At 44.3% G+C, this 72,089-nt stretch overlaps 1 protein-coding gene and 1 long non-coding RNA gene across 2 annotated transcripts; one reads left to right on the top strand and one right to left on the bottom strand.

The window, feature by feature from the left end:
* Window positions 1-33,696: 33,696 nt before the first annotated feature.
* LOC144274377 (uncharacterized) lies at window positions 33,697-60,247 on the bottom strand. The gene is made up of 3 exons (XR_013347866.1): window positions 60,191-60,247; window positions 59,263-59,340; window positions 33,697-33,711 (listed from the first exon to the last, which is right to left on the bottom strand). It is a non-coding gene; the product is annotated as an uncharacterized LOC144274377 (long non-coding RNA).
* Window positions 45,610-48,979, top strand: SOX9 (SRY-box transcription factor 9). The gene is made up of 3 exons (XM_077833200.1): window positions 45,610-46,040; window positions 47,249-47,502; window positions 48,198-48,979. The coding sequence occupies exons 1-3, from the start codon at window positions 45,610-45,612 to the stop codon at window positions 48,977-48,979; spliced, it is 1,467 nt and encodes a 488-aa protein (XP_077689326.1).
* Window positions 60,248-72,089: the final 11,842 nt, after the last annotated feature.

Raw genomic sequence — 72,089 nt, 5'->3', positions numbered from 1 at the left:
CCAATCTCTCTTCTCAAATCCACTCTCCTCGCCCAGCATCACCACCCTTCCCCAAGCTGTTTCAACCACCATCATTTCTTAAAGTGAAGTACACATGATTTTGCGCATTACAGGAATTGTCATAATACAGTTGTTTCAGGCTACCATGTCTGCTCTGAAATGTGACACAAAGAGGAAAGTTAAGTGACTTGCCCAGTTACTTGCCCTGTTAAGATTGAACAGCAAGCCTGTGGCATAGACAGGAATAGAACCTGGGTATTTTGTCTCTGAGTGCTGTGCTTTAATCACTAGACAATGCTTGCATATATGGGCATTTTAACCTCTTTGTTTCTCATATGGTGGCATATATTCCCCACCATTATAAATTGACTTCATACGGCTCTGTGGACAACGCGAAGTTCTACTACTCATTTACATAGTAACTAATACACTTCTAAGGAAGAAAAAAGAGATGGGAAAGACTAGAAGAAAAGCTAAAAAGAAAAGACTAAAACTGGTGAAACAAAAACAAAGTGGTGGTGTGGACGGCTCTTGAAATTTGTTGCCACTTGAAGACTTACATGGTTCAATAGACTCACTCAGAAACACATACATGCTCACAAATATGTACATCAAACCACTAAAATAAACAGACAGATTCCATCTATGAACAACACAAACATTAGAATAGATCACTACATGAATGCTAGAGAGAGAGAGAGAAAATGTTTATTCCCTCATATGCATATATATCTGTAAACATACACACACACACACACATATATACATGTTGTGCGTTATTCACACAGATAATACTTTGCTCAGCTCTTTCATGAACTTACTGAATCTTAGCCAGGCTTATGGGTATGAGTCAAAATGTTAAGAGAAAATGGAGAGGGGGGTAAAAAAGACCACTAAGGACATGAAAGCATAAGGTAATAACCCGGGAAACACTCAGCCTAATAAACATCTCTCAGCCACGGCCTATTTTGACTCAATTCACCGAAGCTGTGCTTAAACACAGCGTTTAGCCAATCGCATCGGGCATGGATGTGCAGGGAAAAAGGTGATCCTGGGTTCTTTGTTGCTAAGAGCACTCGAGGCTAATTATTCTCCTTACCTTCCAGTTCTTTAAGCCTTCTTGACATCAGCAGATGTCCTGATTTGATTCCTATTTCACTGATCCTGAAGCAAGTTGATAGGTGGGGAGGGCAATGGGAAGAGGCTCTTGATAGTTTGACACTCTAGATCCAGGCCGGGAAGAGAAGAAAGGAATTTATTATTACACATTTTAAACGTGGAGCCACTCCAAATTTTCATAACAGTTATTTTCATCCTCTTCAATAAATTGTAGCTTGGTACCTGGACGTCATCTGCAAGTGAGCAGCAATGTAATCTCTCTGGAATAGCAGGATACCATCACATGGACCATTTTCTCTTTCTTTCAAAGGCAGACTCAGCTGAAGCCATTTGACTGCAGCTGCTGAATTCAGAACCAGCATCACCATCAACAGAGAGAGCCAGACATGTGTTGCAGCTAGGTGCATAGACAGCAATTGCACGTTTTCCACTGGGCAGCTTCTTAACTAGCTCATGGAGCCCACATGGCTTAAGATATTTAGGACAAGGGCGCGCTGTCAAAATCCCAGCTCCCAATAAAGCGCCAGCTTTACCACCCCACCCCAACCCGTTGCTCTGTCCGACATCACGCTTCCAGTTTGTTTTCCAGTCTGGAAAACACAAAGCTCCACTAACACTGCAGAGGCAGAGGTACCACCAAGCCAAGAGGGGGGGACCAGGTCCCCAGCCAGCCGCCAATGCGGCAAGCAGCGACAACCGATCGGCGAGCAGGTCTGGTTGCTGCTGCCAGCAATGAAATGAGGCTGTAGTGTCCACCAATCTGATCTTTTATAGGCTTTGTTTATTAACTGGGTGCCCCTATTTCATAAGGCAGCGTTAGCTAGACTGTGATGAAGATGATGACTATTAGCAGGAGGCCAAGGACACCTTTTCTTAAGCCTCATTCATAGTGGCAGACATGGTAAAACAGCCTACCAATTGTTCTCTCAAATGTCACCTTTCTGTGTAGGCCACTGTGCCGACAAAACCCTGCTCTCGGTGGGGCTTTTTTCCTTCCCTCCCCCCATTTAAAAAAAATAACCGTACTATCCTTTAACTATCGCCAAAGAAATTCAACCCACCAGGGACGTTTTTCTTCTTTTAGGCCTCCCCGCCCCCCATCCTTTATTTTTTCCCCTCCCTTCTTCACGTCGCTTGAACAATCTGGCTCTGTTCTGGGCACATTCTTGTGGCCTATTCTTTAGGTTGCTCGTGCAAGGTTCATTCTGAGTGGACGGTGGGGGGGGGGGGAACAATACAAGGTCTGCATTCAGGTAAGGAAGGGCTGGAAGGTGAATCTAATGTCGTGGGGGATTGTTGTGCCATCAGCTTAATACCTGAGCAGGGGAAACAAAGAACCTTTAGAGAACTTGCTTCTAGGCTGTGACCCTCCCCCTCTTTCTCCCCCCCCACCCCTGAAGGAACTCAAAAGATAACAAGGACTGAAAGAAATGGCATCAATATAATTAAAGCTATCCAAGCAATTTCTGGGGGTATTAGATATGATGACAGAGAACCAAGACATTAATAGTATTCCTGGTATTATTAACATCCACCAGCATGAAGGGACAGATGTCTTTTTAAAACTCTTCATCAAAATTATTCCTCTTAGGAGTGACTCAAAGCAGGGCTGATGCTCCCAGACCAGGTAGAGCACACAGTCATTCCTAGAATGATCCTGTATATATATATATATATATATATATACATACATACACACATATAGTCAGCAGGGTGTTTAGTGACTGCAGAACTGGGATATTTTGCAGTTCACATAGGTGGCAAATCAGGGGCCTAGAGATGGGAAAGCATTTGACCTTGATGAGTTTGATCAATAGAGTTTGACCAAGACTCAGCTAGAAAGAGGCTGAAAGTCGCTGCTGTCTGACAGCTGTTTGATGGATTGTGGGACATGATTTGATGAGGATGAACTCAGTCCAGTTCTCAGCGTGCAGCTATCTATCATTTAAGCCAGCTCATTTGCTGGTAGAGTCAGCAGAGAGGGATTGAATGGACCTTGGAGATAGTGTCCATCTAGCAAACCTAGAGATGGTCTCTTGCTAGAATAATTTTGAGGCAGACTAGTAGGGCAGCTGGGCCTATTTCAGTGGCCTGCTCATCTCATCATTACATCCAGATGGCCATAGACTACATTTGTGGACATAGCAGTAGGACGCTTTGTCAACACATCATAGCTAACGTGAAGTGCCCCTGGTGTGAGAATGGGAGAGGAATACGAGCCAAGAATACAATAAAGAATGGAAATACATATAGTAGTTCAGTTCTAAAATAGGCTGGATACTTACATTAACAATAACATTTGCAGTTATACAGGTTAAAATGAAGATAATTAAATTTCATGCTCCAGGGCACAAACTGATTCCCACAAGGGTCAGGAAGGTATTTCCCCATAAGTACACCATTGCTCAACTGGCTAGGTAGTTTATAAGGGAAGAGGAAGGATCACTTTCCTGTGAAATATGAGGTACTGGCCTCTGCCAGTCACAAAACGTAGGACCGGCTAGATCATCGCTCTGCTTGCGGATGGTAAACAAACACCCAGAGGCTGATCCAAAACCCATTGAAGTCACTGGGTATTGAGATCAGTAGGGGTTGCAATCTCTGCACAATGTGTATGGTAGTGTCTGTAGGCTCCCTTATGCTCTAGCCCTGGGTATCCAAGGCTGTGACATGCAATGTGGACTTTGAATGAAAAACATTAAAAAAACATTAACTTCTCTGGGAGTTTTCTCCCCCCGTGGTATTATGTCAGTCTGAAGTGATCCAAGCCAGGGCAGGATGGCTTTGGAACAAGGCTAAAGGGGTGTGAGAGATTAACTACCTGGCCTATCTTTTTGTTCAAGTGAAAAGACTTCAAACTCCCAGCTAATGAAGTCCAGAATCAAGCCATTCATCTCCTTATTAATCAGTCTCTTCATCAGTCCAATTTAATTTCAGACCAATACATTTCAAACTAGCAGCATAGCTCTGTTCTAGGTGGCAATCCCCACTACCTTCCTCACTATTCTGTAATGAAGAGATCCCATTGGATCCTATACTATTATAACAGGCTAGACACAAAAGCCTTATATCTTCCTCACTATCTGAGCACTGCCTCTGCCCCTGGCTCAAACCATCTTTCCTGTGTGCTGCCAGAAGCATTAAAAGCTTTTTTCATAAGGCCTCACCTTAGTTATTGGGCCACTGTTTAAAGGGATACCGTCAGCTCTTTGGGAAACGTCACTTAGACACAGCATTTCTGGCCCAACTAATCTGAGCTCCTGAGCCACTTACAAGTCATCTGTGATTTTGTTTAGTGATTAAACAAATCTCAGCTACAGGCTTGAAAATGGGCTTTTGGAAAATATCTCAGTGTTACTAGCTCTCGCAGTTTTATCATAAGTCTCAAGGTTGGATGTTTTTCTTAAAGCCCCAGCTGATGGAATCAGATTCTATGAGAATCTCTGCTTTGTTTAAAAAAGAAAAGAAAAAGATTTCTAACCCTCTGGCTTGCAGAGAAAAATCTTGAAAACATGAAGCAAATACAGCCTAAAGGCTCACACACTGTAAGGCAAATAAGAAAACTAACCCAACATATATTGTTTTTATTTTAATCTCATGATTTTAAGCAAATCTCATGATTTGGCAGGGTGTGGGGGTCGCTCAAATCATAACTTTCGAATATTTGAGTTGATGATACTCATACCAGTACATTCCCCTGCTTGGAATGTAGCAGCCTGAGCTTGTTAACCTTTCTGGCTCATCAAAGGAAGGCTCATGTTTTCTGCTTGACCCACAAAGAGTCAAGAGCTGGGGGAAATTGGGGTAGAAGATGTCGGGGAGCTAGTGTTAGCTGTAAGTAACTACCAGAGTCGGATTATGTATGAATGGTGCCCAAAGGGCACACTGGCCCCTCTTTTATGTAGGATAGTATGAATTTAAATAACTGTTGCTTGCACAATACCTTTAATGAAAAAAGAGTTGTGAGAAATGTGAAGTGAAATCCTACTTAGAGGTCACCAAAAATGTTTGCAAATAGTTTTCGTCACTCTTCACCCACCTCCGCTGGTACCTAAAGCCCAGTTCCAATCTGGTCCAGTTCCATAATATAATTAATAGTCAGTTCAGCTCCTGCTGTTATGCCAGAAAACTTGAGGTAGTTTCTGCTCCAATTTCAGCTCTTCCAAATCAAAGTTTTTCTGGACTGGAGTTCACACTGTTTGCCTTGCTCTGCACTCAGTGTATAACCTCATTAAGCAAAAGCATAAAGTCTGTTATTTATTTATTCCACATGATAAAACCAGGATATTACTCACAGTGATAACATGGGTTAATTTTCAGTGAAGTCTCTTTTGGCAGCAGGTGGCAAACTTTTAATAAATACAATGAATAACACTCCTATCAGATCCAAGATAAAAGGCTGTCATATCATAAACTCATTTCGCTCTTTGGGCCAGTAACATTAGACTTCAAGGTGCTGTAATTATCTTCCATTGATTTTTATTTATTTTTTATTGTTACTCATAAAAAATGGAGCATAAAATTCAATTAGTTCAACAAGATTTGGTGTGAGCTTGGACGCTAAGGTGTAATAGGTGTCTATACAATGTAATTTAAGGGCACCACCCTGCCAGCTGACTACTATGAACATCCGACAGAGCTATTTCTGCTGGAAGAAAGGGTCTTTGCAGGAGTTCTGGCTGGGGGATGTCTGTAATGGGAGCAAAGTTCACACCACACCAGCAGGACGGAACATCTGAAGTGCACTAGGAGCAGTGATAAGCTCCATTGACAGCCCAGCCAGCCCTGCTTCTCTCTTAGAATAGAGGTCACGAGCCCTCATGGTGGAATCCACTTGGGATACAAGACAGGTAACTAGCCCTTCCCAAATGTTTCCTCCAGTAATAACCCTCACTCTAAGCTGTTATGGCAGAATGAAACATGGAGGCAGCAGGGCCCAGTGGCTGGATTGGGACTCACGACTCCTGGGTTCTATTCCTGGCTCTGCCCTTGGGTGACAGTGGGCTACTTACTTCCCCTTTCCTAGCCTCAGTTTCCCCAACTGCCAAACGGAAATGATGACACTGACCTCCTTTGTAAAACACTCTCTTATATGGTGGTTTTCGTCAGTAGATCTCAACAATGTGTTATTATATTATAGATATACCATATCTATCGATGAAAAGCACTATAAAAGGACTAAGTACTATATATATAACGGTCGAAGACGGGATCAGGAATTACTGCGGAGTGCTCCCCAGTTCAGCCCCTAGGCTAGTTCCCCTGTTGTAGGCCAGCCTCTTTACAACACTGATCCTTCATTCACCCTGTAATCAGGGTGTAAGTCAGGGCAGCTTTTGGCCCGGCCTGTTGACGTTCACTATGTTGGGTGAGTTTTCAGTCAGGAATGAAAGGGGTGGGGTGTTTTTTTGGTCAGAGGTTCTGGCATGTGGTAACATTTCCAAAAGGCTATATTGATTTGAAGGCTCGTGCTATGGATTCATGGCAGGAGTTACACACACAGCCCTGCTAGCCGCAATCTTGTTCTCCTTCCCCCCAGAGCTAATTCTATTTTTAAAAAAACAGTGAGCATAGGGAAAGCAGCAGAGGAAAAAGTTTAAAACATGAACAAGGAAGCCCCAAAAGGTTTTGGGGTTGGGGGTCAGTGCAGAGAACCCCCTGAGGTTTCCATAAGAGAGAAACCCAAGTTGAAAATTTCAGATTTTCAGTAGGCGTTGGGTTACCTAAGAGACCACCTCTATCTCCATCCTCCACTGCCACAGCTGCAGAAGCACTGATGTGATGTCCCCCCTCCATATAACGGAGAGGGAATGACTGAAAGGATGTTCTCTGGAAGGGTCCAGGCTTTGGAATACCTTCCCATACTGGTCCAAAATAGCCTGGCTTTGCCAATTTTCAGGGCATGCTCCAGGGCCCATTTGTTGCATCTGGTTTAGTGACGGGAGACTGCTAATGTGCTGGGGTGTTTTCATTTGCATTTAGAGGTGCTGCTTGTTAAAAGGAGTGAAATGGTGTTTGATCTTGTCCTTTTAAATCGCTGACAGAGCCCTCAGAACCTTTGGACAGGTGCTTTTCATCTCTCTATATGAAATAAAATATATAACAACAGGTCAGCTCCAGATTCCAAACTCCCCCAGATGGGGGGTGTTTGGATCCAGCAGTCGGGTGTGGTATGCTGGGACGGTGGGGGCTATTTGCAAAATCAGGATCTGGCTTCAGATTCACAGCACTCACGAAGTATGAGAGGTGTTTGGAGCTGGAGTTTGGGTTCGAGTGCATGGTGTTAGAAGGAAGATGATCTTGTGGTTGAATCACTGGAGAAGGATTCTAGAGATGTGACCTCAACTCCCCGCTCTACAGTAGGCTTCCTGCGTGACCTTGGCCAAGTCACCAGATATCTCTTTATGTCTACACTGAACACTAAGCTTGTGTCAGGGAACTGTTGCTCCCTTACTAACATTCAGTGGCGGTGTTTTAGTTGCTAGCTCCCAGTACTAAAAGGGGAAGGGTCGATGGGGAATCAGGACCCTGAGACTGATAGGGAGAGGCCAATGCTCCAGGTCAGCCTGAAGGACAGGGCGAGCCAGGCTAATCAGGGAGTCAGGAGGCCAGGGAGGTCCCATCCTCCGTGTGAGCTGGATTTGCCTGGGTCAGACAAGAGTGGGGCCGAGCTAAGGAGAAAGCAGAGGCCCGAGCTGAGCTGGGGAGCAGAGCTGGGCCAGATCCAGAGAGAGCAGCCCCTGTCCTGGGAGCAGAGCTGTAGCCCCAGAGCCAGAGGCACAGCCCAGGGAGAGCAGACTTGCCCTGGAGCAGAGCTGCAGCAACCAGAGCCAGAGGGGCCAGAAAAGCAGCCCACGAAGCAGGTCAGTGCTGGGAGCAGAGTCACAGAAGCAGCCTGCAGAGCAGACCTGTCCTGGGAGCCAAGCTGCAGCAACCAGAGCCAGAGGGGCCAAAGAAGCAGCCCAGGGAGCTGGAGGCAGAGCAGCAGCAATAGTGCAGAGACCGAGTGGTGGAGCTGGGGCTGGAGCAGTCCGAGCTGGGTGCAGTGAGCAGCTGGAGAGACCGAGGGGGACTCTGGGCAGCAGGCCCAGCACAGGGAGACGCCTCAGCCAAGGGGCTCTGCAGGCCAGGCTTGGATCATAACCCCGACAGGGCGGGGGTGGCACTGGGAAGAAGGGTCCTACCACTGAGAGCGTGTGGCCACCACCAGAGCGAGTGTCCAACCCACAGCATCCCTGCAGCACAGCCAGGGCCTGAGAAGGGGCCTGGGACCTACAAGGAACAGACTGTGAACTGCCCTGACGTTCCAGAGACACTGTTTGTGATGTTCCCTGCCACAGAGCGGGCTGATGTGTTTCCTTTAACCTTTCCCATTTTTCCTTATTCTTTTTAAAATTAATTGTTGATTAAATAACTTGCATTTGCTTTAACTTGTATGTAATGGTCAGTGGGTCAGAGAAGTGCCCAGTGCCCAGAGTGGAGACACCCAGCCCCTATCCTAGGTGACCGCAGCAGGGTTGGGGGTCGAGCCCCCCAGGAATCCTGGGCCCAGCCTTGTTGGGGTTGCGAGGACTCTGCCAGACAGGAGAGTGGAAGGGGAGTCCTCAAGGGCAGGGAGGCCACTGGGTAAAGGAAGTGGGAGCGAGGACTCAGATCCTTTCGCTAGCCCACTTCACCGGGGTAGTCCAGAAGCCAGGAAAGTTCCCCACAATAGCAGGACTATTCCCCCGCTTACACTTTGGCCATGACTCAGGTTTGAGTCCAAGCCCCACTTCCGTCCACACACAAATCAGTCTTGGGTCAGCAAGCTCCCAGGACCCAGACATAGTTGCTGTGTCTCCATTTCCAACCTTCTGCTTGCCTGTCCTTTTCTCCCCCAGTTCCTGTCTTGTCTGTTTAATTGTAGGTTCTCTCTTACTAAACGTGTCTACAGCACAAAACAGAATTGGGTTCTGGTGTCAATAGAGGCCTCCAGGCATCTCTGTAATACAAACAGTAAGAACTGGACATTTTCCAGAATTATTTGGGCTTCTTACCTATGCAAAGACACGTCGTAAGTAGAGCCAGTCGACAGCATTCATTTCATTTCATTCATTTGGGCATTTTTTAAAAAGTACAAATTTTCAATTTTTTTTTACATTTTCCAAATTAAAATAGTTTTTCATTCTTTTGGGCTTCCCCAGTTTTTTATGTTTCCTTTTCCTCCCTTTTTTCTTCCTTCCATTTTGCCAAAAGGTCGTAGGAAGGCAGAAAGAGAAGAAACAAAACGCTAGAAATCCTTCAGGTTGAGGGATTTTTGAAAGAAAGAACCTTTCATATTTTTAAACAAATATTTTCAGAAAACATGTAACATTTGTGACCATCCCTCGTTCGACATTTCACAAGAACAAGATTTCTTGTGCAATTTCTACTGTTATCTGCTTCTGATAGACCCAGAAGTGCCACAAGAACGACCTTTCTTTTGTTATTTGGCATTTCCAGTCCCTCCTCCCCCCTCAGGAAAAAAATGAAAAATAATATAAAATAAATTAACAGAAAATTTCTGAAAAGTCAGCAGGGTTAGGTTAACAGAAAAAATTGGCCTAATTCCTTATGACGGTTTTCTGAAATGTCATTGATTTTAGTGGAGTTATTCCTGATTTATATTATATTGGTATAAGTGACAGGAGAATTAGCCTGCACCTCAGTATTGGGTGCAGCGGGGGTGTTTTAAGATAGAAATGAATGAATTCGTTATTTTGCAGAAGACCTTTGCATACTAAGAAACTGGAATATAAAAAAAAAAAAAATCAAGCAAGAGGTGGCATGAAACATACTATTAAACCAGTGTAGCCTTCCAAAGGTGTGAGAGTTGTGATAAGTCCTGTTTAAACTTTACCCAGAGCTAAATACCAAATGTCAACAGGCGTTCATGCCCAAACTCTCTGATCAGGCCAGACAAACATCCAATCAGAAGCATAAATCAAAGCTGAGACATAGTCGAAGGGAGGCGGGAATGTTTCGCTCTCCAATTCCCAGCGGGTTATCCTCAGCCAGTTCTTTCCCCTTCATCTATTTATACAAGACACCCTGCCACATGTATCTTTGTTTCCCATCAGGTAAACAGGCACAGTGAGTAATAACTGCTAAGTGTACATCATGTACCAAATCCACACCAACTCAAAAGGACATCTCCAGCATACTGTGAAAAGAAAAGGAGGACTTGTGGCACCTTAGAGACTAACCAATTTATTTGAGCATAAGCTTTCGTGAGCTACAGCTCACTTCATTGGATGCATAAAGTGGAAAATGCATTCCGATGAAGTGAGCTGTAGCTCACGAAAGCTTATGATCAAATAAATTGGTTAGTCTCTAAGGTGCCGCAAGTACTCCTTTTCTTTTTGCAAATACAGACTAACATGGCTGCAACTCTGAAATCTGTCAGCATACTGTGGATGCAGCATGCTTGTTTGCCTTTCCTCCAGGTCCCATCTACCTAGCAAGCATTAGGCCAGGCTCATGAACTGACTTCCGTCCAGCCACTTTCTTGAACACTAGGAGGAAAAACATTCCCTTTCTAAATCCTTCAGCTGGAGGAGGATAACGGCTCAGGAGGCGGCGGAGTGTTATAAACAGATTCTGCTGCCTTAGTTCACCTTCAGTCCCTGCCTCTGTCTGTGCATACATGGCTTACATGATTAAAGGCAGTTGTTAGACCATCATATTGCTGCGGGTGACATAGTGCATTTTGTAACAATAGCAAATACATTTCAGGTCTGTTCACAATGACAAATGTTCCGCCTGTTTTATAACCTGTTCCCCCTAGTTTGAAGCCTCTAATCGGGTTAGTACATATATTCATGAACATCTTATGACATAATATACTTTGATCTGATCCAAAGCTTTTTGAAGTCAATGGAATGCTTTCCATTGATTTCAAAGAGCTTTGGATCAGGTCCTTAAATCCTCAAGTGACTTAAATTATAACTCTTCTATGTCCATACAGCGAGTTTTTTTTATTATTGGGCTGAGGAGAGGCTAGAAAACACCATCTGTCATGGTAATGTCTTTCTTTTCTATATTTCTTTTTTCCCTTCCTCATTAGAAAAAGCATGCTCATTTGAAGCAGGCAACATGTTTTATTAATTGATGGCAAATAATCCTAAGATAAAATGTGCAATAAACCTTTTAATGGAAACATATGGCGGGGAAAATTGATAGGGGTGAGCCTTCGAAGTGCAAGCTTTCCTTGGGACTACTGTTATAAAAGGAGATGCTGTGTGCAGAGGGACCGGCGTGCTCTCAAAGGAGCTGAAGGTGCGGACCGGCTTCATCTATGCTTGGGAGGTAGGCTAGGCGTATTAACTGGCATGGCAAGGTGGGTAGTATTTTAACCTGAGATGGACCCAAGCCACAGAATTCAGATAGGGACCTGTCTTCCGCACTTCCCAAAGCCTGGGGTTTCAGAGCTTGTCTATATGCAGTCATGATGGTTTAATTGAAGATATTATTTTAGTCTGTCCACAAAGCTATTAGCACTAGTTTAACGAATTCACTCTTATTCCAGTTTAAACCACTCTGAGCTTAAGTCAATTAGAAACACGTTTAATCTAACCTGACGTAAGCTGCGCTTAACATGAACTAAGAGCTTTGCAGCCTTTAACTGGTTTAATTGAACCAGCGTGAGTTTGTGTGTAGATCTGGTCTTGGGGTGCAGCCTACTGTAAAGATAAGAGCTCAGTCTGATCTTGGCTATGAAGCTACATCCCCATTAACGTCAGCAGATTCACTCCTGGTTTACACCAGGGTAAAATCTTAAGCTATCATATAGCCTCACTCTAGACATAGTGGGCGAGATCCTGCCCCCATTGAAATCGGGTTTTGTTGAAAATGGCACTGCAGTTAGATCAGAGGGAATCTGTCCCTGGCTCTGCTATGACTCATGCCATGTCTATACTACAGGGACGACAGCAAGGGAACCGTAGCATGACCCTGTAGTGTAGATGCAGCCTACCAAGACAGAATGGGTGTTTCCATCGCTGTAGGACCCAGTGGTTGCTAGCTCGATAGAAGCATTCCTCTGTCAATCTAGTTGCCTCTGCACTGGTGGTTAGCTCAGCATATGCTCCAGGATGTAGACTTTCCACACACCTGAGTGCCACAGCTGTGTTGACCTACATTTTAAGCGCAGACCAGGCCTCACTGGGGGACCCAGGGCAAGCCGCTTTATCCCCACTGCCTGCCTCACTTTCCCTTTTCGTAAAGCTGAGAAAACAACTAATACTCCTATTAAAAACCATTCACTTCAGGCCAAATCCTGGAAAACTGAGCCAAGTGTGAGCCAAAAGGAAATGCCCCAAAGGACACAGGGAGCTTTCCTTCCCAAGACCAACCCATATAGCCAGTTTAACCATTAAGGGTGGGATTTTTACAGTGTCTAAGGCCCAGCACCTCGATGGTATTTAGGTGCCTCACTCCCATTGGATCTGTGCCTAAGTGACTCAAGGGCACAGAAGCAATTGATTTTCAGCAGGACTTATGGTCCCTTGGGTGCTTCTGAATATCCCATCCGAAGAAGCTACCCTAAATGGTGATGTTCTGAAAACCAAACACACACACTGCCTCAACCTACTACTCCCAGATGTGCCTGAGAAACCAGATAAGTCTTGCAGGGAATGGTGAGAATTGGTTGATGTGGCGAGCTGCTCCCAGCTTTTGGCCCTTGTGAACGGGTTCTTTGTGCATGAAATGCACGACTATGCCAGCACAACCTCCATATACCACTTGAGTCTTGCTTAAACCCTCAGAATAAGTGGGACTTGCATGGAGCATACTCCAGGTGCTGGCCCTCCTGGTGACACACCATTGGCCATGGCCCCTAACACATTTCAGTGTTTCAATGCAGAGAGACCCAGACCTCAGGGGAGCAGTACAGAATCACAAATAGCATCTTATTGCCTCCTCTGAGTCTCTGCATGCCACTTGCATTATTGCCAAACCTAACCATTCAAAAATCATGAGTCAGGCCCCAAAACTCTTGTGATTAGCTTCAAAAATCAAGAGATTTAAAATCATAATAATAGATTTGTGGTTCTTCTAGGTTAAACTCGGGTCCCATTTTCAAGCTTTTCTCCACAATCACAAGGGCTACAAACTTACCTTTTAAAAACAACAAAAGCTGACATTCACATGACTCCAGGAGCTGGAGCCTTAAAGAAAACATCAAAGAACATGAGATGTGTGATAAAAACACAGAAGTGGGCAACACTTCACTTTTTCTACTCAGTCATTGTTTGCTGGCCCTGATCCATCAGTCATGAAATCCTGGTTGGGGGTCAGAGGTGCCAGTTGGCCCTGGTAATCTATTAACCAGAGTCACATAAAGGTATTGAAAATATGGAGGCACCTGAATTCACTAGCAGCTTTTGCTGGCTTGTCCAGTCGTTCATTATTAGTAACATTGTTATACTGGCACCCGGAAAAAAACGAGTAAGGTCCGTCCATCTGAGGCCTTTCTTTCCCCGGCCCCAGGCAGAGTTGCAGAAAGGCACCGACTGCGTCAGACGGAAGCACAAGCCCCCTCTTGCCAAGAGGCTGTAAACCTCCTGGCTCCCGGTCTCATTTATCACCTCAGCGAAGGTCCTGTGGAATTCCACTCATTCTTCACAAGGACTTTCACCGCTCAGATCAAACAAGGGAGTGACATTCCCGGGCCAGCATGTGTAGGCGGGGAGGTGGGGGGAAAGGCTTAATCAATCCAGCAGACTTTCCCACACTTTTTTATCAGGGTTTTGACACAACAGGTCAAGGACCTTCTAATGGTGTCAAAGGTGCTTTTCTGGCCTAATAGGCATTGGCATTGACAGTGGAGATTTTAACCTCCCTACAGGTGGTCCCTTCACCACAGTGGTGATAGGGCCACTCTACTGGATCCTCTCTATCTCCTGAGTAGCTAACAGACATGCCATGCAGGAATACCCAAGTATTATTTGCCCATCTGTTGGAATTCAGCTCTTAGAGCAAGTAGAACCCACTTTTTATCTGTCCAGCCATCACGAGACGCACCAGGACTCCTTCTGCGTTCCACACGTAGACATGTAGAGACCCCGGAACGTTCTCGGGAAGAGCAGTGAGTTCATGTCGACAAGACACACTTCCAGGAAGATGGGTGGTGATTAAAGAGGTCCAATTTCCCTGTGATTTACAGTCACTTTATGTCCCTTGTAACACCATTAATTTAAATGGAGTTCTTCCTGCTGTATGAACATGTACGTGAAAAATGGTCACATTTACATTTCCCAGTTATGTTACAAAGCACGAGCTTAAGAATCACAGCACATTTATTTAACACGAACTATACCATGGTTTCAGAGACAGGCAGTGAGGTTTTGTTTTGCAACAACAAACAAGACATTTGAGAGTATAAGACCTGTATAAATTGCTATGGACCAGATACCATGGTGAGGGGTTGACTAAGAAGACAGATATAGATTAGAAAGGATGGATGCTCGTAGGTGCATAACATAATCTCATTATGACCCACCCCAAAATAACTGATGGGCAGACCTTGTAAGTTTCAGAAGTTAGGTTCTGGTTCAGATACATTTCTAAAAACTCAGAATCTCATCCAAACATAAAGAGTCTGCAAACTTCAGCTAGGAAACTCATTACAACCAGATTTCTCACCCACTTTCTTGGACTGGTCAGATTGGAGATGCATGGGAAATAGCTCTACTCATGGGTACTTGGCACTTCATTTTATAGTCCCAGCTGAAATAAGGAAGCTCAGAGGTTGAGAGGGAACATGAAAAATAACTCCTGGCAGGGGGAAGGTAATCCAAATTTTTTACAAACTTCCCAAAAGTCTGGTTTGAGTTTTGGGGGCAGTTCTACTGTGGTTCTTATTTTACCCACCTCTACCTAAAACTAAATGCCTATCAGGGACACAATCCCCGAGTGGGAGTTCTAGCTGCTATTGCACTACAGATAAATAATAATAATGGGTTCCTGGAACTGAAAAGGGAAAGTTTGCTCCACCAGCTAATAAATGGCTGTTCTGCAACAAGACCCAATTAGAAATCCTTTCTTTGTTTCACAGTGTCAGGTCATGCAGGGTACTAAGCCCCCTCAGCTTCCATGTTCTAAAAGAGGAGCTGAGGGCACCTAACAGCTCTCCAAAGCATTCAGCGCCACACAGGATTGGGCCTTAGGATCTGAACGCGTTCACTCGGGTAGAAACTGTACAGAGTGTTCTGTATCTTTTGGCAGGTATTCACTGTTTCTTTAGTTGGGGTTAAGGATACTTCTCCTCCTCATTGGCTGGAATGTCAAAGAAAATTCATAAATCTTATGTAATTTTCAGGAAGTGTGTCTCTGCAAGGAGACTGGAAATGCAACTTGCAGGCATGTCGTGTTTTGTTAACATCTCAGTCAGTAGCCTGTCTTAAAGTAGCTCTGTCAGGCCAAAAAAATTGACCCACTCTAACGTAAAATTAATTTGGGCCTTTAGAACTTCAAGGAGAGCAGCAAATATGATTGATTTAATTTTTTGCAGGCCTACAATAACAACCCGCTTTCTCCTCACGATCGCAGGCACAAGCCTGCAAGAACCACTTTGCCCATCTGCTCCCGCTGAGTGGATTCAGTACAGGGCAGTGAAATATGCAGGTCTGTTGCTCCTCGAAGGAGACAGCAGGAGGGGCCTTGAAATTTAATTTCATGGCTTACAAGAAAGCTTCACAGACAGCAGTGAGAACAAGTCCAGTTGCTAATGCTTAAAGGAGTGGATGGGGAGTCAAAACTCCTAGGTTCCATTCCCAGCTTTGCCACCAAATCATTGCCTGACCTTGGACACGTTACTAAACTTCTCTGTGCCATTGTTTCCACATCTGCAAAGGGGATAAAATACACCACTCTGGCCAACACCTTGAGAGCTAGGGGCTACGAGGTTCAAACTCACGTGCTGATTGTTGGAGCCATGGGCACATGGGACCCCAGTAATGAGCGAGTGCTGAGAGAACATGGAGTCGGTCAACGCTACGCTCGGCTGATGCGGCAACTCATGGTGTCGGACGCCATCAGATTGTGGAGGGATAGCTACATAAAACACATCACCAGACATCAGCAATACCAGGAGGGGTGAGCTGGAGTGCCAATCAGAAGTGCAGTCGGGAAAGTAACTCAAATACTTTCCTGATGGACTGTTTTTTTCTAAATAGACAACCTATCCCAATTTCTCAATTACTGAGGGACAGTCTTCACTCATTGATATATTTTGCTTTCCGCCACCATCTCTCTGTATTACTTTTTTCATGAGTAATGTACCTGAATACTTGGATGCTAAATATCTAAACTGTATTCTTAAATTCATTCACCTAAATTTGGGTTATTGCTGATTATGCACTATATGTATCTTATGACTTTAAAAAGAAACCCTGTATTTGTGGATAATCTAAGCACTGTACCCAGATGTACAAACACTCTTTTCTCTACCTGCATATTATATAATTTTGACATTAGCTTTAATAAAAATGTTAAATCTGTATCTCAAAGGGGACTTGTGAGGATCAACTAGGGCAAGTGTGTCTCTTGCCCTGCATGTGCCCACAAAGGGGGAGTAATGTTATTATAACTAAGCCTCCCCTTTACTCCCTTATGCTGGCTTCCTGCATTGCCAGTTGCAGCATGGGGGTTGGACAGACTGAATTCCATGGGACCACTACACCACTGTCCCACACAGACATAGAGGTGAGCAGGGAAAGAGCAAGCCATGGCCAGAGCCTTGGTTAAATACCTCCTCCCCCAGTGCACAGGTTAGCACATCTCAGTCAGCACAGAGTATTGATCTGTCAATACCAAATTACCTTCCTCTGCAAGCAAAGAAGGAGCCAGGAACGGAGATGATTCTTATACATCCCTGGTCTGTTCCTGGGGTGATGCAGCCACATGTTGCTCCTTACTTTTGGCCATGAGCAAAATCACAATTTTGCCCTTAATTAAATGTTTTCAAATCTGGAATGCTGAGATAAAAGATGCTACATAAGTTGTACTATTCTGTCTGAATCCTTTTTGTTTATGTGTACAGATAGCCTGCAACCTAAGTAACAAGTCAAAATTGTAGTCCACCTTGACATGTGTCCCCCTAAAGCTGTTATTTCAGGCAGTGGATTTTCCAAGTGTGGCACTGTGCTGTTTTGGCCATTGCCTTTAATAGCACTTTAAAAAACATTACTACTGTTTTTAGAATAATCACCCCAAACAGCACAGTCTTGCTATTGTAAGAGGGAGCGTTCAGTTCTGGTCTTATGTTTTCAGAACAAGGTTGCCCAGCCCTGGTAATTAGCTCAGTCTGTCTGCACTGGGTTTCTCCAACTTCTCATGAAAATACTCGTAAGGTTTTGAATAGACTTTTTTTTTTCCATAGCACTTTTCAGACTTGATGTTTTCCAAAGTGACTTACAAAGCAATGGGCTTGGTCTGTGCACTGCAAGCTCAGAAATAGCTCACACATGGCCCTGGAAACATAAGACTGTTCTATGGGGTCAAAGAATACTTGTCAAAACCATGGCGTTCTCCCAAGGAATGGAAACCCAGTAGAACTTCTCAACGGCAAGCTGGTGCCTTGAAGACATCATTCTTTTCCTGCACTGTGATCACCGTAACAGGGCTTCAGCTAAAGATGGGAGACCCTCATCAAGTTCAGGGCCCTGGGCAGATAAGCACACATCAGCTCAGAAGTGTATCAGAACCTCTTGAGACAGAGCTAATGCAAATCTCATGAGATCAGGTTTTTCCTCACAAGATTTGCAGTGGGCAAGTAAATGAAAAATAACGGAACCAATCTTTCCAAATGGAGGCTCTTTGGAAAGACACAAGCACGTCAGCACAAATCCTCAAAGAGATTTCAGTGCCTAGCAATCAGTGGGAGTTAGGTGCCTAAATAGCCTTGAATCTCTGGAGAGCTACTGACTAAAGCCTTGATTCAGCAAAGTACTTACGCGTGTGATCAGTGGAACAATTCATGTACTTCAGGTGAAGCATCCATTTAAGTACCTAGCGAAATCAGAGTCTAAAACAAAGCACTGTGCACCCAGATATTCAACGCTACAGCATATAGAGCATCATCAAAATTAATAGTCTGGCCTTAAATCTGCATTTAGGTGACAAAAGCTCTGGCAGCATATAATACATACATTTCAAACTGGCAAACCGCATAGCTGGCTAAACTTACACAAGTGAATGTAATGGCCATAAAGGAATCATTAGGGCATTGGCAACTCCTCTCTTCTTGTCGGAGGTATGATTATTTTGCTGTTCTCTTGCAATATTTTTAACAATTATAAGAATTTATACAGCACCTTTTATCTTGGAGGATCCCCAAGCACTTTAACTAAGGCTACATTTCTCAAAAGTGGCTAGTGATTTGGGGTGCCCAATTTTTTGGGTGCCCAACTTGAGACACCTTAAAGGGACCTTATGTCCTGTTGGTGCGTGCTCAGTACTTTTTGAAAAACCAGGCCATGTGTCTGAGCCTTCTTCAATTTGGGCATCCAAGTCACGTTTGAAAATCTTGGCCAGTTTACCTGCCCAGAAATCTCTTTATCCACATGGCAAATGCAGCCATTTCAGGACCGGAATACTGCTCCTGTAACAATGCACAGCAATGTGGCGCGCTGTTTAGGAGAGGAAATGGAAAAGAATACCATGTCCAACTGAAACTCCAGGGGGAACTCCAGCAGAAAGAATGCAATTACCAAAACTAGGATAAACAGGACACTGGGATTAAAACAAGCCCTGTTCTTTCAAAAAGTTCCATGGGATCTTTAAAAGACAGGAAAGAGGGTCCAGTGGTTAGAGTTAGCTAGTGGCTAGCCTGGGAGCTGGGACACACAGGTTCAATTGTCTGTTCTGCCACAGGTTTACCATGTAACCCTGAGCAAGCCAATTAGGCCCAGGTCCTCAAAAGTATTTAGGCACCTAACTCCCACTGAAAGGCCTTAGTCTCTCTGTGGCTCAGTTCCCCACCTGATAATGGGGATAAAATGGGATAATAGCACCGCCCTGCCTCACAGGAGTGTTATGAGGGTAGTGCATGAATAATTGTGACTTGCTCAGATACCATGATGATGCGGGCCATGTAATTCCCTAAGATAGATAGCAATTAGGACATTGTTTTATTATTATTTATTGGTCACTGAAAGGTGACATCTGAAAAATGTCCGCTTCACATGTGGCAAGGATTCAGTGCTGACTCAGAGGTGGACGCCTTCTGAACCACCAGTACTATTCCCTCCAGTACCACAGGTTTTGCTTGCAGTTCTTCCTGCTTAGTTGGGGAGCTCTGACAGTCACGTCAGTATCACTGAAAACCACAAAGGCCAGGAACCAGAACCTGTTCCGCCCCAAGATGTATTAAAGGGACAGTAGGAGGTGAATTTTCAAGGTGTGCCATCACCATTCGTTTAAATGATGTTCCAGATATTACACCATGTCTGAGGCTTTAGAAGGGGAAGTAAAAGGGCTGACAAACCCAAAATTTGGAGGGACCTCCAGCCTCTCCCCATCCCCTTCTGCACACCTGTTGCAGGTTTCTCCGAGGGATAGGTATTACTGTATATTCTGCAATACCCCAAAGACTGGTCTTAACTGTGAATTCCCTACATTCCATAGGATTATGCTGGTTTGACTTAGAGTATTGCTACACTCCAGTCAGAGGTGTGATTGCAGCTCGGTTAGCTACGTTAGCTTTGATCTAGTTAGTGCATCTAAAATAGCAGTGACGTTGAGGCAGTATGGACCTCAGCACAGGCTAGGAATGTGAGTACGTACCCAGGGTTCCAGGCAGGCTTGTACCGCCCATGCTGAAGCTCATGTCATTGTGTCTTCCTAAAGCTAGTGCAGGTATGCCTACATAAACTGTAACCCCACCTGCCAACTGCAGTGTACACATACCCTGAGAATTCACTTCCATGAGCTTCCAAGACAGCAACATTCTACTGGAACAATCAGACTGTCGGCACCCACTAGGAAAGGATCATCCCTGCGGGAAACAGAATTTTCCCAGAAGCGGGAATTTCCCAGAATTTTCTCAGCCACAAGAAATAAGAATGACAGAGAAAGTTACCTTGAATAAATGGGTTTGGTATTTAGTTATGAACAAGATGAAGCCTTCTAAAGTCTGTTGTAAGTTGCAAGCTGGTTCACAGTCAAGCTGGAAGGGCATATCAAGTGGGGTCCTCCAGGATCTGTCCTGGGTCTGGTTCTATTTAATGTCTTCATAAATTATTTTGAATACTGGCACAGAACGTACACTTATAAAGTTTGTGGACGACACCAAGATGGGAGGTGTTACAAGCACTTTGAAGGACAGAATTAGAATTCAAAATGATCTTGAAAAATTGGAGGACATGGTCTGAAATAAATAGGATGAAATTCAGGAAGGACAAATGCAAAGTACTACACTACAGAAGGAATAATCAATTGCACGACTGCCTAGGAAGGACTACTGCAGAAAAGGATCTGGGGGTCACAGTGGACCATAAACTAAATATGAGTCAACAATGTAATACCGTTTCAAAAAAACCAAACATCATTCTAGGACGTATTTGCAGTAGTATTGTAAATAAAACATGAGAAGTAATTCTTCCACTCAGCACTGATAAGGCCTCAGCTGAAGTATTATGTCCATTTCTGGACAAATTGGAGAAAATCCAGAGGAGAACAACAAAAATGATTAAAGGTCTAGAAATAACCTATGAGGAAAGACTGAAAACACTGGGTTTGTTTAGTCTGGAGAAGAGAAGACAGAGGGGAGACATGATAATAGTCTTCAAGTGCATAAAATGTTGTTTTAAAGAGAAGGGTGATAAATTGTTCTCCTTAACCACTGAAGACAGGACAAGAAGTAATGGGCTTAAATTGTATCAAGGGAGATTTAGGTTAGGAAGTTATTCCTAATGTCTAACTGTAAGGGTAGTTAAGCACTGGAACAAATTAGCTCAGGAGGTTTTGGTGTCTCTGTCTGTCATTGGAGTTTTTTAAGGACAAATTAGACACCTGTCAGGGATGGTCTAGCTAATGCTTAGCTCTGCCTCCGTGCAGGAGACTGGACTAGACGACCTCTCGAGGTCCCTTCCAGTTCTACATTTCTGTGATTCACATATACACAGACAGACACACATAAATACACCCCTCAGTCACACATTGACAAGCAAAACCTCTATAAACTATGTATGTAGGTCTCCTACAGGCTGTGAAGACAGATCAATAGATCGATAGACAGCCTATTATACAGTCATAGCAATCATCTCCGGGTGGCTAAGTTCCCTCTAAGCTGTGCAGCCCCACAACCGTGCCGCAGGCTATCAAGGGCTGTGCAGGCAGGGAGAGGTGCCTCTCTCCTGGCCCTTGCCCCAGAGCTGCCTTGGCTGGGGAGACGCGTCTCTCCCCCAGCCCCGGGTTGCTGCTGTGAGAGAGAGCTGGGGGGGAGTCCTCTCTCCCCACTGCAGCCCCAGGGCAGCCTGCACTCCAAACCCCTCATCCCTGGCCCCATCCCAGAGCCCACACCCCCAGAGCCCTCATTGCCCCCCCACCCCACATCCCAATCCTCTGCCCAAGCCCTGAGCCCTCTCCCTGACCCTGAACCCCTCATCCTCAGCCCCACTCCAGAGTTCTCACCCCCCACATCCCAACCCTCTGCCCCAGCCCTGAGCCCCACCTGCACCTTGAACCCCTCATCCCCAGCCCCACCCCAGAGCCCTCACCCCCAGCTGGAGCCCTCACCCCCCACATCCCAACCCTCTGCACCAGCCCTGAGTCCCCCTCACACTCCAAACCCCTCAGCCCCACCCCCACCACACATCACCTCCATATTGGTGCACATAACAAAATTCATTCCTCACATGGATAGAAAAAATTAGAGGGAACATTGCTACACAGACACTTTCAAGTTGTTTCTTTTCGGGTATGTCTACACTGCAGCTAAGTGTGTGCTGCCCAGCACAAGTAGACAGACGCATGCTAGTTCTGCTCAAGCTAACGCACAAAAAATTGCCGTGTAGTCGGAGTCGCACTGACAGCAGCTCAGGCTAGCTGCCTGTAGCCAGGGGCCCAAGCGGGTTTGTATTCAGGCAGCTGCCCACTGTGCTACCCCTGACTACACTACTGTTTTTAGCATGCTAGTTCAAGCAGAGCTGGCATGTGTTTTGTTTACCCAAGCAGGGAAGCACACCACTCTTAGGTGTGAGCAACTTTTGACTCTTAGGAAGACAAACTGTTACTGTTGTTAGTTTGGGGTCATGCAAGGTTTTGTGTAGAGGCAACTTCAGAAGAGAGGGAGTGGCTGCATTGTTTGCTCTCTGATTGGAGTCAGTCCCTGAAGCAGTGTTTCTCCCAGGCAGTGGTTCTGTGCAGAGATTCCCGGGCGATGGGATTGCCCTGCATGCTGTGTGACCACCTCTGTTCTAGGACGGATGTATGCATGAAAATAAAACAAGTTACACTTGCATATAAATACTTTATATATACCCGGACTCCGAATCACTGATTTCTCCTCTAGCGGGATGCTGACTTGCAAAACCCCAGACATCTGCTACAACTTGGTAGAGGAGCAAGAGTGGTGTCAGAGCAGGGCCCTGATGTCAGGAGAAGGGGCAGGAATATTATTTGAACATACATTTTAATACTTTAATACGTATGGCCAGGTATCATTGCAGAGAGAGATTATACTCTGGTATGAAAACTTACAAGGTAAGTAATGATTTGACAATCAGTAGTTTCTCAGTTCAGTGGAGCTGAATCTTTATGAGCATCTGCTGGAGCCGGTTCTATATTTTCTCTATCAGACTCCTTCAAAGTTATTAGGATCCTGAAATAAAAGGGTGAGGAGAAAAGCAAAAGAGGGAGGGCTAAGGAACCAGAACTGCATCCTTTCCAACCTCAATAAATGAATCTCTCTCTCTTGAGGAAAACTGTTCACAAACAAATCCCGGCAGACAAACTCAGCCCTATATTATTAGTAGTCATAACTTATTCCCATTTAGCACATCAATTAGTGCTGCTCCCCACCCCCCCTACTCTCAACTAGGTCCAATATTGGCTGAAAGGAGGTGGGGTAAAGGGGTTTCAGATTTTGGCACCCAGGCTCCAGCTGTTCTGGTTGAGCAGCTGGGAGTGGAATCTGACTCTTGAGGAAGGGATTTACGACATGGTTTCGCAGTTTACCTCCAACGTTTGTCCCGAATTTTTACGGAGAGGTTCGAAGTTGAGCTGAGAAGTTTCTCAAGCCCTTGTCCAAGCACAGAGGTCTGTCACACAAATGCCAACCCTGCTCTTTACCTCCCCTGAGATGCTAGGAACTTCACCAGACCAGGAGAGGAATTTTTCAGTTCCCCCCACCACCACATTCCCTCCCTCATCCTTTTTTGGCCACTGCTGCATAATGCAGTTGGCTTGTCTTGGCAGCCAACTGACAAGGTATATATGTACATACTGACCAAAATGAATGCAGTTGCTGAACTAGGTGTCAGAGTGAGACCCCTTAAAATGATGAAATACGCTTACTGTAGAGCAGAATCCAAGTCTACACAAGCCCAGCCAGAACTTCCACAGTGTAGCTCTTTTCTTCTTAACATTTTTGCTGTGGAACCATCCCCCGTGTTCAGAATCGATTCCTTCTGGGGAAAAGACACTGCTGCCTTGAATTCAGGAGATCTCATACAACTCTCCCACTGCCTTGAATTTCATCTGCTCTTGCGAGTTTTCCACTATCTTTGGCCACAACTGTTCTGGATCCTTCCCAATTCTGGATTCAGCCTGGATGCAGAAGTCTAGCAGAAGGTTCTGGTCGAGGGGCTAAAATATCACATACACACACAAATTTGGGGTTGGCTCATAGCTGAAGTAGCACTTCAGGCCCCTCACTCTCCATTCACCCCAAGCTGAATGGATGAAGTAGAATCGTACAGTGGCATGTCATCATGAGACCACTTCTATTTGCTGTTCTTTCTCAAAGGTTTCTAATCGCTCCGAATCAACAGGGCATAATGCACCGAGCACCAGTACTGGGCGCAAGTATCTGCAATCATTTCCAAATACAAAACACTGCATTGTGGAATGGAGCTCAGGTTCCCAGGTGAGTTGGTACATCTGCAATGCATGCAGCTTCTTCTCTATGCTGGGGCAACTGCATTGGTTTCAGTTGGATCAGAACTAGAGATCTCTTCCTATGAATTGCAACCATCCAGCAGAATCAGTGCTTGGAAAATGCCTGGGGCAGATGTCATGCTTCGGCACAGAGGTCCTGATTCTCCTCACATCTATGTTGATTTTATACAAGTATCACTAGATTGACTTCAGTGGAGTTGCTTGTGATGCACAACCAGGAAATCAAGGCCATAGTTTCATGTATGCACCGAAAGTTTCAGTCACTCCAAGCAAAGATGTTTGTGACTTCTTTTGCTTAGTGTAGCTTAATGAATGAAAGCGGCTTAATTCTCTGGCACTATGCTGGGACTGGGAGTGAAAAAAACTCCTTTTGAGTAATAGATGGAGTGGATTTGATACAGAAGGTCATTGACAGAGTAAATACAAAACACGAGGATATAATAGTCTCTCTCCTGACCACAACCACACCCTAAATATTAGTTGATGATGCATATAGCCAGCTATCTCCTGCTGAAGCCGGTGAACAAATGCCCTCTGAGGACAGGGAGAAGCAGACCAGGTGAGATATGGGCAAGCCAGCAAGTTTGGAGACAAGAAGACTCGCTTGGCTTTGGGAATCAAACCACAAGCGGAGCCATTGACGCTGGCCCTCCACATACGAAAAAGGAAACATATAAATAAAGATTCCTGTGGATGGCAGAAAACGATGTGAAGGGATCCCATTGGCTTGGTTTTCCTTTGGCTTGCCCTCAGTCCTGGAAGCAGAACTAAGCTGAAGTCCGGTTCTCAGATGGAGCCAGCCTTCCGTCGCCTTGGCTTTGCCCACCTCTAGAATGCAGGCCCCCACACGCTGGAATAAGGCAGAGCCAGCACATGTGTAGCCTAAAAAAACAATTGTAACAAAAGTGATGATGGTTTTTTAAAAAAGAGATGAACCCACCTCTGTTTCAAAGGCTTGCGTTGTTTAGGTCAGTCTGACAAACTGTGAGTCTAGCCTTCTGTGGCAGAATCTTGTAGAGAGCCCCCTGGGTCAGTTGGCAGGGCACTGAATTGGAGATACAGGCTCTATTCCCAGCTCTGTCACTGACTTGCTCTGCCACCATGGGCAAGTCACTTAGCCTCTCTCTGCCTCTGTTTCGCCTCCCACCTCTTAGAGGGCATCTACATTTGAGCTGAGAGGTGTAACTCCCAGCTCGCGGAGACATACCCCCGCTAGCTCTGCTCAACCTAGCGCCTAAAAATAGCATTGCATCCACAGCAGCATGGCCGGCCACTTGGGCTAGCTGCCCCGTGTACAGCCCGCCTGAGCCATGGCTTACATACCAGAGCTGGGCTCCATGCAGCCATGCGCAACCTGCTATTTTCAGACACTAACTCAAGCAGAGCTAGCACAGGTACATCTATAGGAGCTGGGAATCCCGCTGTCCAGCTCAAACGTGGACACAGCCTTAGTCTGTCTTCTTCATTTGGACGGTGAGCTCTTCAGTGCAGAGACTATATATCTGTACCACACCCACAGCAATGAGTCTCTTACCTCAGAGGAGGCCTCGAGGTGTTGTTATAGTATAAACAACAACTTTGAGGAGAAGCAAACAGGTCAAGAAGAGAAGAGGACTTTCCAGTTTAAGAACCCAGCAAATAGCCCAGTAAATCTACTGAATTTCTAACGTTCCTCTTGCATTTGCTGAGTCCTAAGTGGCAATGAGAGAAGTTAACAAGTTGTGCTGATCACAGGTTTGAAAGATGCTACTAAAATGTACCGTGATTCTTTCATTTCTATTCATGGAGGAAACAGGGCCCTCAGACGCAGCTTCTTTTAAAGAAACTATTAGGCCTCAATTTTTTTATTTTGTGCCACTGAGATTTTGAAATATTCTTTCAGACAAACCAAGATTCTCTGGAAATTCCTGTGCCAATGGGCCAGAACTTCAAGTGCCCAGCACTCCCAACTGGGGACAGAGTTTCAAAAAAACATAGCATCCAAAATCTCTCCAACATACTGAGCTCATTTGAAAACCTGGCCTGGATTGTGGGTAATGAGCCCTTGTAAATATTCTGTCCATAAATCTCTTCCCTTTTATTTTTTGTAATTGTTAATTATCACATTTCTTCAGCCTGAGGCAAAGTCTGTACTGGCGCCATTGATAGCAGCCAAAGGGCATGGGACTTGCCTTCTGAAAATGTTCTCTGTATGGTACACAAATATTTATAGAAGCCTGACAAGGTCCCATTAGGCCATTCAAATTAAACAATGGTCTTTAAGAGGAGTGAAGCTGACCCCCAAACAAAACCTGAACTTCTGTGGCTTCTTCTACCTGTACCACACACTTTCCATGGTGATTAATTCCTAACAATAACCTACCGGCAAAAGTAACTCCCATACTCCAGAACCTAGCAAAAACAGGACAGACTCCTTAAAGCAAAGGAGTTTTCTTAATGATTTTTTCTTAGAGTTTTTCTTAATGATTAAAGATTGGTCTAAAGACAGTCCCCAGTTCTGAACGCTCTGGAGGGTGGGATTTGGGATCCAAACCCAGATCCAAATTTCATGACTGATCCTAAGTGCTACAAATATGGGCAAAACCAAACCCCACAGATCCTGAAGTTGAGCTCTAGATCCGGATCTAAACCTGGTGGCTTGGGCCTGTCTCGGGTATAATTAATTAGTATTGATTTTATTATTATTATTATGAGAGCATTATTATAGATAACACCACTGAGGTTCGTGGGGATGTACAGACAAGTAGCAAAACCAGGCATTAAATTCACTGCTGGCATAGGCAGTTGTGACTCCATTGTCTTCAATAGATGGACTCAAATGACACTGATGAACGTGCCCAAGAGTTCCATGTACTCTAAGCAGGTGAAATTTACCCCTAGGCAGAGGGGGCAGTGCAGCATCTATTACACTAATTAAGCCTGTTGTTTGTCTCCTCAGAACGTCAGGAGACATAAGTAGTACATAGGCCTTCTGCTAGGGGATGAATTTCACCCAGTAACAGCAGGCAAGGGTGAAACACCAAATTCATTTGGTACAATAAGAGTCAGCCCAAACTCTCATCAAGAACCTTTGTTAGGGTTGGAATAAAATAACTGGCTAATTTTTTATCATCATGCTTATTCTCTTTCTTGGGCCCTTCCATTTCCCAGCCTTGCCCAAAGGGAGAAGCATTGACATATCATAAGAGCAGCTATTTCCACCAACAACAGAGGAAGCAACGACTGGAAATCCCACAAGAGCCTATTCAGGTGACGCTTCCAGCCTGATTTCTAACTGAAGTCTGGCTGATCTTCCAAACTTTTAGATGTTTATCCAAACCAAGCCGACAAACCTTTGAGGTTCACTATCACTACACAGAGAGGCAGATCCTCAGTTGATGCAAGACTTCAATGGCGTTGCACCAATTTACCGCAATGATGGATCTGCCCCAGATGTTTTAGTGAACTGTTTTCCTTTTTCACACACATCTTTCCTTTCATTGGAGAAAAAAAAAAAAAACCTCACTGTCTCGTACCTCCTAGTGTTCCTTAAACACAGATCCAACTTTTCGGATTGGTCACCCGCAGGCTAAACCTACTGAAAGAGCCGATCGGGTTCCTCAATCATATTTGCAAATGCGCTCTCATTTCCTGCTTGCCAGGCTACCGCAAGCATATTTTGTCCCTTTAAATCATTGTCTTCGGCTGGTGATGCGAAACACTGAGCAGCCCTTGCTGCGGATGCTCAATGTCATCAAATTCAAGGAGTGGATAATTAATATTGAAAGGTGTGATTGCAGCTAAGCAGGTCAGCTAATCAACTACTGATTTCTCTATAATGTCCTAGATCGTTTGGAAATCTAATCCGGAGGGGAGGGGGAAGGGGGGACTGCTGGGAATTAGAGTGGAAATGCAGTATCCCTTTTCAAAGATAAACACTGCACAATTATGCCAGCAAGTTGGTCCCTCCTCATTCATTGGGCTATTCTCAAGCTATGGAAGTTGGACAGGCATTTCCTCCAGAGCGGCCTTCTAGTGAGTCAAATAAGAGGTCTACTTTAGCCATTGGATCTGAAGAAGTCTTATGTCATATTCATGTCTGCTTTGACAACACTGTGACTGCCTGGACATTCGTTATAAGAAATAAACAGCGGGCACTTATGCCTCCGACACCTTAAAAAATGGGACCATGTAAAAGTACGTCTATGTAGCCACCATGCAGCTATCCGATGCCTGTAACTTTAAGTATAGGCTACGCCAAATTAAGGGACTCTATTGATTTACAGTGCTTGGGGAGTCCTCTACATATTTGGGGTCGGGAAGGAATTTTCCTCCAGGGCAGATTGGAAGAGGCCCTGGAGGTTTTTCACCTTCCTCTGTAGCATGGGGCACGGGTCACTTGCTGGAGGATTCTCTGCTCCTTGAAGTCTTTAAACCATGATTTGAGGACTTCAATAGCTCATACATAGGTGAGAGATTTATCGCAGGAGTGGGTGAGTGAGATTCTGTGGCCTGCATTGTGCAGGAGGTCAGACTAGATGAACATACGGTCCCTTCTGACCTTAATATCTATGAATCCATGAATCTATGAATGGAATATATTTTCTGATATGTGAACATTGCAAAAACATTATAGTAATTTACTTGGGTGATTACCTTATGTTCATGGTTCCCACAGTAAAACTGACACTTTAAAACTCTAAATACATTCCAGCCTATTTGCCCTTGTGACACGAAGATATTCCCCACTTCAGCTGTAGGACAATTCCCAACAAAGTTATAAAAGGACTAGAACGATGCAGCTGTACTGGTGCTTTTCTGGTTTCCTGTTAATCCTTTCATTACCTCTAAGAACGTGCATATTTCCTAGCTTTAGTTTTCTACTGTGGCTAACTATAGAACTTCATAGGGATGAAATCAACAGAAATGTAGTAGGATTCTGTAGAAATTGCTCTACAGAAGCAATTGATTTAAATTGAAGTGAAGGACATAGACCTTTTTGAAGATACAAGTAGGCACTCCTATCTACATCTTTTGGCACCTAAATTCTTTTAAAGATTTGTCCCTAAGAGCCTAGGCACAATCACATGAGAGTTGAGAGCAGAGCTGGGAACTGAACCCAGGGCTTTAGTAGCCCAGGTCAATGTCTTACCCACAAGTCCATGCAGTTGTCTAGATGAATAGTCAGTGCACGGCAAGCTGGGCCTGCACCTAGCGTTGCCAATCCTCCAGGATTGGCCTGGAATCTCCAGCAACTAAAGATTAATATTTAATTAAATATTATGTCATGTGATGAAATCTCCAGGAATACCTCCAGCCAAAACTGGCAACCCTACCTGCACCACCTGTCCATGCGGACCCTGTTACCGTGCACTGAAAGTTCCCTAATGTGTATTGATTTACTCTTGTTTCAAAGCAGAGTAAATCAAAGCACATTAGGAACTGGAGTATTGTGTCCAGTCCTGGGCACCGTATTTCAGGAAAGATATGGACAAACAAGAGAAAGTCCAGAGAAGAGCAACAAAAATGATTAAAGGTCTAGAAAACATGAGAGAAAATTGAAAAAGTTGGGTTTGTTTAGTCTGAAGAAAAGGACATAACAGCTTTCAAGTACATAAGAGGTTGTTACAAGGAGGAGAGAGGTAAATTGTTCTCGTTAACCTCTGAGGATAGGACAAGAAGCAATGGGCTTAAATTGCCGCAGGGGCGATTTAGGTTGGACATTAGGAAAAACTTCCTAACTGTCAGGGTAGTAAAGCACAGGAATAAATTGACTAGGGAGATTGTGGAATCTCCGTCATTGGAGATTCTTAAGAGCAGGTTCGACAAACACCTTTAAGGGATGGTCTAGATAATACTTAGTCCTGCCATGAGTGCAGGGGATTCAACTAGGTGACCTCTCGAAAGCCCTTCCCGTCCTACAATTCTATGAACTTTTAGGGCCAGTTTGCAGTGTCCACATGGACAGTTAGTGCGTGGCAAGCTAGCATACCACAGATTTACACACCATCTTGCCGCACACTAACTTTTCATCTAGACAAGACCCACATTTCCACGCTAAACCAGTTCTTGACACAGACAGGTCATTTTCAGCTCAGCAAACACCTGCATTCCCTTTTGTCAATCTCTGTTCATATGCTGTCCAGAAAGCGTAGACGTGTTCAGCCTGTACATACTCTGGGAATCTCTCTCCTTTCTGTAGGCCTGTCTCCCTGCCTCTCACCTAGCCTTTGTTGGGACAGCCAACATTCCTCTAGTCCCACAGGAGCTGGGTGTTGTCCTACATTGCGCAAAGAAGGATTAAAAACTAGGATCTTATACCCAAAACAATGATGCTTTATTTGTCTTGGATCTCAGCAGGATTATTGCATTTTCCTTTTAATTAAGGAAAACAATTCCTCTGCAATAGTATTTTGATTTTCCAGCCTGTGCCGTTCTCTCCTCCCCCACCCCATCTGCTTTCCTGAGACAGCGCTCAAGATAGATAACTTCATTTCTCCTTGGGACGCAAGTGCGCTTGAGAAATCACATCATATCCTCCTGCTCCTTCTTGCATGTGGGAATCATCTTCTGGGAGGTTGCATTGCTTGCAGTGTCTGTTTGTTTTGGACGCAAAGCCTGGTGCATTGGGTTAGATGTTAGTCAAACTGACCTTTCCTGTTTTCTGAGTCAATGATCTAAGATCACTAAGTCAAGCACAAGATGTTGAAAATTAATCAGCATGTGGGGTTGACAGTGAACTGTGTGGTTGGGGGACAAGAGGGGGACCAGACCGACCAGCTTTCTCAGTCAAAGCATGGTCCTGTGCTTTTAAAACCTGCCCTCAGGATTTCCACCAGAAAACCCACCTGATGTGGCCACCCTGAGGCAGTGTCAGAATCGATGAGCCGCTTCCACCCCCCACTGGAATCCAAGGGAATGGAAGGTGCTCCGCACAGTGAAAGAGCTGGCCCCAAACGCTGATCGCCTCACTCACAGGGATAACCCATTTGATTTAAAAGATTTGGCCCTAAATGGCAATGAATAGCTTATTCCCTGGAAAGAATCAAACTGAGGGTGAAGATCCCATGCATGAAGTTTGCACTGTATTTCAGACACCAATTTGGATGTCGCTTTAGCTCTCCGGAAATGTTTAAGGAGTTGCACCAAGTTCTGATACATAATTTCAGGGTGTTTTCCAGTAGCAGAGGATCTTTTCTAGCACAAACCTGTATGTTTCATACACATCTAGCTATACGCCCCAGCTTTCGCTCTTGCAGTGCCACAAAGCCAATGGTCTTTTCCTCTTCTGGTATACACCCCCCAATATCCACACTGCAAATAAGAACCTGGGTCTACATTTTCAAAAGTGACTGATGATTTTTGGATACTCAGATGGACTCATTTGAAAGGAGCCTGGCTTTCAGAAAGCGCTGATCACCTGTCCGCTGGAAATGTGGGCTCTTTGGATCTGTCTCCACTGCATCTGGGAGCGAGTCTTTCCACCTTGTAGACAGACTCATGCTACATCCACTCAAGCTACCATGGAAGAACTAGCAGAGGGGACCCTGCAGCTCAAGAGACTGCTTGAGCTCCCAAGCCCTACCAGCCCCGAGTCTGAGCTTGGGTGTTGAGGCAAAGTCCCCACCAGATCCACAACATCCACCCTGCTGGTTTTAGCCCAACAGCTTGGGTGAAGGTAGGCCGAGTCTGTCTATCCAGTCTGGGAGACACATTCCCAGCTGCAGTGGAGACATATCCTTTGTGGTGACTCAAGTCAGGCATCCAAAAAATGGAAATACCTCACTTCCTTTGTCTTTGAAAATCTAGGCCCAGCTGGACGAGTGGAATCCCAAGTCCTTCAGCCTGTTAAGGTTAAGTGCTAAGCTTGTGGAAGTGCCAATAAATAATAAATAAATAAATATGAATAAATCACTATTTTATAAAGAGCACATGCTAGCCAACATCACTCATGTGATCCAAGCGCCCTGCTATCAGTTTCAAGTTTAGCCAGATAAAATTTCTATATTACCAAGCAATTGTTAGCAGTAAAGGGATGAAATAATAAGTCATTCTTAAGTAATATCAGTGCATTACTGTCCCGAATAGAAAAGATCCAAATTCCTCCTTTGTTTCTAAACTCTGCTGTTTTATTAAAAAAAAAAAAAAAGAAAGAAACAATACCTCCTTTCAGGCACTGCCAAGCTCCAGCTCAAGCCCCTCAGATAAGAGCTGGCAGGAAAGGTGACTGCCATCAATATTTTGGTGAATGTAACTACAGCTGAGGATGGGCTGTGTGTGGGGATAATCGCAGACACTTTGGTGTACCGGGGCTATGTTTAAAAGACATTTCTTATTGGATCCCCCTGAATTCCTAGCAAGCTTCCTCTAACACCAGGGTTTGTAAAAGACAGAGTTTAGCAATAAGGAACTAAGTCGACTGTCCTCCATATGAAGGTACGTTTTCATCTCTTGATGCTTCTTATTGTCGATATTTCATTTACTCCATTCAAATATTATTCATCTGGAGTTTATTTTGGATGAGTGGGGAAAGTAGATTTTTTTTCTTCCTACATTGCAAGTTTCATATCTGCAATCTAGGGCAGCCTGGTTCCTTCAGCTCTGCAAGATAGCTACACAGTATCTGACATGCTCTGTGAAAGTTATCGTTTCTTATTATTGTTTGTATTAATGTAGCATTTGTTTTCATCATTTTTCTACAAAGTCACTTGCATGTTACAAAGAGAGACCTGGGATTGATTGTTATGAAGGATGAGTGTAGGTTGAGAGTGAATGAAGATGTGAGCAAAAGTATATATACTGTTCCGAGACAGATTTACAATAGATTACTCCTTAAACCAGAAAATGCAATGGTATTCCTTGGGCATCCTGGCTTTTTTATATTACATATATTATTAATTAGTAGTTGTTGTTGTTATTAAATAATTGGGATGTGTTATTCTCAGAGTGATCTCTCCCCACTTATAAAGATGGTGAATTTTTTCAAAACTTCTATCAAAAATGTGGGACTTTTGCCAAGCTAAATGGTCAACACATGTTTAAAATCTATCAGGGAGAGAGAGAAAAGACCCTGAATGTTTTTGACCATATAAATTCTGTGCTGTATTATTGTATTAACTTTCATTTGATGTTTTTAATGTTATCCTTTTCTCTTTTAATTCCAGTGTAGTTATCTGTAATATAGCTGATTTAATATTTGGAAAATAAACATAGCAAATACAAAATAGATCCATAGAACAAATAATATGACCAGCAAGATTTCATTCTTTAATTGTTAAAATAGGAATTTATGTTATGGTTGCTATTGTATCAAATTGAGTAAGTGCAAGTTGCTTTGAACTGAAAGCCATTATATTTTTCAGGTGCAGGTTTTAGTTTCTATAGTCTTCTTTCCAAACCTTTTACACTCAGTTGATCAAGCAATTGACAAGCAGAAACACAGCATCCAGGAATGCAGATAAAGGGCTTAATCTGAAAGAAAGGATGATCTTGTGGTTAAGGCACCAGGCTGGGCCTCAGGAGACAGGAGTACTGTTCCTGGCTCTGCCACAGACTTTCCTGTGTGACCCTGGGAAAGTCACTTAATCGCTCTGAACTTCAGTTCCCCATCTATAGAGAAGGGATAATATTTCCTTTCACCCCTCTTCCTCTGTCTTGCCTGTTTAGATTGTAAACTCTGCAGGCTGGAGGGGTTCTTTGCTATACGTGTGCACAGTGCCTTGCACAATCAGGCTCCTGAAACCACCAGATGCTACCAAAATGCAAATACTAATCATGGTCTAAAGCCCACTGAAGTCAATAGATAGATGCAGTGGGGCTTGGATTAGGCCCAAAATGCTCTGAGAGAAAGAGATTTTCAAAGGCACTCAGGCCACTTAAGGCATCTAACTCTCATTGAAAGTCAATGGGAGTCAGGTGCCCAAGTGCTTGATCATCATTGTGCTGCTCAAAAGAGTGCCAGTTAAACTTTTGCAAAGCGATCAGGCTGTCAGCCCCTGGGCCAGCAGCAAATGCTGCAGGAAACCCTATTGGTAGGCTGGGCAGAATTCAAAGTTTTTTTGTTTATAATTTTGACAGATAATATTAATGTTTATTTTTAAGCATTTTAACTGATTTACATTTTCACAATTGCATGAAATTATTGGGGGCCAGACAATAATTATTTAATGACAGTGGATGCTGAGATTTAAAAAATTAAAGCTTTATAACCATGAAACACAAACTGTCAACGTGACATGCCAAAATATACACAGTAAATATCCTTAAAGCAAACTCTAGTAAGTTCTCAAGCTGCATTTTTCTTACTTTGCCTGTCCATAAATTTCAAAGATCATCCATAGAAATATTTTTCATCAGTTCATGTGTGGACAGTGAAATCCAAACCTGAAGAGAGCTCTGTGTAAGCTCGACAGCTTGTCTCTCTCAACAACAGAAATTGGTCCAATAAAAGATATTCTCCCCCACACACACCCCCAGACCCCCCGCCACCTTGTTTCTCTACAGTGAAATCGACGTTTACCGACATTTACCGATAACCATTTAAACCTTCCAACCCTACTTATTGGGAAGTCCAGACAGCTCCATGAGCCCCAAGTACAGACAGCTTCCTTCCCATCCCCAAGTTTAAGATGGGTGAGGGGGCTAGTTAAAAATCCTCTTCCACTGGAAATGGGGAGAGAGACCAGTGTCTCATTAACCCCGGCTTCAAATGACAAAGCAAGATGCCATTCACACCTTTTCTCCTCAACAAAGGTGAGAGCAGAGGACCAAAACTAGGGCCCCGATTCAGCAAGGTACATAAACGCATTCCTAACTTCAAGCAGTTACCTGCTTTTACCGAATAGAGATGGGATTACTCAAATGCTTCAAGTTAGACAACTGCTTGTGTGTTTTGCTTACGCGGGGTCTGGCTCAGCAAAGGCAGATGTGAGAGAGGAATCATTGATCAACATGTCAAGCTTTACCAGCAATGATATTTAAGGATCCACCATTTCTTTCATTAAAAAGAGAAATACAACTGAGAAAGGTTTCAGAGTAACAGCCGTGCTAGTCTGTATTCACAAAAAGAAAAGGAGTACTTGTGGCACCTTAGAGACTAACCAATTTATTTGAGCATAAGCTTTCGTGAGCTACAGCTCACTTCATCGGATGCAGAGAAAACAGGTTAGTTCTGCATATGCTGATCCTTCTGCAAAAGCTTCATTAGGTTCTTTTAAGTAATATAGTGCCAGCTGAATAGGAAACATCTTATCTGCCTTCTAATAATGTCTTATCAAACTTATGTGAATATATATGCATAATGCACACATACACATATATACACATATATACATTCAGAGACAGAGAGAGAGACATACACACACACACAGCTATATACACACAAATATACCACACACATACATATATAGGCTTGGCAGAATTCCATTTTTATTTTTTATAATTTCAGTGGATAATATTGACATTTATTTTTATCAATTTAAATTTTTACAGTTGCAAAAAATTATGTTTTAAGCTTTTTTCAGTTTTCATTGATCTAAATGTTCACAGTTGTTGACTGTCAGTCAATAATCATTTAATGACAAATGTTGAGAAGCAAAAAGTTCAAGCTTTATAATGGTTAAAACACACACAAATTGTCAACATCACTTGCCAAAATATGCAAAGTAAATACCCTTAAACCAAACGCTAATAACTGCTCAGGTAGCATCTTTCTTATTTTGCCTAGCTGTAAATTTTAAGTGTAATTGATGGAAATATTTATCATCAGCTTGTGTGTACAGTGAAATCGACATTTACCAATAAAAACCGAATCCTTCCAAGCCTATATATATATACACACACACACACACACATTATATGCCCCCATAAATACACACCCACCCACATATATGAATCCCTGTTTATTATGCAGTAGAGAAAATTGAAGTTTTTAAATAAATAATTCCAATGTAAATAAACTTCCCACCCTGAGCAAACAAAAACGGATCCCATAGCAGATTTCTCTATTTTTCAAATAAATCATAGTTCCAAATGAACATGGGCCTGGCAGTTAGAATTTCCAAATGATTCAGTATTGGGGAAGGCGGGGGGGGCAAAGGGGCTGGAAAAAACCCAAACAAACAATTTTACAAGTTCCAGAAGTGAAATCCCTCCCCCCCCCTTTTTTTTTTTTAATTTGAAGAACTGGGAGGGGTGGCGGCTGCGTTCTTTGGCCCATAGAAAATCAGTGACCTGAGGACATCTGCAAGCTATTAGGACACAGACTTCAGGTAGCTCCCAGAAACACATGCTGTCCACATTACACCCTCCAAGTATATTTCCACAACTTTAGCTCTCCAAATAAATAGTCGAGCTCTCCCTGCATTAGGAAGGAGCTGCACAAACAGGTAGAGAGAATGGTAGTTTTATTCCCCCTTCCAATTCTCATGAATTTCTTGTAAGCCATTGCTGGACTGTGTAATATGAACTATTCCTTGGAAAATATAATAGGGCTAGTTTTAAATTACCCCCATGCATTTATCTGTAGGTGACTATGAAATATCAGGTCCAATTTCCACAACATGTTAGCTTCAATACACATGTCATACCTGAATAGCCACTTGTAAGAATGTGTTGTGTCAGCTGAAGAGTTAAAAAAAAGATATGAAGCTACCAGGGTTTACTATGTTGCTGATGGACTTTTTATTATTAGTATTTAAATAGAGTTTTCCACCTTTTGAAACAATCCTGTTTATTTTTAAGAGTTCATAATGATTTTTAAAGGAAGGCCTCAGCACCAGAGCATGTGTTTCTTTGCAAATATAGTGGGGCAACACAACCCACTGCAGTTTAAAACACTGCATCCTTCAGAATATATGCAGTTGTGATGGAGGTTGAAAGCCAATAAACGCATGATCTGAACTCAAAGCATTTGTTCAATTTGAATGTAAGATCTCTCGGTCAAACAGCAGATGAAGAGAAAATTGGGAAGGTGTTTTTTACTGTCATTTTCTTGCTGTATAGGGCTGATTTTAAGAAAAAAAAAATACTGGTTGTTCAACAAACATCTATTCCTTCTCCAGCCATCTCTGTGCTGTTATGAATTGGAAGACAGGTCTTTGGCCCCCAATAGCAGAGTTTGACCTTTTCCCTATGATTAGTTTAAAATAAAATTATTCAAAACAGATTGCGCATCTGATTCAGATCCCTATCCAGGCAACGTCCACTCCAAAGTGGGACTCGAAGTAAGAGGAACTTGATTTAGAAAGGTAGCTCCTGGATACCTCTTCAGAGCCCACAGTTCTGACCTAGCAGAAGGCAACATAAGGCTATTTTTAGCTTGGTTCTTTTGCCTGGTAGCATACTTGGATCACATCTCAAGACCTTCTTAGGAACAAAGTATCGATGTTCACATCAGGAGGCAAAAATTAGGCTATGTGACCAGACCACCAAATATAAGATGCACCCTAACGTCTTTGAAAGTATCTTGCAAAATATTCCACTTCCACTAGCATGGGAAAAATTCTGTACTATTGCAAGGGTATTCCCCTTCACTTTCAACTGTCAGATACATCTCCTAGACCTACCAAGTTTGCAGAGCTTGAAGCCAATGTTATTTTTTAAAATAATAATCTTGAGAAGAGAACATTGGTAAATTACAAGTTTGTGTGCAGTGGTTTCAAAGTGTGGAGGAAACGGGAGAAAACAAAAAGTGTGTGTGTGTACACACGCACACCACTGAGCCTGCCCTGGAGCCACAAAGTGTTAAAAATCCTATAGAACTAGTCAGGTGCCCTCAGCTCAGAGATCTGGATTCAAACATGCAAAATAGAATCAACCAGACTCTCGAGTTTCTGCTCTGCTATCACTCATAACCAATGGATGAGTTAAAACTCCCTATTTTTCCTTGTACTAATTCTTGGTCTCTACATATTTTGGGTGCTTCTAACATTATTTTTTACCCAATGATCAGGTGCAAAAGAGCTTTCATAATCAGAGACAACAACTGTACTTGCTGCTGTCTGGAAAATTCAAGTGCAATGTCTGATTCTACTTGCTGCAAAAACAGGATCTGGCCCACAGTGAATTCATACTCCTGGAATTATCTTTTTCAGGAGCAAATCTCAATTCTATTTAGAATGGTGCTATTTCATAAGCAAGGGTCAGCCCACAGTTATTCTGCAGACAAATAAAGAGGTATACCCAATCTGATCTTGCCACTCAAAAGAAGCCAGCCCTTAAAAGTAGTTACAGTATTTTTATTGCAGCACTGTCCACTTTTGCTTTATACTTTTGTTATGGAACCTTTTCATTATATTCTACATGGCAAACATGAAGAGGTAGTCATTTTCAGGGATTAATTAAAACATTAAAACATCAATGTCCTTCAAGAAATCATACTGTAATCTGTAATCTCCCCTTCACTTTACAATCCAAAGAAAGAGAAAAATGCCACTGGTCCAGCTTTCACTCCCATTGCTTTACATTTCATTAGTTCCAAAGCTTAAATCAATCTACATTTTGCCCAGCTCAGCAGCAGCATAGGGTTGTAAATTATTCTGACAAACTGGTGATTAGATAGATAGATAGATAGATAGATAGATAGATAGATAGATAGATAGATAGATAGATAGACAAAGAGCTTTGTTAATGAACAGTTAAGATTAATATAATAATTCAACACAAATACCAAAGAATTCTTAGTTCAGGCTGCAAAATAAGCCATAATTCTGCCCCAAAGCCATCACCTAACAGCCACCATTCTCACTATTAAAACAGGACAGAAACCCACATTCCTCCTGACAAAGGCTAATCAGAAAGTGGTCTAAGAAATTAGCAGGCATTTGCAAAATAAATAGCTACAGTACACAAGGAAACATCCCAGTGGTTACTGGATTCTGAGTAAGGCAGACTGCTAACCCGAACAGAGGAGTATGTGATGGGCCACTCCTACACAAGATAATTCCTGCAGCCTCCAACCACTTTCAGCCACAGTTTAAAGCACCCACTGTTCTCCTGGCATCTCTGTAAGTGCCAGAAGGGCCTTGGACAACTCTGGCGACCTGGCAACAGCTGTTTCTAATGTTAACCCTAACGTGCATCCACATGGGTTGCCTTTCACAGTGCATGTAAAATGTAATTCTCCCCTCTGTCATTCTCTAAGCTCAAGTGATATTTATTCTTTTGTGTCAATAAAAAATCGTGAACAATTATTTATTGTTTGTTAAGTGACAACAATGTGTTTGGAAAGGTATAAGGTCCCTGCCCCAGTGACCGGAGTACAAACAATCTGAATGAGATAAATTAGCTAAAATGCTAACATCTTGCACCAACAGATGAAAACATTCTGCACTGATCAAGGGTAACACTGACCTTCCAGATTTACATCTGTTCAGAGCATGTTTCCAGGCTCTCACTCCTTTTATTTTGTAAGTGGAAATAAAAATGTGTCACTGTTTTGACTTTGATGAAATTGTCTTAATGCACATGAACACAGACAGTGTGCTCTTATTTAAGAAATCATTCCATGGCTTATGAGTGGGCAAAATGATTACATAGTTTTAAAAAATTCTTTACACCTCCAGATTTTCCAGTTGAAAGTTGCCTTCCAAATGGAGGAAGCACTGAGGAATCTAGGAAGTACAGACTTAGCTGGCATCTGCTTTTGTGCCATGGAATAGTCATGAAAAGTTTTGCATACAGCAAAATTCAGAGAGATTTTTGCACTAGCTTCCTGGTGTATATTTTTAAAGGGTTGCACTGTATCCCTGCTCCTCTCTACTTTGCCCCACCACACACACACACTCCAAATGGCTGAGCATATGCAGTGACAGAAAGGGCTTTCACTCTGCAGCACATCATTTGAAAAGGCGAACATTTCTCCCAGCAGAAATGCAGGGAGCCAGCATTTCCCTGGGTTTCCTGTCCTACCAAGGATGAACTTTTTGTTCCAATGAAGAGTCTGTTCTGACCCAGCAGAGAGGTCCCAGGGCTGTGTTGGTGACATCACAGCCGACAACTATGCAAATAAGTGGCTGTCAGCAATTTCAGCATGACAACTTCACAGGGGGTTATGGGGGTGGTCAAAGAGTCTGGGGTAGAGGGGAGAGACACAGTGGACTTTAGAAATTACTGAACTTCATAAGGAAAACATGAAGGTGAATTTGCCATCCTCCCTTCTCCCTCTCCTCCTCCCCTCTCATTTCAGTATACTACAACTGACTTACATGTACATGCAGAAGCTGGCTCTCAGCAAACACATCTGATTCATGTCAATATGGCTATGGTACACATTTGCAGGGTTTGAGAGAAAAATATTTAATGTCTTGTGTGGATATTAGTCCCCTTGCTATTAAACTGACCGTCTCTTTCCCTCTCTCCTAAATAGTTTAGAAAGAGGGTTTCCTGAAATAACTAAAGAAGCTGAATTAGCACAAGAGGGGAAAAAAATCAAATGAGGATTGTAATTCACATTCTTATTTGTCAAAGATCTTTCCTGAAGCCTGGGCTTGAATACTCCCTGTAAAATAAGATTAAATCGAAAACACACTATCCTGTTGTATAAAACATGACTTCAATAAAAAACATTCTACTCTTAAAAAGTGAATCTGATTGATCAGATTGTCCATATGTCTAACTATTCTGGAGAACAGGGCTTTTTTTAAAAAAACTATGCAAACTATGACATGGGACATGATATCTGCTTTACATTTTTCTTTTGTTTATTTTTCAAACTTGTTAAACCACTTTCTTTTGTTAAAATAGATTCTCTTGTCATGAAAAGGCAGAATATTTTCAACAAATGGTCTTTCAGGATGAAAAATGTTCTATTACATTTTTCATTAAGTCAATTATCCTCCAAAATCATGGGATTTTTTTTCTTTGCCAATCAATCAGCACTAACAGAAGGGAACAATCTGTTGTCACTTCCCCCCCTTCCCCACCCACAACCCCTTCTCCTCCAGGTACATTTGTTCAGACTTTTTGCTTTACCAGTTCCGCTGAGAGAAGAACAATGTATTGGTTGAGCTTTCTTTGATATTTCTAGACCAAATATTAAAGAATAGATGTGCTGTGCTAAATTTGTCTCCTGAAATAGCTAATCTGAGTCTTAAATTGGTAAGCGAATTTTTTTTCTAGAATTGTCCATCTAAATATTAAGAATAGATTAACTATGTTCATCCCAAATGTTGATGCAAATCTCAATATACCTTCCTACTTGGTCTCTGCTATATATTTAGCCCAATCATATCTGTAACACTGGGAAATGTTTTTAAGTGTTGCAGTCAATCATAAAAAAAACAAATCATCTTCTCGCCTCCCCTATGATTTCAGACAAAGGCTCTATAAATAAGGCATACACTTACCTTTCAGCTCACCCAAAGATAGCTGTTTGCCAGAGGTTTCCAAGCAAAAACTCCCAGAGAAAGATAGCAAATACAGAAAGGGTCTAACAGGGAGTTTTTCTTCAAATTGATTTCTTCAGAGCTCCTTCCCCCTGTGCCCTTTTTTTTTTTTTTTTTTTTTTTTTTTTTGCCACGCACAATTTCCAATTCCATTTCAAAAAATAATTGCACTTTTTTAAAAATGTCCCCTCGCCAATGTACGGTCACCCAGCAGGACAATGCTACCTAGAGGAATTGTTTAACCGAACAAAGGCTGTGAACTGAAGCAGTTTCCATAAAGCACTGAGGGGAAAACCCGACATCAGTGCTCGAATTGAATTCAGAATTAGGCACTGTATATTTTATAAGGAAAACTACAGCAAAAAAAGGTGCCCCCCTACTTTGGCCCTAGAGGTTTTGATCACTTAGTTTACAGGGAAGTGTGTGTGTGGGGGGGGGGGGGGAAATAGACCCTTAGGTTAACTCGGAATCGCAGTCTTTAAAAAGCATCTGTTCTGAAATTCAGTTCTCAGCTTAGTCTTTTTATTTATTTATTTCCTTGGAAGTATCAGCACAACTTGTGTCTTATTCCCAACCGAGATAACCTTGTTATTATCTCGGACAATGCATTGGCTGTCTCGAAAGAGAAGCCTGCAATTAAAAACGTAGGTGCCGAACATTTCACTACAAAGCGAAGGGGGAATGTTTGGACTTTTTTTTTTTTTTTGAAGCGCGTCTCAACACACACGTTAAAAATCGCGGCCCTTTAGAAACAGATCAGTGGCTGCAATTTTTAACGTGTGTGTTGGGACGTGTTTGTTTATTTTTGCTGATCGAGTTTGGCCAATTTGGCGACTCTTTAAAAACCGTGTGTTGCGTCACCGATTGAAGTTGTACAAGGACAGAGACAAGTCTTTGTGGGGAAAGTGTCCCCAGTCAGGCTGGAGAGCAATCTAAACCTTCCTAAGCGATGCAGCGGCTCTGCCCAGAAGGTACTTCCAGCACGCAGCGAAATTGACATAGAAGTGCGTTGGGAAATCCAGACGGATTCGAGACTGCCTCGAAGTGAGACACTGCATCGTTCACTTATAAATATGAATTTAGAAAAAGTGTGTCGGGAACTGTATGGAGTGGCCAACATGCTGTATTCTTGGGATACAGGGGTTTGGGTTTTTTTAATTCTTTAGTTATTTCTCATTTCACTCCTTAATTTTCCCACATGAACCTTAGAGAAATATTAAGAGCTCTTTGAGAGCAGCATCACAAGCAAATAAGGGATTGAGAACACTTGAGGGGGCAAGAGAAAATGCACCAGAATAACTTCCATTAGAATATGTAGATTTCCCCAAAAAGTTTTTAAAAAGCCCCCACACGCACACTTTATGCAGTGTTTTATAACTATTTGGTATCTTGTCAGTTTCATTGACCACTGGCTGAAAACACTTTGATCAGTTTCTCCTCACGGTTTGCGAAGTAAAGTTTGCTGTTGAATCTTGTAAAGGGGGAAATGCCTGGAGCTGATCAATCTGATTGTCAAAGACGAGTCCAGATTCAGCAAGAAACCTGTTCTAAAAAAGTCTCCTAAAGCGAAAAGTTTGAGGTTAGTTTCTGGGCTTTTGGCGCCCCCTCTGGATAAAGAAAAGAATTACATTTTACCAGCAGAAAGGCGATTGTTGACAACTGTAAAAGTTCCAAAAAAGAAACGGGACTATGAAATGTGAGTATCAAACGCACAGAAAGCAAAGCAAACCCATGTAATGGTGCCTGGCAGGGATCAGACAACATGACAACAATGAGGGTGCTTCTCCCATTTTAAACGATTTCTATCAACAGCTAAGTTTTATTTGCAATAGCTCTGGTACAGATCTGATGATCTGTGACTGAGAGATGATATAGGTATGTGTTTGATATGATTGTGCATCTACAAATGTTGAGGCATTAACGTGTTAATTATGAGAAGAAATAACCACATAGGTATGTTTAAAACTATTTTCTTCGCTATTTTTATTACACGGTAAACTTGTTTAATGATCACTAGCGGGTGTGCTGTGACAAGCTTAAAATCAGGAATAACAGTCTCAATTTTTTCCCTTCCTGTTTGTTTCAGAATTATACCAGCTTTGCAAAACAAATAGATCTTGGATGCCCTATACCAGTTATCGGCCCCTAAAGAACAGGAGATAAAGAGCAAACTGAAAATGAGTTAAACTTTTACTAGCAAGAACCCAAAAGATATTCAAAACATGTAATGAAAACGTAAACATTTACAGCAGGGAAAACAGTCTTTCTGCAAATATAGAGGCAAAGATTTGCATTCTATATCCTGCAAGTAAATCTACGGGAAGAGAGAATTTCTGGGTTTAAATGCTGGGGGAAATGCTATGTATTAGTAAATGTCATGTTTTATTACATTATTTTGCAACTATTTTAGATATGGTCTTTGCATATTTTGAGACTGTTCTCGCTTAGCAGTTAACAATTAACTTGAGCATGTATATCCCTCATATCTTCATAATTTCATCCTGAAAACAAATCTATCACTCTTTCTAGTACATCTTAACTTTACGAAGCTCAGAAATGCAAATATACCGTTTATATTGTAAGACTGGAGAAACTTCAGTGCCATCGGTTAGCTCTATAAATGCAAGTTACAGCGATGGACGAGAACGGTATATAAAGTTTATTCGTGTATTAAAATGCAGAAAGTAGACACACTTTTACTTAGTGTGTTTCAGACCACTGAATAATTAAGGTTTAATTTTAAGACGACTAGCCCAATTGCACCACACTGACACAGTGTCAATAACTAGAGTCTTCAGACTACAGTCCAAACCAGAAGACCAGCCTCTGACCAAGGTAGCTCAGCAATAAATTGTCACAGAACTTTGCAGAGTTAAGCGAGCTCTACATCTGTGAGTACAGAACTTAAAGCACTGAATTATCAAATAAGCCTGCGCGTGGCTTTAAACCATGCTGGTTTTAATTAAAGAATAGCAGCAGACCAGTGAGCGTAACATCATCCTTGATGACAAATGTATTTTTAAAAACAGCTCTAGGTGTTATAATGAAAAAACAAACAGAGGCGAATCACAACATCGTTTACTTCACAGAAAAAGCTCGAAGTTCTTTGCCACGCCAAAGTAAGTGCAAATTAGGAGCACGCAACCTGTGTGATGCAATTTGACCCCCCTGGAGTATCTTTTATAGAACAGGAGACTGTCCATAGTCCCACTGAAATCAATCAAAAATTGCCGAGACAAATACAAATAAAGACGAGTTTAATTTTAAGGCACCACAAAAGTTCTGAAGTACAAAGAGTAAACTCAGACACTTCTACTTTTCTGTATTTTTGTCTTCCCCTTCTCTGAGACCTGCGCTCCTTTCTCCCCTCCCTACAAAAACTTGTAGCCAATCATCTGTGTGCCAGCCCCCCAGGGGCAGGGCTGTCATTGGCTGAAAGTTTCTAAGGTGAAATAGAAGAGGAGAGTATTTATTACAGAGACGCGGAGAGAGAGTTGGAGAGCTGAGCTTGAAATTGACTAGGTGAAATTGGGAGCCTTAAACTTTCCAAAAACCAAGGAACTTTTTTTTTCTTCTTCTGAGAGGCAGAGAGAAAGAGGGGACAGAGAGGGGGCTAATAAGACTAACTCCAAACTTTATTTCCCACCCCCTTTTGACTATCCTCAGAGCTGGGTCCATGCACGTCTCTGAGAGCAGATCGCTGCAGCTGCAACTTTGCAGTGGGCTGTGAACAAACTTTTTTTTTTCCCTCCTGCAAGCTGCTGTTCACCAGCCAAAACTTTCTTGTTTCTTTTGCAAACTTTTTGCTGCCTTCCTTCCCACCCCACTCCCGCCTCCATCTCTTCCTTGCTTCCTCCACCACAAACCCAGCTGGTTTTAAAGAGGCGTTGCCACTTTATAATTATTATTTTTAATCCCTCCCCCCCTCCTCTCCCCCACCCCTTGATTTTCATCCCACTGTTTTCCCCCTCTGCCGCTTTCTCGCATGAATCTCCTAGACCCCTTCATGAAAATGACAGAAGAGCAGGACAAATGCATCTCTGGCGCCCCTAGCCCCACCATGTCGGACGACTCCGCGGGGTCCCCCTGCCCTTCTGGTTCCGGCTCGGACACTGAGAACACCAGACCCCAAGAAAACACTTTCCCCAAGGGCGATCCGGATCTGAAGAAAGAGAGCGACGAGGACAAATTCCCGGTGTGCATCCGAGAGGCGGTCAGCCAAGTCCTGAAGGGCTACGACTGGACCCTGGTGCCCATGCCGGTCCGTGTGAACGGATCCAGCAAAAACAAGCCCCACGTGAAGAGACCCATGAACGCCTTCATGGTGTGGGCACAGGCGGCCCGGAGGAAGCTGGCGGACCAGTATCCGCATCTGCACAACGCAGAGCTCAGCAAAACGCTGGGCAAACTCTGGAGGTGAGTGAGGCGGGGGAACGTGTTTAAAGGGCCTTGGTTTGCAAAGCAGGGAGAAGTTTGGACCAGGCAGGAGAGCGTGTGGTTTCGATTCTGGGAAGCTGGCTGCTGCTGCTGGCAAACTCGTGTGCATGGGGAAAGGCAGCTAAGCTAGCGCTGGGGCAAAAGCTGGGGCAGGCGGGTACGTGGGCTTGGCCTCCTCGACTTTCAAGTGGCTTTTCTGCCCTGCACGGGCTAAGGAGGAGGGGCGGTGGGGCTCTGGTCCGGGAGAGGTTTGCGGAAAGATGGTGAGCAGAGCCCTTTGATCCCCTGGCAGGCTTTGGAAAGTGGCTGGTGCTAACAAGGAGGGCGCTCTGGAACGTGTGTGTGTAAAACCGGACTTCATCCGCATTGCATCAGATTTGCACAAACGAAGAAATGATCATGGGGGAGAGGGGAGAGAGAAAGTTGGCAAAGTTGTGCCAAGCTACGGGTGGGTGGTTCTGGAGAAAGGTGCATGGCCCGATTTCTTCGGCATTGAAAGGGAAGAAAGGGAGGGGGAAGGAGAAAGAAAGTGAGTCACCTGGCCGGGGCTTATTCTGTGACTGCAGGAGAAAAAACAAAACAAAACAAAAGTTAAATTCGCAGCAGAAGGGGAAAGTTCTGAGCGAATCTGGACCTCCAGAGGTGGTGCCCGGAGCCATCCAGGGCATTAGTCATCTAATCTTTTTATTGAATCAGTCTGTGCGCGCACTCCTCTTCCAGAGGGGGAGAAAAGTCACTGCCTAGTTTTGTTGTGTCTTGTTTGGCCACCAAAACAGTCTGCCAATTTCATGGGGGCGGGGGGTTAGAGGGCGCCACCAGCCAGCAAGGGATTATGAAGCAATGGCAAGAGGCAGGCCGTAGAGGAAGGGGTACCTACGGGGGGTCCTTTCCTTGCAATTCAGAGAGATGCCAAGCTGGAGCAGGGGAGGTGTGCTGGTCATGCAGGATGGAGTGTGCAGAAGGGAGGCTGGGGGTGCAGATTATTGGGCGGGGGGAGCAATCTGCACTGCAGCCTGGCCGTAGTAGTGTGTGCGGACATTTGTAGCACCCTAGGGGTTCAGAGCTCTTTATGGCAGGTCAAGACAGGGGGCCCCTTGGGGCCTGCCCTCTAGGCAGCACGACACGCTGTAAACTGTCCTTGCTGTTGGAGAAGCAACTAACCCCCAGCTCCCCTGTGTCTTGCCCAGGTTGCTGAATGAAAGCGAGAAGCGCCCTTTCGTGGAGGAGGCCGAGAGGCTGCGGGTCCAGCACAAGAAGGACCATCCCGACTACAAGTACCAGCCCCGGAGGAGAAAGTCAGTGAAGAACGGGCAGGCGGAGCAGGAGGAGGGCTCCGAGCAAACACACATCTCCCCCAATGCCATTTTCAAGGCCCTGCAGGCGGATTCTCCTCAGTCTTCCTCCAGCATGAGTGAGGTTCACTCTCCTGGAGAGCACTCTGGTAAATATGCAGCCTGATACAGACACACACACACACGCTCCTGGGCCCAACACACTGGGCTAGGCAGCTAAGGAGAGACACAGCCGTCTGTATGTTACGGAGGTACTGTCAGTGACTCCATAGCTCACGCTGTGTTCTGAACCAGGCTCCAGATGCAATCTGCTTAGAGACAGAATGACAGACAAACAGTAGATATGGCTCGCGAGAGCTGGATCCAGCATCAGATACACTCACACAAACACGCTTACTAGGCTTCAGACTTTTTCACCAACTTTTCTCCTTGCAACAAAGTTTCAATCGACGTTTTCCAGCTTTTTAATTCAGAAATTAAATTAAAAACCACCTTGAGCTGCAGGCCATCTCAAAAGCCCCATATTTTATCTGGTGCTACATATTTGCACAGATACAGATCACACTCGTGTTACGAACCTGGAAACGTTCGTGTTACCCTTCGCAACTGACTTCAGGGGCAAAGCGGTGATATCTGCCAGGGCCCCAAAGATCTTGAGTTAACCATTAACTGTGGTATCACCCTTATACAACTGCCTCCTGCTTATAAAAAAACAGCTAACTTTAGATTTCAGGGCCTTATGGCTGTCTTTGTGTGCCATATCAGCTAAAGAGACAGAGAGCTCACTTAAAACAAGGGAAGCAGCCAACTCACGACTGCATGTGCTATTTCTTTTCCTCTCCAGGGCAGTCCCAGGGGCCCCCGACTCCTCCTACTACACCCAAAACAGATGTCCAGCCTGGGAAGCAAGACCTGAAGCGAGAAGGGCGCCCTTTGCAGGAAGGAGGAAGACAACCGCCCCACATTGACTTCCGGGATGTGGACATTGGGGAACTCAGCAGCGACGTCATCTCCAACATAGAGACCTTTGACGTAAATGAGTTTGACCAGTACCTCCCACCCAACGGTCACCCGGGAGTCCCGGCCACCCACGGCCAACCCGGTCAAGTCACCTACAGCGGCAGCTATGGGATCAGTAGCACGCCTGCCACTCAAGCTGGAGCCGGGCACGTTTGGATGTCCAAGCAACAGCCACAGCCACAGCAGCCGCCGCCCCAGGCCCAGCCGCAGCATGCGATGACCACCCTGAGCAGCGAACAGGGCCAGTCCCAGCAGAGGACACACATCAAGACAGAGCAGCTCAGTCCCAGCCATTACAGCGAGCAACAGCAGCACTCCCCACAGCAGCTCAATTATAGCTCCTTCAACCTTCAGCACTACAGTTCCTCCTACCCGACCATCACCCGCTCGCAGTATGACTACACAGACCACCAGAGTTCCAACTCCTACTACAGCCATGCGGCCAGCCAGAGCACCAGCCTCTACTCCACCTTCACGTACATGAACCCCACCCAAAGGCCCATGTACACGCCCATTGCAGACACTACCGGAGTCCCTTCCATTCCCCAGACCCACAGCCCGCAGCACTGGGAACAGCCTGTCTACACACAGCTTACGAGGCCCTAAGGGCGACAACAGCAGCAACAACAAGGAGAGAGAAAAAAGAACGGTCTCCAACTTTTTTTTTTTTTAATAAAGACACTAACGCTAAAGATGATGAAAAAAGAGAACACATCGGGCCTTCTGCACTACAGCACCCTTCAGGAAGTGGCCAGACCACTCTGCTGAGAACCAGCAAAACTCGGTACAGACATTCCAAGGACTGGACTTTAACCTTGATTCCGGGGCGAGAGATGAGCTTTCTCACCAGCCAACTCGTCTGCCTGTGTTTGGACTTTTGTAATTATTTTTAGCAGTAATTGAAAGAAGAAAAAAAAAAAGGAAAAAAAAATACCCAGAGTCCTCTGTGAGGAATATTCTCTATTTTAAATATTTTTAGTATGTACTGTGTATGATTCGTTACCAATTTGAGGGGATTTATATATATTTTTTAGAGATTTTTTTTTAAATGCTCTTATTTTTTCCAACAGCTAAAACGACACTTAGTGGAGCAGTCCTAGCTTTTCTTGCAGTCAGAGGTATTTTTGTATAGATAAAAGTCTTTTCTTTAAAGAAAAACAAAATAAAACAGTGTGCATTAATTAGGAACAAAAACTGTTAAACAGGGATTGGCATCAGGCTAAGCTTTGGTCAGCTGTGCAACCTAGGAGACGCAAGGGGTTAAAAACAAAAGAGGCTTTATTTTTCTAACTTGGAAGTAGCGAGAGAGCCAGGAGGAGAATTTGTTAGTTTTATTTTTTAAAGACCTTGAGCCTTAAAGCAGCGCTGTTGAAAAGCCTTAAAAGCAGTCCTGTAATATTTTTTTCCCCCCTCGAGATTCTTATACGACTGCCCTCCAGTGCAAGGAGAAAGACAGAGCCCAGAAGGGAGGCAGATCCGATTTCTGGGAAAACTTACGTCTGACTCTTTTACCAACAATCAGCAGCAGATTATGATGCCACAACCAGCATCACCCTCCTCAGCTTCCTGCTTTGGACACCATGTGCATGACAGATGCTGGAAGCCTCCCATCACCTCCCCAGCCCTTTAAAGAGCCTTGAGTGCAAACATTTAGGGCCTGATCCAAAGCTCGTTGAAGACCCCTATTGGCTTCAGTGGGCTTTGGATTAAAGCCGCAGGGCACATTGGAAACATCAGATACATTTTAAATTATTTATTTTGTGAGAAAAGCCAGTTTAATCAAGATTTTCTTTTTAAAATCTCCCTTCCATTTTTTAAACTCCTTTAAAAGCGATTAGATTTGTTGGAGTCTTATTTGGAGGGTATGATGCCTGTTAAATTATGGTCTAAACTGTAACCAGTTCTTTATTTATCTCTAATTCCTTTTTATTATTATTATTATTATTCTTTGGAATCTGTGTCCTAGGTTTGTACAAACGTGTCCTCTTCCTTTTTTTCTTTTGTTTTAAGGATAAACTGGAATTTTGTTTTGTACAAACTAGAGATTGCAAATGTAGTGTATCACTGAATCATTTGCCTTGTTTTCTGCCTCAGCTCTTTTGGACACACAAACGTGTGTGTATGTGAGACACAAGACACCATTGACAAAATGTGTGTGTGTGTGTGTCATCTTGCTAACCTTCCACCCCTTGATGTTGTTTTGAGGTGGGGAAGCTGTGGCTAAACAGTTAAGAATTGCTTTTTAAAAAAGACAGCAAACTTTTTTTTATTTAAAAAAATGATATATTTGTTAACAGTTGTGGGAGTTTTTTGTTTTGGGGGTATTTTTTTAGGGATTCAGTAGAAAAAATCTTAAAGCACTCATAATATGGCATCTTTCTATTTCTGTATAAAAGCAGATCTTTTTAAAGTATTTCTGTAACTTAAAAGACCTGTCATTTAAATCATATTTTGTCTTTAGGTAAGTTTGTTTTATTTTGTTTTGTTTGCAAGACCATTTGTTCTCTTTGTGAAACTTACCATTTTTGTATATTATTGTTTGCAATAAATATACATTGTATTAAAAATTTTAAAAAGCAACTGTGTATATTTTATTAAGTGCATCCACTTAAGAACAGTGGGATGTTAAAGCTACAGAGGGTTTTTTATATCGTGACTTGTATACTTTTGTCTCTTGTTTTGATTAACTGTAATCACTATATGATTTTGGGACCTGAGCCTGCTTAATTGGGCCCAGTCCTGAAATGGTTCTTTATACAAAACTCTCATTGAAGTCAAACAATTGTGTCAATTTCCTCCTGCTACAGTGATAGCCCCATATGGTCAGCGTTAATCCCATGGCAGGATAGGTCATTTAAATAGAAGGCTACCTGGTTCCTACTACCTCTCAGGAAAGCTAGTGTGAAAAACCTTCAAAAGCTGGATTCATATTAATGTGTTACAGTAACATATTACAGTTGGTAAGATACACCTACATGCTGTGTAAAGACCTGTACACATGGAATCATACACAAGTTTGTGGTCTCATCCCAGTTCCTGGTGGCCAAGTGTTTATCTCACACACACCACAGTCACATCGGAGGCTAATTGTTAACAGAGTGGATGAAGAGGACCAAAGGGGGAAATGGAGCTAGAATTCCCTTCTGATCCTCTAGGAGGCAACCCTCTCAGCTCAAGAGGAGGCATACTTAAATGAATCACGAGTGGGGCTGACAGGAGATTGGGATTTGCATTGCTGCTGCTTATTTCTCTGCCTGTTAGAAAGATGAATGGAGGACTTGCCGCAGAGTTGCCAGACGGCCTAAATGCACAAAAAACCAAAGGCTGAGCTTGGTTTTATTTTTTGGGTGAGGGCAGAGGGGAAAAGTAGAAAACAAGAATGAAAAAAGAAGGAACTGTCAAAGAAAACCAGAGACCAATTAATCCCTGGCATAATTCCAGGGAAGTGAAAGTGATTAAGAGAAGAACCCAACTGACTTGTCCCATCTGAAAATGAAGCATAGTAACCTGAAAGGTGACAATGCGCTTCCCATCTCTACCCCCAGGATGGAGCTGGGCCTGATTTGCTGTGCTCCGTCCATGCCTGCATTTCAGTTTTAACCAATTCATATCACAGCAGGGGCGTGGGGGAGGTAAGGAGATCAGACTCTGTTAGGTTTGGCATGAATCATTCAGGGAGTTTCCAAGCTCATATGGACTTTCAGGTCATTTTCACTAAACAGATGATATCATCCCCTTCCCTGTGCAGCAGAACAGAACAGGTATCAGCCTCTGATGATGTCACTTTTCCTCCGAGCCAGGGGGAATGCTGGGATTTTTAAAAGGACACGTAGTCACAATTGTTTATTATATTTACTCTGAGACTTCAGGCTTCCTGCTGAACTGCTAGCAAGAATTTTAACCCCCTGCCCTCCCAGGAGCTGCGCTTCCATCAGGTTCATTTACTGCCTCCCGGGCAGCTCACATGCCATTTGAAGGGGGTTAAAAGAAGGGGATAGAGGCTCTCAAGAGAATACCAAGCAAGGGATACGCTTGCTTTTTCCATTCCCTCTGGCACCAGCAAGGGCTGGTTTCCTTCCACTCCTGATCCTGCAAATACTCACTCACCCAAGTAGCCTCACTGATATCAGTGAAAATACTCATGTGTGCAAGAGCTACTTGCACGAGTAAGAATTTTGCAGGATCAGGGCCCTAGTCTTTCAGGGGTTTATAACCCCAAATTAGGGCCCTGGGAGTTTTCCTATTGACTTCAATGGGAGTAGGAGCAAGCCCATAAACCTTATTTCTGAGCTGGAACCTGGCAAGGGTCTCACCCCTTTTGCATGATTCATGTCCATCAGCAGGACTGTGCCTTCACGTACGTGTCTGTGTATCTATATTGCTATGTCTGTACCTAAGTGTTCTTATTCAGCACTCTATAATTAAAAATACCTTTACTGCCCATAAAAGTGAGATGCTGACATCGCCAAGTGGAGCCAAGCTACCCATGGGCAGCTGCATAAACCCTCATGAGCAATGCCAACAGGCACTGCAGTCCAGGTCTGAAACACCTTCCTGGCCACCCTATCTAACCGTGCTGTTAGTGAATCTCAGCGCCGCCTGCTAGCCCAGATCCGCATAGTCACTGAGCTCCGCCAATGCACCTTCACCTGATTTGCAGCTCCTTCTGCTATTCCAGTGGTGGGACCCTATACAGCGCTCAAGCCTGATCGACAGACCCCATTATTATTCTAGGGCTACATTTGCCGTACATAGCTGTGCAAATGCACCTTAAACCTGACCTGCAGCCTGCCCACCCGCACTGCTATTCCAGGCTTAGGTTCTCCATGCACAGCACATCTGTCCTGCAGCACCTGTTGCTGTTCCCTGCTGCGGCTGAGCCAACCCTCTCAGAGTTTCTGTCTGGTGGTTTTGAGACACTGAGAAATGTGTACTCATGGCTGGCGCTCGGTTTCATTACAGAGGTTAAAGGTTATTGCATGAACTCGTTGTGTTACTTCCCTCTTTTTGAAATGGCCCAGTCATCCACCTAAGAACACCAGCTGCTGCGCATCCATAGGAACTAGCCCCAGAGTCTGTTTCGAAGGAGCAGGGTGATCACAGAGACAGCCTCATGCTGGGAATGGACACACATTCCACTACTCCTTACGGGCTCCTCCGGAGCTGCCGTCACTTACTGACCACAACACCTGTTCTGCAGTGTCCTTTAGCTACATATTTGCCTGACAGGCTGCAACAGTCTCCATACCTCCCTGCTGGCTGCTGTGCAGGAGGCAATCGCTCCTAGACTAGCGGCACAATGTGGGGAGTTAAAGCTGGCTGCTCGGCCTTGGCATTTCCAAACGGTTAGTGCCTATTAACAATCACATTTCTGCCTGACCATTTCTTAGCTACCGAATGGTTAGTCTTGAAGGCAGTAGACTGGGCGCCATGAGATCTGGATTCAACTCCCTGCTCTGCTACAGACTCACTATGTGACCTTAGGCAAGTCATTTATTCTCTCCACACCACAGTTCCCCATCTGTAAAATAGCATTTGTCAACCAGCTCTGTCACTTAGTTATTAATATTTACTGTATTTGTACGGCAGTAGCACCTAGGATCTCCAATCACAGGCCAGCACCCTATTGTGCCAGGAGCTGTACACACACAGAACTAAAAGACTGTCCCTGGCCCACACAGCCAACAACCTAAGTAAACTGCTTAGTCAGTTTCCTTCTACGACTTGTGTCTTGTGGGTGTTTTGCCCAGTAATGAAAAAGGGAAAACATTCCAAACCAGAAAGAAAAGGAGTACTAGTGGCACCTTAGAGACTAACAAATTTATTAAAGCATAAGCTTTTCGATTTTCCACTGAATGCATCCGATGAAGTGAGCTGTAGCTCACGAAAGCTTATGCTCTAATAAATTGGTTAGTCTCTAAGATGCCACTAGCCCTCCTTTTCTTTTTGCAAATCCAGACTAACACGGCTGCTACTCTGAAACATTCCAAACCAGGAAAATGTTTCAAGGGGTTGTTTATTTAATTTCCTGATCTGATTCACCTCATTCCAGGAACATACTTATAGGCAGTTCTAAAAGGACCGCATAGCAGTTCTGCAGCCTATACACTCAGGTCTAGATCTTCAAAGGCATTTAGGCTCCTAACTTCCTTTGAAATCAGTGGTTTCCTGGCATCACGTATGATTAGGACTAACCAAAAGAGCTGTAATGAATAACCAATAAGGAATGCCACTGTGCAGCTTTGCATCCGAAAAGGGTGGGGCAGGGGGAGTCTGGTCCCTCAGAAGATGTTTGCCTTTGCTGCTGCTGTTTTATTTTTTCAGTTATGTTTTTCTTCCATTTTCTTAGTGGGAAGAAAAGGTTCCTTCCAAAGTGGGGACATGCGGGAAGAGAATAGAGATGGCCACTGCACCCATGCTTGCTGCCCCCCTTGTCTAGAAAAGTCAAGTCATATTCCACAGCTGGCATTTGAGGAGATTGTAACACATATGTCCTCCCACATTACAGAAATAGCCCAGTCCGACCACAGAGAAATCTTGCGTAGAGCTGTGCGAATAAGGCATTATTTGATTCGCTGGCAAGTCTGAAAACAATAAAATATCCATTTCAGGCAGAACCACAACATATAATTTTTCAAAGTTTTTGGTGAAGCAAAGAGTTAAAAATAAATGTGCTGGGGGGTTGAGCTTTATGTTTCATTAGATAGCAACCTTTAAAAACACTTCTTGTTTTGCATTTTCCTTCTTTTTAAAAAAAAATAAAAACAAGAAGTCATTTCAACCCTTCACAAAATGTTTAAAAATCAAAACATTTAGATTTTTTCCCAACTTTTTTTTCAACTGAAACAATTGGGTGAAACTGCCATGAAGTTGCAGAATGTTTCGTAATCCTTTGTTGCCAGAAAGAAAGTTTTGGCCCAGTTCTAGCTATGCTTCACCCTGGCTAAGAGGTGCTGTGAGTTCTAGGCCATTTGTTTCCACCTCTGGAGACCCGGGGTGGACTTGGGTCAGAAATGAAAAATGCCTCCAGCAGTATCTTTCCAGTCCTGCTGTTTGTTGTACCCATCACAGAATAAACTCACCCAATGAGCAGCCCCTGCTCCATAGTGCTGCAGGGTAAGTGGCTGCTGAGTGTGTGTGGGATGTGGGGAGAGAAGGGAAGACTTGGGAGCTGGGAAAGCAGGGGAACATCTGTAATGCCGCAGGGGTGGTCTAAGTTAGAAAACAGAGCATAGGAGGGGTGAGAACCTCGCAGCCTGGGGTCTAGGGGAGCTGCTGTAATGCTGCAGGGCAGGTTGGAGCCAAGGAGCAGAGAACAGAGCAGAGTGCAGGGACAGCTGGGACAAGGGGGAACGCCCGCAATGCTGTAGGGCAGGTTTGAGAACAGGCAGAGTGTGGTGGGGACTGCAAGGGAGGGAACTACCTGTAAAGTTACAAGGCAGGGCTGAGCTGGGGGTGGGGGAGTGGGAATGAAGGGGGTAGAACAGTCTGATCGACCCCAGCTGCTTTGCTGTCACCTTTTCTCTTCACTGGACCCCACTGCCTTATCTTTAGCCTGAGTGCGGTTTTTTCCCTTATTCCAGGAAAACAATAAGAAACTTCAAAAAAGGGCAGGAGGGGGAGATAGGAAAAGAAGCCCAGCTCCTGGGACGTCCTACCGGATCAGTCACATCCCTGCTCTAGAGCCATTGTTGAATACACATTCTTATTAACATCTAATACACGCTGATGGATCAGGAGTGAGGGGCAGAAGGGAGAGAAAACCTTATTATGTGTACGTACAGCACCTTCCACAATGGGGCCCCCCATCTCAGTAGCACCTAGTGGCCTCAGGTGTCATACAAATAATTGATCATAAGGCGCATAGAGAGATGTATTTACTTGGATCAGTGGTTCTCAACCTATTTACCGTTGTGGGCCACATATGCAGTTCTCTATGTGTTGTGTGGGCCGCATCCACACAATATATATACTACCTGTGTGGCCCTGAGGATGTCACATGGGCTGCAGCTGTGTGCTGATTGGGCCTCGGGTTGAGAGCCACCGACTTAAACAGTCAGCTCTTTGGTGCAGGCACCATCTCTTTGTTATTTGTTTGTCCAAGGACCAGTTTGATAGGCCCTGATCTCTGACTGGGGCCCTACATGCTTCCATAATACAAATTATTAATACCTAATAATAAATAATAATAATAATAATAATTAATAACACTCTGGGCATTACTCAAGTGAACCCTGTTTAGGGTTATACCTTGCAGGCAAAACTCTATTGACTTCAGTAGGGGATGGGCCTTCATGAACAATATTGGGTCAGAGCCATTTAGCAAACACAGTTATGGTGAAACTCCATTTTTGGTAAAGAAGAATGAAAGCCTGGTGCAGTTTTAATGCACTGAAAGAGGCAGCTTCTGATTATAGCAAAAGGCTTGGGTTATAGCAAAGCCATTTAAAAAAAAACCCGACTTCCCCGTAAAAAGGGTTTGTGTTTTTTAAAGTTTCAATAAAAACCTTTTGAACTACGAAATAACAGTCAGCTTTGCAGCTCAGCGAAGGGCTGGGAAACAAGTTTCCAAATGCATATTTTTAATTAATGACCTGCCTAGGAGCTGCTCTCAATTTTCAGTGACTAAAAAGCCATTCAGGATTTTTTCCCCTCCCTAAATCTGATTATTTGTGGAGAGTATTTATGGAGAGCCTTTGTGGATTTTTATCTCCATCACATGCATTTTCCATTTTAAAAAGAAAGAAAAAAAGAGAGAGAGAGAGAAAAAAAGAAGTACCAACAGTAGCGTTTACTTTTAACCTTTTGCGGGGTAGAGTGATCATTTGTTTACCGTTTTTCCCTGTCTCATATTGGGAATACGGGGCCTGATCTTGCAGGTAGTCCTTCGCACGATGGGGTCCATCTGTGTGGATCTGTCTGCAAGATCTGGCTGGTCCCAAAATATTACAAGAGCCTCATTTTGGTATTTCAATAGGTGTTCCACTGCTGGGTCCAATGGGAATGGGAGGTGCAGAAAAGATTAACACAGGAGAGGATAAGTGGTCTTGTAACTAAAGGTACATCTACATTGCAAAGAAATAACCCTTGGTGTCATGTCTCAGAGCCTGGGTCAGCTGACTCAGGATTCACGGGGCACGGGTGTGGGGTTAAAAATAGCAATGTTAATGTTCAGGCTCGGAATCAGGGACTCCAGGCTGAGCCCGAATGTGTACACTGCTATTTTTAGCTCTGCAGTCCAAGCCCCACAAGCCCGAGACAATTGACCCAAGGTCAGAGTCGGCACCAAGGGTTTTTCTTTGTAGTGTAGACATACTCACAGGCTCTAGCCGAGGACTTGGGAAGTCTGGGTTCAATTCCTGGCTCTGCCAAGGACTCTCTGTATGGCCTGGGCAAAGACATCTCTGTGTCTCAGTTATCCACCTTTAAGATGAGGATACTAATCTTTTGCCCATCTTGCCTGTTCAGATTGTAAGCTCTTCAGGGCAGGGAATGTCTCTCACTATGAATTTGTACAGCTCCTAACACAACAGAGCCCCACTTCCGTTGGGGCTGCCATTATACTGTTACCCTATCTTCTGACACCAAAGTCCTATCCCAACACCAGCATTGCTCCTCCATAGAGCAGCAGCAGATGTTCAGGGCTTTGCAGATTGCCTTCCTAGTGGAGGAGAAATCAGTCTTGGTATATTCTAAGCGTAACTTATTTTATTTACAGCTAAACACCAGTCCTGGAACAGAGATGGTCAAAAACAGCTAGCAGAAAAATCCCTTCTTTCAGGAATCTCAGCCCAACAGCAACATCAGTGTTTAAATCAGGGATGATTTAATTGAGGATGGGTCCTGCTTTTGAGCAGGGGGTTGGACTAGATGACCTCCTGAGGTCCCTTCCAACCCTGATATTCTATGATTCTATGATCCTGTTTCCAAGGAGAAACACTGCATCAGAAATTTACTCCAATCAGAGACCAAAGCAGAGAGCAAGTTCTCCTGTTGCTCTCACAGCTCCCTGTGTCCAGAATATTGCAGACCAAAACTACCACCACCCCACAGCACGTCTTCCCAAAACTGAACATTTGCTTGCACGCTACTCAAAAGCACTTGTAAGACTACATGTAATGAAATCACCAGGTGATGCCTGCTATAACAGTACAAAATAATAGCAACTGTGGCACCAACTCCCAGTACAGAACCGAATTCTTGGTGCTCAGTTTATCCCTTCAGCTCACAGACAGTGAGAAAGGATCACTTACATTCAGGAGTTTCACTAGGTTTGCTTCACACCTTTGTGTAATGGGATATTAAGCCCAACATAAAGGGAATTCCTTAGGTTATCCAGGACAAAGTTTTGACTCAGGCACCCAGGACACAGACAGACTGAGCAACAAGAGGCCATTTTTACATAGTAACACACAGAGAATATAGTTAAAGGTGCAAATCATAAATTTTAGGGCAAGAGAGGACGACTGTGCGCACCCTACTCTGACCTCCTGCATAACACAAGCCAGAGAATTTCACCCACTGATGCAGCAGAAGGAACTATTCTTTTCTGCTGTGCAGGTGAACATTACTGAGCCCAAATACCTGCGGTTAACTATTGTCTCTCTTGTGAGCTGTAGCTCACGAAAGCTCATGCTCAAATAAATTGGTTAGTCTCTAAGGTGCCACAAGTACTCCTTTTCTTTTTGCGAATACAGACTAACACAGCTGTTACTCTGAAACCTCTCTTTCAGAAAGACATCCAATCTTGTTTTAAAGACTCCAGGTGATGAGGAATTTGCCACCTCCCTTGGTAACTTGGTTAACAACCCTCACTGTTCGCATTTTTCATCTTATTTCCAATTTGAATTTCTCTAGCTTCAACTTCTAGCCACTGGATCTGGTTATACCTTCATCTGCTGGATTAGAGACCCTCCCTCAAATCAGATACTTCAGCCTAAACACCTCCACCAGAAGAAGATATCTCACTATAGAACATGAAAAAGAATTCATAGATAAGGTTGAGAAGCTCCAACCAAATTCACTCCATCGTGGTCTGATATTTCAGCCCACGTGGTTACATATCACACATGGATCTCAGATCCCCTCTACATCCTGGGCACAGCAAGATGAATTAGAGGGCAAAAGGGAAAGTTTTAAATTGGACTTTCTTCCCCCAGTGTGGGCATTAATTACACAGAGCTGTCTGGGCACAAACCAACTATCACCAAGGAACGTCTCACTCCATAAATTTTAAGCTACTAATAATAAGACTGGACAGCAGTTTTTAGGCTTCAGTAGATAGTTTACAATTAACCTACTCCTGTCAGCTGGAAAATCAACTTACATGTGATTCCAGTTCACGTCTGAATCACTTTGAGTTAGAAATTTCCTTTGAAACCAAGTAGACTCACATTAGGTTTCTATTTAGAGATGGGCCCAAGATGCAAAACTCAGAACCAGATCCTGCTCTGAACTTCCCGGACATTTGAGTTGTTTGCATACAGGGTTTTGGTGTGGCTTATTATAGGAATAAAGGCCACCAGGGGGGTTTGGATATAAACTTCCTCAGAGGTCAGGGCTGTTTTGCCCAGGGGGTTGATTCGTCCCCATCTCGACTGAGTTTATCATCTGCTCCTAGGCTTCCTCTTTTGGAGTTAGCAGGGGCCTCAATCACAGCTAAGACAACAGGAGAGAACAGCTGCATCTGGACGTTCTAAAGCCAAAAAGCGTGAGCTGTTCACAAGCCTCACTCAGTGAAACTAACCTCCATGCAGCTTATAGATGTGCACCGTAAGGGGCACCTGGCCAGTAAGTCATAAGACTTTTTTTACATACCTTCCTTGGATTGCTTTTTAGAAGGGAGAAGGACCTGCCTCCTGAAGAGTCTGTCCAGCCATCCAACAGCCAGCTGGATGCCCTCGGTCGTCTTTCAGATAGCTCCGGTAGAGCCCTACGTACAAAACCAAAACAATCAAACCTCAGCAGTTGTCACTAGCATCCAACAATGCTCTGAAGACAAATGTGCAGCCATGTTTATCTACCGCTCAAAACCATTACAGCAGAAAGGTTGGTCACTGCTCAACATTGGGTGTGGGAGGGGGATTGCACATTTCAGAACCAAGGTGCAGCAGCTGAGCTACGAAAGTAAGCCCAGGAATGGAATAGCAGGGAGGGGCTGCAGTCAGGAGAAGAGTGCATCAGCATAGCTGTGTAAGTGGTGGGCCGGGGGTGGGGGTGCAGGTCCAGACTGGGGTGCATTGGAAGAGCTGTCTGGGAGGGGGATCTCTGGACTGGAATAACAGGGAGCGCTGCAGGTTTGGGCCAAGGCACATTAAAAGCAGCATGCAGGTGCCATAGTAGTAGACGAGCAGAGCAGGCCTGAGGAACAAAGCAATGCAATGGAAGTTATACCTGGCACACAGCACTCTGAGCTCCTCCCTTTCTTCAGCACCAGATTCACTCCCCATTTTTTAGATGCAAAATACAAGCAAGCAAAATGGGCATTTATTGGAGCTTTTTCCAACCTAAACCACCCACTCAGCGCCTCATGCATTGCTGACAACTGTGTCAAAGAGCAAAAACATGGGCAATTCAAGTCCATCCATCTCACAAGAGCTCCAGAGGCAGGCACCTACCAGGGCCTATAAGAGGTTTATAATGACAGAACTGGTAGTGAACAGGGGATTGGGCAGGGGAGGAGTGGAAGGGGGAAACTGGTGGGGGGGGGCTGGGAGGAATAAACGCCCAGTCATTTTGTGTGATTAGAAGGGACATTTCATTCCTCTAGGAACTTGGACCCAAATGTGGCGTTGCCATGGTTTCACACCCACGACTGGAAATGACAATATTAGCAGGGTGACCTGGTAATTAGAAGCTGTGCCCCCAGATCAGCCTGCGGGGAAAATAAAGAGAGATTATCGAGCCCGAAAGACGCAGCATAATGCTGTAGGCTCCTGGGTTCCATACCTTTTATAACTGGCCCATTTAAATGCAGATTATGACTTTCCACCTGGGGCTGCTAATCTGTCTCACAGCCAAATCAAACAATAAAGCATCTCTCAGCACAATGGGGCCAGGGTTTTTTCAAATTTGGTCTGTCATTGGGGTTGGGTTTTTCCCCCTTTTCTCAGGAGTTGCTACATTCAAATACGATTATTTCTCCTTTTCCAACCCCCTCCCTCCCCCCAGTTCCAGAGTAGCAGGGTCACATCGCAACATTTGTTCCCCAAGATTCTGAGGGCAGGATGGGCCCAAAGTTTGATCTGAGTTACACAGGTGGGAATGAGTTTCAGATGCTCAGCGCTCAAGGCAGTAAGGATGAAGGTCAAGGAGTTATGCACATGTGCAACTAAGATCAGAAACTGGGACACGCCTCTATTCCATCTAACTACACAATCCGGCTGGAAGATCTACCTCCCTACCAATCTGGGTGTTCTTCACCCATTTACCTACACTGCCTCTAGTGATATGACTGAATTGATGTCAAGGTAGGACTTGAGAGGAAGAAGGGTACAGAGCTAGCCTCCAGCTAGACCCTGGTTCAATTCCCCCTGTGTGACCTTGGGCAAGTCATTGTCTCTTTCCATGCCTCAGTTTCCCCATCTGTGTAATGAGGATAACAGTCCTTCCCTACCACACAAGAAGGGTGAGGATGAATACCCTAAAGTTTGTGAGGCACTCAGATACTGTGTTGAAGATGTCCATGTAAGTACCTTGGGCAGGTTTGGTTTTATTGTTGGTGAAGAACACTCGGAGAGAATTAAGAGTCAACCCCTATTTTGTCTGAACGAGTTAGCCCATCATTAGTGAAGTAGCAGGAATTTCCATAGACCTGGTCTACACTTAGAAGTTTTACCAGTAACTATTGCAGTTAGGGTGTGATTATTATTACTGTTTTTAACCAAAATAGTCATGCCAGTAAAAAGCCAGTTTAGACATCGTTATATTGGTATAAAAGTGCTTATCCCAGTATAGCGTATTACTTTTCCCATCCAGGAGAAAGCCATACTGATACAAGCAAGCAATTTTATACCAATATAACTGCATCTACACAAGGCCTTTATACTGCTTTAACTATACCGATCTAGTTAAAAGAACAGGAGTACTCGTGGTACCTTAGAGACTAACAAATGTATTTGAGCATAAGCTTTCCTGGGTTAAACCCCACTTCATCGGATGCATGCAGTGGAAAATACAGTAGGAAGATAGATAGATAGATAGATACACACACACACACACATACACAGAGATCATGAAACAATGGGTGTTATCATAAACCCTATAACGAGAGTGATCAGTTTAGGTGAGCTATTACCAGCAGGAGAGAAAAAAAACCTTTTGCCGTGATAATCAAGATGGGCCATTTCCAGCAGTTGACAAGAATGTGTGAGGAACAGTGGTACAACTTGGGGGTGTAAATAAGTCTTCAGGGTTTGATCCTGTGAGACTTTGATAATAAGACCTGTCTAGTACTTTTCATCAATAGTTCTCAAAGCACTTTGCAAAGCAGGCCAGGATCATTAGTCCCATTTTCCCAGATGGGGAAACTGAGACAAAAAGTGCGGACATGACTTGCCCAAAGTCACCCAGCAGGCTGGTGGTAGAGCTCTGAATTGGACACAGGTCTCCGGAGTCCAGTTCAGCATCCTGTCCACATGGCCCCACAGCCTCTCAACTACGTGGCCAATGGGAAAAGAGATACTGCAAGTGTCAGTTGGGGTTGGTCCTGCTTTGAGCAGAGGGTTGGACTAGATGACCTCCTGAGGTCTCTTCCAACCCTAATCTCCTATGATTCTATGATTCTCCATTCCTGCTGCAGCCAATGGATCTTGCCTGATCAGGAAAACAAAAAACTGTCTCTTTTTAGATGTGCTTTCTGTGGCCACGGCTGCCTGCACTGGCCATGGGGGGAGGGTTCATGCCAGAGACATTAGCAGCATTTTCAGATTTAAACAAAAAAATGAAAATAATCCATTAAAAAAATCTTCATTTTAAATACTGACAAAGCTGGTAAATGTGAGTATTGTGGAAGCCAGACAACTATATCAACACAGTCAGAGACTGGAAGGTTTAAGCTCCTTACTCCATGAATATGCTTTGAACACGCTGGTTTTTATAAAGTAGGAGAGCATTTTAATGAATTGCAAACATAGCAAAAAGCTAGCACTCTATCTGACCTCTCAGTCCTCACCCTCAAAGAAAACCTGCACGACACCTTCAGAAGATGAGCCTGGGAGCTTAAATTCATAACTTTGCTAAACACTAAAATTCATGGTCTTAGTAAAGACACAGCTGTAATTGCCATAAATCCAATCTATAACCCACTAACCCCGCTATTTTGTCCTATGACTGCAGCCATGTTAGCGGGCCACTTCACCTCAACGGTCCCTTGAAATATGTTAACTACTTATGCTACACAATCTGTTCCACCGTGTATTTAGCTTTGACACTCCAAGTAGTATACCTTTCCCAGCCCTGAAGAGGAGCTCTGTGTAAGCTCGAAAGCTTGTCTCTCTCACCAATGAAAAAAGAAAAGGAGTACTAGTGGCACCTTAGAGACTAACCAATTTATTAATGCATCTGATGAAGTGAGCTGTAGCTCACGAAAGCTTATGCTCAAATAAATTGGTTAGTCTCTAAGGTGCTACAAGTCCTCCTTTTCTTTTTGCGAATACAGACTAACACGGCTGCTACTCTGAAACCTCCCATCAATGAAGTTGTTCCATTAAAAGACATTACCTCCCCCAGCTTGTCTCTTTAATCAGAACACTACCGCCATGTCTACACAAGAGAGCGAACAGTGGTGCAGCTGTACTGATGTACGATTGCTCGTGTAGCCGCTCTAGGCTGAGGGGAGAAGCTCTCCGGTTGACATAATTAATCCACCCCCAACGAGCAGTGGTAGCTATGTCAGCGGGAGAAACTCTCCTACCTACACAGTGCTATGCACACTAGTGCATTTGTTGGTGTAACTCATGTCGCTCGGAAGGGTGGAATGTTCACACTCCTGAGCGACATAAGTTTTGCCAATATAAATGGTAGCGTAGCCATAGCCTAAGTTAACATCCAAGTGTTTGATCTATGTTTTCTCATAACCCTGCGGTAAATCAGATACCACCACGATGGGCCATTTTATATAATTTTAGCTAGAGAGCCTGGATTATCATCCCCCTTTTACAGATGGGGAAACTGAGGCACAGAGGTGTGCCCCACTCAAGAGGCACCTCAGCCTTCCCTTCTCAGGCTGGGAGAAAGAAAAGGTGTAGCTCACGCCTAGGGAGGAGGAGGAATCATGCTGGACTGTCCCAGAACACAGAGGAGGATGTACAAGAATAACCTCAAGAGAAAACGTCCCAGTGATGACTAAGGCAGGAAGGGTGCATAACTGTACAGTGCAGGCACCTGGAGTGATCTAAAGGCATGGAGTTGCATCTGACACCACCTCCCCCAAAACTAATGCTAATCAAAGTAGAATGTTAAGCAGAGAGGAAGGATGGGCTAGTGGTTAGAGTGCTAGCCTGAGACTTGGGAGACCCAGGTTCCAATTTCTGTTCTACCACAGATGCCCTGGGAGATGTTGGGCAAGTAACTCGGTTAGGCACCCAAATACCTTTGAGAATCTGGGCCTCAATCTCTGGGTCCCTCGTTGCGAGTGCATCCTGCATTAAAGGCTGTGAGGCACCTGAGCCCGACAGTAATGGAAGGCGGTTTAGAAGCCTGACCTTGCACTCCTGTATTCCAATCCCAGTTCTGACACGGATTCTCTCTGGGACCTCAGGCAAATCAGTTCACATCTGTGCCTCAGTTTCCCCACCTGCAAAATAGGCACTCGTTCCACAGGGTGCAGTGAGGATTAACCATGTAATGTTTGGAAAGTGCTTTGAAGTTGAAGATTTACAATTTCACCACCCTAATATCTTTGCAACTTATCAACACGGCACAAATGGTTTCACTTGCCATAAAACTTTAAGCAGCAGGTAACATGGATCCAATAGGAAGCTATTCTTCTACCCATGGAAAAAAGGCCCAGATCAAAAAGCTGAGGCAGGGTTTTATTACATTCATAACATGCCCTCCTCTATCCCCCAGCTCCTCCTCTCTTTCCAAAGTTGCCAGGGTTTATTTTGTTTGGGTGGATTTTTTTTTCTTTTCTTTTTTTTTTTTTTTTGCGCAAAGAGATAGTTTTCCCATGGAGATGCAATGTGTCCTGTGCCTATTAGCATCCTTGTGCATAATTAGAGCTAAATGCATTGTCATGCAAAACAGCCTCGGATGACAACACTGAATCCCGGAGGACACGAATACAGCAAGAAAGTTTCTCACACTGTTTTAGCCAATGCAAAGGGGAGTTTACAAGCTTTTACAATTAATTGATTTCAGGTTGTTGGGGTCCCCACCCTACCCACCAAGTTTGGTCTAAGCAAGTTGCATTTATGATCCCAGCTGTTCCCCTTCCATACCCCAAAGCTGATCTCTACATTTTTAATAGTTTCAGCTTGTTAAAAAAAACGAAAACAAAAACCAGCAAAATCATTTCCTACCACCCACAAAACAAGGCGGGATCAGATCAGCATTTCCATCACAGCACTGAGTCCCTGCTAAGGGCCTGGCTACACTGTGCAGCTTCTGGCATACAAGGCAGAGGAGTCTCTCACAAACTCCATTGACCTGCTGTGTGAACCTGGGAAAGTCACTTCCATTCTCTGTGTATCCGCTTCCCCTTCCAGCTTTTCTCGGTCTTGTCTGTTTCAGACTCCCTCTCCAGGGCAGAGACTATCTGCTACAACAAGGGTCTGATCTTGGCTGGAAGACAATGCAAGTGTCTTGGCTGACACTAGTAGTCCTGCTCTAACCACTATACAGCAGTCTCCTGAGGAATTCCTTCTCTCCCCCCATCCCTCTTCCTTCTATTAGCAACCTTCCCCAGCCTCCCGGGCAGTTTCATGGGCGACATATGGGGGGGAGGGGAGTGGAACTAGTGAAAAACCAAATGACGCCCCGCAAACATCTTTGCCATCACAACCTCTGAAATCTGCATCAGGGTCACGCACATCTCGGCCTTTGCAGACCAGGAGACAGGTCTCTTCTTACAACACCCCAGAGATGGGACTTGCATGCAAACTTAGGAGCCCCCATAAAAATGAAGTGGGAGTGTGGGAGGGTAATGCTCCATTTACTCCAGTCTGAAGAAGCAGTGCTGATCTCTGAGGAGGTCACGTTGAAGCTGGCGCTGAAGTCTCAGCTGAATGGGTCGGCCTGCCACCACTTCACATCTCTGGAGTGGTTCCCAGCTGCTGCAGCGAACGGGGAAGAGATACTTCTTCCACTCTCCCAACTGTTCCCTTCCCACAGCTTTGGGGGAACTTGACACGGCAAGAGTTTATGGCTTTCTGTGGGAGGCAGACGGCACCTGTGTAAATCATGGGGCAGGTTTCAGAGGCAGGAGGGGGAACTCCCCAGTCAGCTGAGAAAGCAACTTTCTCATGCATCGTCAGTGAGCTTGGTGGGAGAGGGATGAGATGCCAGTGAGGAAGAAATTAAATTGTGCGAACTGGGGAGGAAGAGGGCTGAGTGTCAGGTTGTTTGTTTGCCCATTGGAATTTTGTATGGACCACAAACCCAGTGTTGTAGTCCCAGCCCTGGCATGCTGCAGCTTTGGCTCTTTCTTTCTGACCAGGACATGCAATCTTTAAAAGAAAGAGAAGGGCAGATCCAAACACTACTCCATCTATTCTGCCATTGAGTGGCACTGCTCACACGTCACTCTGCTGATGCCAGTCGGATTTACTACACGCACACTAAAGAAACTAGACCTCCTGGGTTCTGTTCCCAGCCCTGCCACTGACTCACTGTGTAATCTTGGGCAAGTCACTTCACTTCTCCATACTTCCATTTTCCTTCCAACCCTTTGCCTGTTTAAACTGGAAGCTCTTGAGGGCAGGGATTGGCTCTTAATATGGGTTTGTTCAGCAACCAGCACAATGAGACCCTGCTCAGTTGGGGACCTTTGTTCACTAGTGTAAAACAGATGATGGCAGTAACAACAACAACTTAACATGAATAAAGATGGCAACATTTGGCTCAAAATTTAGGGAAGGTCAGAGCCAGGAACAAACTTGGGTGGCTGGGCCTTACTTCTACAAATCTCCAGGCCTTACCCCTTTCCCCCAAATTCTGCATTAAGATCCAGATTTTATAGCTACCCCCCTTAAAATGAGCCTAAACAAATATACGACCGATCTAAGCCCAAAACCTCAATTCAATACCACTGAACTTTAGGGCAGTTTGGATCCAGGCCGATCTCTAGTTGGAAATGCTCAGATCTGCCAGCAAGAGAGAAACCACCTAGTGAAAGAGATTTGCATCAAAACATATGAGTTGTTTTTTTTTTTAAATGGTGGGTTTATTTAAAGAAAATCAGGTGTCGGATCATAGGCTTTACCCCTCAGGTCCAGCGCAAGGCAAAGGATCCTCACTCTGACATTGAGCTGAGCTGAACGATATCTGGCTAAAGAGGCCTTTTACTGACCTGAGCACTAGAAAACGCGGGCTGGCAAGAACCGAGGCCTTAATCTCAAATTTCAATTTTGTGCTCAGAGGAAGACAAAGAGGAGAGCACATTCACATAAGACAGCAGCAGCCGCTTGTGTGCTCAGATAATGCATTTACATTCCCAAGCACTTTAAGCATAATCAAATATACAGTGGCACTTTGGAAGCCTTGATTTTCAGTGGGGAACAAGGGGACCAGATCCCCTGGCTACAGAGAGGAAAAATACCAGCTTCAGGATGGAAAGATTTCTGGCTACTCATTTCCTGAACGGACACTGTCACCTCTCCTGGCTGGAGATTGGAATCCCAATCAGGTTGCTGCGTGGCTCAGAGAGTCATTGCAATCCAGGAGTTGTTTGGAGGCCCACGACTTCCAAAAGAACTCAGCACCTCCAACTGGGGCCAGATTTTCAGATCCCATAAAATGGACTGAACAGATATTCAAAGATGCTCAGCACCCAACAAAATAAGGAAGAATCCCATCCCTGGTCCCCCAGCCCATTGGGAACAATGGGAGGTGCTGAGTGCTTTTGAAAATCTGGTTCTAAACGATTGTAGACTCAGGCGAACATTTTCAAAGGTGCCTAAATGTCTTGAGGTTCCCTACATCCCATTTTCAAAGTGATTTAGGGTTCTGCATGCCTGATTCTCATTGACTTTCCATGAGATTTAGACTCCAAAGTGCCTCACTCCCTCCTGAAAATGAGACTTCAGGCACTTTTGAAAATTTTACTCAAGGGCAGGTTGGAAAACTTTCCATCAAAACTTTTTTCTTTCCAGAAGAAAATTGGGCTTGTGGCACAACAAATGTTCCCATGGAAAGTGCTCACTTTTCTCCCAAAGTCTTCAATATTTCACCGGAAAACCCCAAACCAAAAATGTTTGAGTTTCTAGTTAACAGCTGGTGGTAATCCAGTTTCTCGATGAAAAGGTCTAACTTTTCAGCAGAATAAGGTCCCATTTTTTTCCCCATCAGCTCTCTGGTAGCCCAGTGGCCGCAGCACCTGGCAGAGGAAAGAAGGTGAACTTTGCCATTTTGGACAGTGATACTTGTGAATAATTTAGGCTTTGATCCTCAGAAGCGTTTAGGGAACGTGTCTGAGGACAAGGCCCTCAGTGGCCTTCATGGAACTTCAGATGAGGCTCCGCCCACTGACAGGCAGTGATGCTGCAAAGAATAAGCAACCAGAACCAGCCTCCCATCCACCAACTAGGGGACATTTTAGGGTTGCCAACCCTCCAGGATCGGCCTGAAGTCTCCTGGGATCGGCATCAATCTCCCGGTGACTCTTGAAAGCAATCCGGGAGAATTTAATAGGATATTTTAAGAAAATGACATTAGGTCATGTTGGGAAAAATATCTCCTGGAATAGCTTCAGTCAGAGTTGGCAAACCTAGGACATTTAGACAACTCCATAAACAGATGCAGCATTAGGATAGCTCCACGTGATGCTCCCCTCAATCAGGAACAGAGGGAGGAGACTGGTGGTCAATACAGCTCTGAGCAAAAAGGCTTTGATGGTGACCCTTGTAAGCACGTCCGCTTTTGATTCTTCCCAAAGCACATGATATCCTGCAACACTTACCAATCACCCCAGCGTGAGGCAACGCCTGGTTTCAGCCAGTAGTCACCGGCACATCTTTCCTAGCCTGCCTGAGATTGCATGATGAGATTCTGAGCCCGGTTCTAATCATCCACCCTGCTGTATGTCACTGTGTTAAGTGAAGGAACAGGCAACCTTAATCCTCCTGTGTCAAGTAACATATGTATCATTCCCTTCTCCCCCTCTATAGGTTTGGCAGGTAGTTTGCAAACATCTGTTGCCAGAGGGCAGGCTGCAAACCTTAGGTGCCCCTCATCAAGTAACAGCACCGGTAGGCAGCCTCTCTCTCTCTCCCTCTCTTTCTGCCAGCTCTCAGCCCCGGGGTCCACAACCACAAGCCCCTTGGAGAGGGACAGCCCCAGAAGAGGCAAAGGGCAGCGGAGTTCCGGGAGGCCTGTCAAAAAAGGGGGAAGCAACTCTTAAATCATGCCTAGGAGATATCTCCCCAAACCATCAGTCATTGGTCCTGGAGGGGTGCCATATCTACAGCGAACTTAGACGCTGCCAGCACACACTTTGGAACCCTGCAAACTGGAAAAAAGTCACTATTTTTTGCAATTGATTCTCCCCACCCATTCTCACTCTGCCCCAGTGTAGGATTGTTCCCTAACATCCTTCACCCAGTGGTAAACTTTTCAATGCCTAATAAACAGGGTTTCTATCTGAGTTCACCAGATAAGCAAATTCCCCTGCATATCCCCTGCCAGAGCCTCTTTTAAGGCCCAAACCACCCAGGGCTACAGCAGATCCGCTGTCACTAGCCATTTGAAATCAAGATTTCTTTTGTTTGCTTTTTTAAAAATATGCTCTAGTTCAAAAAGGAGTTTATTTCAGGAGGAAGCTCAGTGGCCTGTGTTATGCAGGAGGTCAGACTAGGTGATCACAAACTGTGCCTTGGAATCTCTCTCCGAAACCCTTTCATAGGGCTCTGGGTCACGGTAGCCTATAAAGTGGGGTAAGCTGTTCTACTAAACACACCATTGCTAGCAAGGAAGCTTTGCAAGGTGCACTGGCTTAATCATTAATCTTCGAGCTCCACTCTTCAGTTTCGCTCTGTGGCGTCCCCCCTTCCCCGCCCCCTACTCCCTACAGGTCTTGAAGCAGCAGCATTTGAAGAGAGAGCTCCAAAAGTAGCTGAGGAGCAGCATGCATCAGCCAGAAGGCTTGGGGGCGGGGGGTGTGGGGTGGGCAGGGGGTTGCCAAAGAAAAAAAGAGACAGTCCCTGAGCATGCTGTCCTCTCAGCACTCCCAGCTAGCCCAGGGAGTAAACAACCTGGACAGGCATCTCTGGCATAACAGTGCATTGTGCCAGCCCTGGATCTCCAAAGGCTTCAGCAATGAACAGTGCCATAACTTGCTTAATCCATAATAACCACGCCTTGCACCAGAGGGTCATTACGAACTTTCCACCCATTCATTTATTACACTTAATAAAATCCCTGTGAGGCTGGTATTTCTTACATCCATTTTGCAGACAGGTATGAAGAGGCACAGAGGGCCAAGGTGACTTGCCCCAGCTGAGTCAGTAACGCAAGTCCCTGCCTCTAAGTTCTCTCCCTCTCCTATATCTAATCACCCCAGACAAATTTCATGGAGCCGCGGCAGCACAGAGGGGATATCCCAAACAACCTGTAACTGCTTAATACTGACCGATTGGTTAACTGATTGGCTGACAGAGGGAACAGACCGATCCGCTTCTGTGTTAGCCATGGATGACACACAGCTGATTAGCAATACCATCACACAAAAAGGAGATGGGCCCCTTTGAACTCCGCAGCATTTCATTCTGCCGTCTTCAGAGGCTTTGTCCCTGGCGCACAAAGCTGGAACTCCCTCCCTCCCCTTCCACACACACACTCACCCGTGTATGCACACCACACACACTTTTCTCTCTGCACCACCCTGGGCGAAACACAGGAAGTTTCGATCACCATGGACACTTGGGGCCAGAGGAGGTCACAAACTGCTTCTGATTTGCGTTTTCCATCGTGTTTGCTTTGCATGCCCCATGGACTCTCTGACACAAAGAAAGGACACAATGAGAAGTCAGGGGCTGACCCTTCTGGTGACCTGTAACTGGGCCATCCAAGCTCCTGATTGCAACCTTCTGTATGGGGTAACAGCTTTTAATACAATCCACCTGGATGTCGCGCACTCCAGAAAGAGCTGCCAACCAATGCCTCTGCTCCCACTTTGCATACTTCAAGTGTGGAAGAACGGCCATCCACGCCCGGCTGAAGAGTGATGGGGTAAGAGCTGTCACACCGCCATGCACCCAGGTGTCCTGGCAAGTAGCCCAAAGCACTGTACAAACATTAATGCATTAAACCTCACAATCCCCCCGCCCCTCCTGTACTGAGGAAGGTGGGTATTGTTATCCTCTCCTGACAGATGGGGAAACAGAGGCACACAGGCATTAAGTGACTTGCAGAAGGTCACATAGTAGGCCTGACTCTAACTGCATGTCGAGGAAGCATGTCAGCAGCAGAGCCATATTATAAAAACCAAGTGTCCTGTCCACACTTCCTCCCTCAGCCTTTAGAACATAAGAACGGCCATACTGGGTCAAACCAAAGATCC

This window comes from Eretmochelys imbricata, chromosome 14 (assembly GCF_965152235.1).
Source record: "Eretmochelys imbricata isolate rEreImb1 chromosome 14, rEreImb1.hap1, whole genome shotgun sequence".
Taxonomy (NCBI): Eukaryota; Metazoa; Chordata; order Testudines; family Cheloniidae; genus Eretmochelys; species Eretmochelys imbricata.
The sequence above is the reverse complement of the archived record's forward strand: the minus strand, read 5'-3'. Positions and strand labels throughout refer to the sequence as shown.

Excerpts from the sequence above, each read along its gene's own strand:
- SOX9 (XM_077833200.1), top strand. The coding sequence starts at position 45,610 with ATGAATCTCCTAGACCCCTTCATGAAAATGACAGAAGAGCAGGACAAA. Across the intron at positions 46,041-47,248 it reads ACGCTGGGCAAACTCTGGAG|GTTGCTGAATGAAAGCGAGA; the intron begins GTGAGTGAGGCG and ends TGTCTTGCCCAG. Across the intron at positions 47,503-48,197 it reads CTCTCCTGGAGAGCACTCTG|GGCAGTCCCAGGGGCCCCCG; the intron begins GTAAATATGCAG and ends TTTCCTCTCCAG.